Genomic DNA, 71,537 nt, shown 5'->3' on the forward strand with positions numbered 1-71,537 from the left:
AACTTTTAATCTGAATCAAACCTGTATTTTTTCCCCTGTGCTTTCCAGAGCTAAAAACCACTTCCCCAAATAACCCCATGCAAACACACCAGATCCCCAGTCATATATCATTAGATGTTACAGAAATTTTTTGCTTCCACACTAAAAACTATCAGCTTCATTAAAGCTAACTAAAAGTACAATGTTAGTTATTGGATGTCTGCTTTTGACAACGAAAAGAAGAAACCTTCAGTAAATAGCTCACCAAATGGCTGATTTAGGTTCATAAACTGTGAAGGAGCTGTCATGAAAAGAATAGTGAAGTTCAGGTGTCTGTTGCAAAGTGTTCCCAAACAAGCAAAAAGAATATTACCATATTTGCATCCTAAATACAGCTTTTAATTTCTTTTATCCTCCTGTGTCCTCTCTTGAAGCTAAGCCTTTCAGCTACTCAAAACCAAGGGAAGAGACTTGGAGACTGGCTTTTCTTTGAGTCTTCAGGTTCAGCCCACAGATAAATCACAGCAGCTGCTTCTATGACATTTCCTGCCCCAAAGAGCCAGCCAAAAATCCTACCCACATTCTCATCATGTCAAGTATTGCAACACCCTTTCAAGAGGAGCTATCAAGCACGGTCTTGTCTTGCTTCAGTTCACCTAGAAAGCAGCTGAAAAGATCAACTCTCATCTTTTCTCCATCACATCCTTTCCTTGTTGGCCCCCACAAAAAACTGAAATTCTTAATCCCACCTTTCAAGGCCTTCCTGATTTCTGCCTATCTGCCCATCTACACAGGAGGATTAGCCCCCAGCACCGTTCAGTCTCTTTATCACCACTGCTGTTCTCAGAAAGGCACCTCTTGCATAAACTCGTGCTTGCAAGGAGTACCCATTAAACAGGAGCAAAAAGCATTTTGTTGTCCTTTTCCAAGGACACACAACCCCTTTTCCATGGCACACAGTTAAGAAACTGCTTCCCTACCTTCTTCTACCAGCTTGGCCCTTCCTGTTGCCCTGTGTTTTCCAGCCAATGCATAGATTGTGAAGGTGAAGGTGTGAGAAGAATGATGTTTGTAGGCACCACAAGTTTACACAGCACCAGCCACAACAGAGATCTTCATCCATCAGCACAGTCCCTGGACACTGACAATAAACAAACACTAACAGCATGTCCAGCAGACAGGCTGTTTGATCCAGGCTGTGAATGCTGAATCCCTCCCCAGCACAGCACAAATTTCACAGCTGCTCTCCTTCCAGCTTGGTGCCAGTGAAGAGGATGCTGCTGGTGTTCCCAGCACTCAGCTCCACTCCCACCCATCTCACAGGAGCAGCCAAAGCTGTGACAAAGCTCCCTGGGCAGCTGGGGACTCAGCACAGACCCCTGCACTGAGGCACCCCAGCTGTAAGAGGGCTCCTTCCTGGCTGAGTGGATGTCTGGATCCCCAGTGCTTGTGATGAAGAGGGGAAATGAAGGCCCAGGAAGTGATTCACAGCTTCTCAGGAAGCATTGTCCTGTCCAGACGCCTGTGTTCACCGTCCTGCCCCACTCTGCTGACAGACTGAGGCAAGTCCAAAGGGTCAGAGCCCTCAGAGCCAGTGCTGAGGGAGGGCAGCCAGAAGAGCCCACTTCAAGTGTGTCACCAAAGAGAAGGAAACACAACGCCACCACATCACACTGCAATGGGAACGGGGAGAATGGGGCAGGGCTCCTCTTGGGGAGCACCCCTGCCAGTTTTGTGACTCCATGAAGAACTAAGTCAAGGATAAAGAAAAGGTCATCGCCCTGCAAGCAGAAAGTAACAAAAAAGCTCAGCACTTGGGAGAGGGCCCTGCTGGGGTTCATTGCTCCTCTTCCAATTATGAAGGCCGAGCACAGATAAAGGTGAAAAATACTGGGAGAACTCCACAGAACTGGAGAAAATCCAGAAGCCATCTCTCTCCCTGGGAAGCAGAAGTGCCTGGCACAAGCATTATTACCCTGGCTGCCTCAGACCCCTATGGAAACAGAGGAAACCATGTAATTCTGGAGGCTGGCAGGAAATTGTAAAGATCACCTAGGCCAGCCCTCTGCTCACAGCAGGGCTAGTTTCAAATAGCATTTAGAGACCTCAGGGAACTCTTGTCTCTGTGCCAGCCTCAGAGAGCTGATGGGTTTCAGGGCCTGAGCTGAAGTCAAATGTTTGTAGTAACTGAAACAGGAGGTGTCATTAACCAGGCTGAACACACCACATGAACGCTCACAGTGCCACAATCAAAGGCACCTCCACCATACACACACATTTGTTCCTCCACCCTTCTGCTTCCTCTGCCTCTTTGGCAAGACGCAGTTCACTCTCTGCTGGAAAGCCAAGCAGCCTCTTCATCTGTGTGCAAGAATAAAAAGACAAAGTGCCAAGAGTCATTTGTACAATGAGGACATTGTGTCACAGACTTCTTCATTATCTGTACTGCTCGTGAAGGAACGAGATCAAAACCCTCAGTATGGGAAGCATTTGAGTTGACATTCAAGTACAAATAGCTTTGCTCCATTAGACTTTCTGCCACCAGAAGTGATTACATCAGTCAGAATTTGAATACACTCTGACCTAGATTTTCAGAAGCCCATAAAGAAGAGAGTGATCTCAACCCACTTTCACACATACTGAGATGCTGTTCTGATTGTTAAAAAATAAAGTAAGTATTAAAAGTCAACATGTAAAGACAGTGGGTTGAGAGCTGGACTTTGGGTGAAGATGGAAAGAATCTGAGCAGGGAGTGGGAGCAGTAGAATTTTTTCTTTTTCAACAGAAACATCTTGGTATTTATATTTCATATCACTGTTTAAATATCAGCAGGAAGGCTGTAAGCCAGTTGACCCAACAAAGCCAGTTAATTTCCTGGTCCTGCTGCTAGGTTTGTTATTAGCCAGTGTCTACCATTGTTTGGGAAATGAGTAATCTCATATTCATTATCAGTAATATGTTGTTTTTTTCCTTGTAGTTACTTCTAATTTCATTTCAAAACAGAGTACAATGGAAACCTTACAGGAGACTCCTATTGCTTCTTCTGGGAAGATTATGGCACACCTGGGCCTCGTGTCAGGTTCAATCAGAGATCTACTGTTGTCCTACAATGATTTATGGAACAACACATTAGCGTGGAGCCATAAAAAGCCATATTTCTTACAAAACAAAGATTAAAAGTTATCAAAATCTTCTCCAGGAAGCAATAATTCAGAGTTTTATGGTAGCAAGGAACTTAGAGTTTTTAGCGGAGAGGACAAATAAGATGATGGTGCTGATCTATTTTATCTAATAACTTCAGTATCCTCCTTTAAGTTTTTAATACACAACAGGAATGTTTCTAACTAAGGTGAGTTGTTAGGGAAGGCATCTCTAACCCCAAAGTGAGAAAATGCTTCTATAAGCACTCAAAAATTACTTCTTGTTGCAGTATACTTTAATTTTCCTCTTTGTGGGCATCCATGTCATAAAGACAAGTTTGTCTTAGGCAATTTAGCAGCAAGTGATTCTAATCAACTGCTACAAGCCTCCTCCCAGCCTCTCTGGGGATCCAGCAGCTCACCTTAAACCATCTTCCTCCCTCATAAATCACACCTGACAGCCCTGCTATTCTAGCCTCTTTTCCTCTGCACTGTGCTCAGTTCTAGCCCCTGTTCATTATTTCCTTCAGCTCCATATTCCCCAAGGCTCAACTGGCTTTCCAACCAAAAAAGACAACCAAGATTTTGTCTCCTTCCTCCTTAAGGAAAACAGTAATATCTAAAGCTACTCAATCTGCCTTCACAGAAATTTGCTTTTCTTTTTCTTTTTTTACCCCCCTTTCTTTTGTTTTTGGGCAAGAGTATTTTTGTTTGCAAAGAAATAAAAGACAATGATGCCAGAACACACTGTCTTCCTTCAGTCTCACATTCACAACACCTCTTAAACTTGCAGAGCACCAGTAGGAATCTCAGCTGTTTCTGACTGTGCTTTTTGCCAAAAGCAGTGTCCCAGACTGCTGAACTCTGCAGGACTTTTAAGTCCTTTGAAACACAGGCCACCCATTTCCAGCAGGCTGAAGCCCTACATCTCCTCAATGGAGCCCTGCCCAGCATGTTACTGAGGGATTCTTTGCTCAGTCTCATTCTTGTTTGTGGGATGCACAATTAGGGATTACACTGGCCTTCAGCTAAGAACAGAGTCCAACAAAGGAGCTTTGTAGACCAAATTCATACAAGCTTTAGTGACCTCTTCAGTAAAGAACTAATAATAAGCCCAATTCTGAATTACACGTGATATTTTCTATAGGATCTAGCACTTATGGTTATGATTCCTGTCAAGTTAGAAGACATGTAATCAGAACAGGATTTAAGCCATTTAAGCAAGCAGGAATTAACTTGCTTTGTATGTGGCAAAATAATTCTGGGGTATGAAATAACCCACAGCAATTAGGGTGAAAAAACCACAGAATGGCTGTAAAATAAACACGCAGGGATGATTCAGCTGCAAGCTGCAGAACTACCAGCTGCTTTTAGGAGTAGTGAGATACAGCGTTTTGCTCACACTGCTAGAAAACAGAAGCTGCATTTAGAGGCTTTGCTTCCAGATGATCCACAAAACCAAAATGTGTCTCAAGTAGAATGAGCTCCCAGTAGCAGAAATGTCATTATTGTCAGCATCTGCTTAATGTAAAGTCAGTGTTGAGACTTTGCACAGCATCTTCAAAGTCCACTGCATTCTTCATTCCCTCCTAAAATCACATCATCCATTCAAATAAATTAAAGGATTAAAACATCCGATAAACCATAACAGACAGTGTCGGTAGTGCAGCTAGGAAGAGCTTACAAGGCTTAGATGAAGTATACATAACAATATACAAAAATAGATGTTTTGTGCACATTCCAAGTTGTTATACAATACCAAAAGGTAAGTCAGAGTAAAGAAATGTAAAGAAAGAAAGGAACACACTTTTTTTTTTAGTTGAAATACAAGAACATATCCTCCAGAGATGATGTCACACTTCAAATGATCACATAGAAGCTAGGCGATTTTCTTCAGAATAAAACTAAATTTTTGTTGAAAAGATGCATATCTGCATCTAAAAACTACTACTAACTATTTATATTTATAACTACTACTACTAAAAACTATTTGGATATATTTATAACTACTACTAAAATCTATTACTCCTGCTTGAGTGAAAGACCAAGTTTTTAAAGTAACATTTACATATGATTCGTTTCCATCAATTTTGTTTTCAAATTAAACTTAGAATTTTGAATTAATATAAGAATTTAAAATAGAAGAAATAGATTATGTAACACTGCTTCTTAAAAAATGGAAAATAAAAGATCCAGCTTGGCTTGATTCCATGACTGTTTTTCCAAGCAAGGCCACTGACGTCGCAGAGAGCTCTGACTTCAGTGTTACGCTGTGTGCAGCTGTTTCTAGCCAGCTCTGCACATCTGGGAGCCTTTCCCACCGGGTCCCTGTGGGAGGGGGCCAAGATCTGTCCCTGCAGGGGCAGCTGGGGACAGCAGGGCACCGTGCTGGGGACAGCAGGGCACCACGTCAGGCACAGCCCCTGCCTGCTCAGCAGCTCAAGGTACCAAGAGCACAGGCCAAGGGGAGAGCAAGAGTGTGAGGGCAGAGCAGTGAGAGTCTGTAGGACTCATCACTGGGAGCAATCACGGCAAGGAAAACTGCACAGGATGGAATCAGATTAAAAGTATAGAGGTGGGGAAAAAAGGAAAATGAAAACAAAACCCAAAAGGACATTTTAACAAGTACTCTTGAAACAGAAGTGCCAGAGCTTTGCATCCCAATGAAATCACAATAAGTCTGTTTTCACTTTCTCTTTTCACTTCAGAATGAGCTTTAGATAAATGTAATTTAATCTGAATTCTTGTGTTAGACAAGCTTAGTTTACCTAATTCCTTGTGGATTATTTGCACGTCACTAAGCTGATACATCCCAGTACTGAGCAGTTTTAATTGCTTGGTCCTCAGCTCACCTGACCAGGAAAGGAGCAAGGAGACTGGTTCTCTATTTCTGCAACCATTAGAGAAAGAGGTCACAGTGGGTGCTAGTTTTGATGTCTAGTCACAAAGGTCCATCGCTAGGTGAAACACTTGGGAGTTTCTTTCAATCTTTTGTCTGCACCTCCTAGTTTGCACAAGTCACACATTCTTCAATTCTGGACCATCACATCATTAGCATTGCTCAACCCTTTTCAAAGCTGAATCCTTTCTTTTCCACCTTGGCCAACTTGCATCCTATAAAGTCAAACGGATGAAGGCAATACCAGTTGAACATATTCTGCACAGATCTGTGGCTAAGATGAAGCATCTGTGTTGCTCATTGTTTCCAGGAGAACCAGTAATTAAATTTTCAATCAAATAAAGTCTAGCCACCTAGCAGGCACAGTAAAGTTTGGAACTGGTTACAGTTGTGTCTATCTCCAAGAAAATATTTCAATTATCCTTATTTCCAGAAAAATAAAGTTCCAAAATGTCATATCCAAAAATTTTTTAAAGTATAATTTCATGAGGGAGTGTAATAACCCATCAAAAAATTTTAAGAAGTATACATCATGAGTGAGCCTTTTTTAAAATAAAAGACTGACAGTGGCTAACAATATGATTCACAAAACCATGAGAGACTGGCAGACATGGTATTTTTTCCTCGGTGTGTGATTAGAAGAGTTGTGAACTAGCATCACTTCTGACTCCTCTCAATTTTCATTTCCTCTAAAGGAGTCCTGAGAGTAAAGCTGACCAAGAACCAGAAAGCTTTTGGAGGTAAAAACCTTAGCAGTGCAGAGTGGCATAGCATGAGGAAAAAAGAAGGCTGGGGAGCAAAAACATACGAGAGAAAGGGAACTATAACTGCAAAAATATCAGTATTCAACAGAGAGCAGCTCTCCTTGCTGCCAAGGCAGAGATGGTTAACCTCAGTTAGTTTCTGCAATAGTTATTTCCACAGATTTTGTTCTACTACCTTTTTAGTGCTGCTTGAGGTCTAACCCAGGATTTCACCTGAATGGGAAACTCCCACTTTGCCACAAGAAAAATTCTGCTCCCTCTGTTCTTAAAGATTGTTATTCCCCTTTTGCATTAAAAAGTTGAGAAAACCCCAGAAAACATTTCAGATCCTTCTAACTTTGAGTAAGCTTTTTTTCCCCGCACCCTTCCAGATTCAGTTGTTAATTTTGGCTCATGGGAAACACTGCTGAAGTCTTCATCAGCACTTCCTTTTTCTTAAAATGGAGGTATAAATTTCATCTTGACATGCTGCAAGCCAAAACCAAGCTTCTACCTGGAGGAAAGGATTAGGGCCCACTCAAAATGAGGGGGGAAAACCCCAAAATTTTCTACTCCAGATGCAAAACCATTTATATCAGCCAGGATGACATGAGTCAGACCAATGCAATACCTGCAGGCAGCGTGGAATGCTTTCAGAATATTGCTCAAACAAAGTCAGTGCATCTTGCTCCAGCCAATCTCCAAAAGAGATTTATGGAATCAGTAACACAATGCTTTAGCCAGCTGTCACTTGGTCAAGATGATAACAAAATGCTAAAGAGAAACTATATTAAAAAAAAAAAAAAAAAAAGAAGAAGAAGAAGAAACAAAAACAGATGGAGTTTTCGTTTCCAGATATGCTACAGAATTTGTTCCCCCTCTGAGAAAGTACTAAGAGATGTAGAAGCAGGAAAAGGGGGAAGTGAGTATGGAGAAAGCACTGGAACCACCCTATGCAAAGAAGCTTTCTGCAGGTGGGGATGCAGGTTGAGGGCTGATAATTTTCAAAGAAAAATGAAAGTAATTTGCAATTTCTAAGGAAATTCTTCACATTGATTTCATATGCAGTTAATATGAAGTACCTTCCTTCTTGCAAAAGATTACCTAATTAGATAATTATTGTCTCTACTCCCAAAATTTATATTGGCTTATGTTTTAATCATGCAATCGTGTGTCTTAAACCCATCTAAACTGGTAAAATAAAAAAAAAATTATTGTGCTAGGAGGTATATATAAAATAATGATATCAGAAAGAGCTTTTTTGGTAAGAGATCATTAAAAACACAGAAAGTTACACATCCATGCAATTAAATCACATGATTTCTGTGCCTTCATTCCAACTGCTGACATTCTGTGGGAAAGCTTCATTGTCTACCATTACCAGTAGTAAAGTAATGTGGGCTCTGAAGCCAGCCACCTCTAGGATTCCTCCCTTGCTTCCCACCGCGGTTCTCCCTGTGATCAGTGTGCCAGCACTGCCTCTCCTCAGCACTGACCAAGAGCTGCTCTCTCTTTTCACAGGCAGGAGTTACACACAGCCCTGGAGCTCACCTTCTTGTGGAGAAGGGTGACACCGATGAGCTCATCGTGAGGCATCTTCTGCAGAACTGCTCACTGGGGTCATGAGGTGGCTCTGGATTTGCTCACTATTTTCAGTGAAAAATAAGGGTCATGGTTCAAATCAAAGGAACTGCTTGTGAGCTATAAATCCGTGTTTCCTGTACATTATTGACTTAGTGAGTTAAACACTACAACCACAAAAACCACAGAACTTCTGCCAGGTCCTCCTTGATGCAGCAGTACCTCCAGCTGCATCCAGGCTTACGGTACTGTCCCACAAGATCCTCATTCCTCTCCATGTCCCCAGAGCTCACCCCACACACAGACTCCCAGAATGTCTCTCTTGTATCTTGCCTGGCCTCAGGCTGAAGAGCCGGCAGTGCAGGCTGCAGGGCTGGCACACTCCTGGCACACTGACTGAACCAGGGTACTTCCTCCCCTTAATGGGGGGTTAAAATGGTGCAAATACCTCTTGCCTCTGCCCGGCTACTGATTTACACAAAACCTGAGAGCACTTAATGTCTTGGGACCTCTCCTGCTCCGTCCAATTGTGCTGAGTTGTGGAACAAACACACAAACTACTCGAGGACTCTGACATAAGCTGCAGTTGCGTAACTCATTTCCTTCTGAAACTGAGTGGAAAAGGATACTATCACCACCACACGAGTTTCAGCTGTCTTGTTCTCTGGCAAGGAGAGACTCTTGAGCTGGGGGAGAGCCCTTAGGTTTCTCCTGAGAGTGAGATGCATGCCCACATCTCCCCATCACTGCTCCCTCGTGGTCCTTTCTGCAGATGTTTGTCTCTAGCTACCAACCGTGACTCTGGTTTGATGCTATCTCCAGCTTTCTTACACCACATCACACCACACTTTGTATGCCACAGTTTTAATATATGTGTAAATACCAAAAGAAAAAAGCAAAGGGGAATCCACATGTATATATAAAAATAATCTTTATATGTATATGTTTGCATAGATAAATAAAATGGAGATATATGTGCACTATCATGAGCTGGAAAATCAGCAAAGAGAAGTGCCACATACATTTCAAATAATCTCATCCTGGAATTCCTACTCAGCAGAATGAAAATGCAGTTGTACCCTGAGTGTCACTGTCAAAGGTGGTTGAACAGATACCAGCTACCTTTGTGTGACTTGAGTCCAAACTTGAATCCTGCTGTTTTTCTTATGCCTCTGTCTGGAATTTTTGCCTTAAAAGGCAGAAGTACCTTAAGCACACAGCTGTAACAGCATAATTATTAGAAATCTCTTACAACAGTGTATTTCACGTACATTGCAAGAAGCAAAACAAACTGCTAAGTCCCACTCCTTGCCACAGCCAGTTAGAAGCTTAGTAGGTGCTACAGGCACATTATATAATCAAGATTTGTAATAACAGCACTAGGAAATAAAAAAAATAGTAAAAGCCCCATTGTTTTGTCTAAGTGTTAGTGCATTGTAGATAACAGACACACATCAGCTTTTCAGGTATCTGAAAGGACCAGTTACTGCCAAGTCAAACTTAAATGTCTGTAACAAGAAAGTTTTAATTAAATTCTTCTAACAAAGAAGTAAATACAGTTTCCACAAAATACACATTGCAGATTTCTTCAGTCTTGGTTTAGAACTTCACTCTAACTACCAGGACTAAGTAACTCCTGAATGCAAAGGCCCACACTATGTCTTGTGCCTCTTGAGAGAGGTTTTTTTTCCTCTATTTATATAGCTCCTGGCACCTAGATTTTTGTCAGGGTTTCAAAATAATATTACAAATAAATAAAAGCAATTGAATTAGCACTAACTGCAAATTAGGATCTCTCAGGATGGCTAACTTCTAGAAACTGGACTGATGCTAGTACAGAAGCACTAATTTCTCCCACTACCCTATGATTAAGAAGTCTTAAACAAAAGCAGTGAAGCAGTAAGCTGAAGTTCAATAGACAAAGGAAATAAAACAGAGAATCAGCTTGTTGTACTGCTATGGCTGAGTGCATGTGCCTTCCCACATTTTACATGCTCTGCTCTTTTGTTATCTGTCCATAGCTTTCAGAGTTTAACAGTGCTCTCCTACAAGCTGTGCCAAGTGCAGAGGGAAATGAAATTCCTTCTTCTGAAAAATTTTTCAATTACTCAAGATACAAATCTGAGTCACAAAAAGAGGGAGGGAAAAAAAAAAGAAGAAAAGCATACAGCATATTGGCTAAACTATGCAATTAATCTCCAGAAAGAAAAGGATGCAGAGCAGCAGGCATGGAGCCCAGGTTTAACAGGGTGGGAAGGGGGGGTTAGTTAGGAGCATAGCATCAGGGTTTGCAAGAAAATAAATAAAATAGTAACCTCTCAGTCATGGTACTTCCAAAAGGGTGTTGATACATAGACTTGCTACCCACCAGCCAGTTCCAAGGTCCAAGGTAGTGATTTTGCTTCAGCTTGCTGGTCTAACAAAGAGGCCTGCCACATGACATGGAGATTTCATGAGCTAGAACAGCAATTCTCCACAGGTGAGTCACAAGAAATATCAGGCAAGCTGAACCAATGACAAGCCATGGCTATGGGAACAGAGAAAGGCCACTGGAAACAATCATACCCACAGAACAAGTAATTACATAATCTTTGCTTTCCTCACCACAGTGGTACCAAAGCCAATGAGCCATTATGGAGCCCCTTCCCTGGGGCTCCAAGTTTGGGTTATGCCTGATCGCACCGGAATTGCTACTGACAAGAAAACCTGACACCCTCAAAGGCTTCATCCTGCAGCTCCAGGTCAGCATAGCCCTGCTGCCCCAACCCTCCCAGCCCCTCCAGAACCCCCTTCCCTCCCTGTGTCTGCCCAGCTTCCTCACAAAGCACCTGGCCCTCCATCACACCCAGCCATGAGAGCACGGGAGGGTTGGAGCTTCCCCACCACCACAGCCCAGCATGAGCTCAGGTCACTGCAGTGAGCACAGGGAACCAACCAAGACCTCCCTGGACTAGAGGACAGGAAAAATCTTCTCTCCCATGAGCTGAGATGAGCTGGCCTCAAATAGGTTCTAGAGGTGAGGAGGTAACAGAGACTCTTCTGCCCCCAGGGGGAAAGGCTTTGACCTGAAATGGAAGCCAGCCTACCTGGAGCTGAATAAAAGACAAAAAGGGTCAGATCAAGACCTTGGCCTCTTAAACAGTTTTCAGGACAGGTGGTGAGGGATAAGCTTGCATTTGCAGCAGGACTTGTGCATGAAATGTATTAGGCATTCTCAAGGGATGCAAGCACCTGGGAGTGATGACCTGGCTGCCCAAGGGATAAAACATGGCAAACCTGGCAAAGCAGCTAGCAGCACTCAGCCAGTTTCCTCAGAGGACAAGGGGAGGTTGTCAGCAGCTGCTCAGGAGAAGTATTTTGGCATTACCAGGAAGAGAAAACACCTGTGGAGACTGCTAGGCTAAAAACAGAGGGGAAGGCAGCTGGTGGGCATTTGCTTTTTGTGTGAGCTCAGCTGAGAAGGACACTTCTGATCTAAAGTTTTGTAAGTTGCAACTGTCAGAGGAGCTGCTTGTGCAGTTTTAGATCATTCCATTTCCCAAGCTTGTTTGTCTGGAGAGCTTGACAAATTCCACTGTCTCAGCTATTTAGACTGGTTCTGGAAGTTTTGTAAATAAATCCCTTAAAGGGGCTGTGAAATTACCCATGCGTGTTGTTTGTTAGAGGTGTAATTTTTCACAGCTGCTGCGAATGGCTGGAAAAGTGTGTAAACAGACACCAACAAAATTGCTAGTAGAGCTTTTTCATATTGTTTTGATAAAGAGGGTGCATCTTGCTCACCTTAAAAACAGGTTTTTCTGTAGATTTTGGACTACTTAATCCCCTGAATTGTTTGCTGCATAGATCTGAAGGTAAATAAAAATACGTTCTATCCAAATTCTCCCTGGAAGTACAGGTAGCCCATCCTTTCCCGTCGCATTAAATCATATATTTGTAGTACTGAAGTCTCTCTCATTAGACTGATACCATGTTTCTCCTTGCCTGGCCTACTAACCATCCCCTTTGGACTGTTGGCTTTTTTATTTTCCACAAGTAAAACCTGCTATCTCAAATTGAGCATGGAAGAGGCACTCCAGTCCATGTGCCTGTAGATCTTTTTAACTTAGTCTTATGCTTGGTGACACAAAAAGATATTTGCATTTATGCTGACCAAAGGTGGAGCTCCCTCTTGCAGGTCACTGTGTTTTGCTGCTGTGGGAATTTCCACAAAGAAAGAGATAACAACAAGGAAAGGCTGTGTGTGGATGTGGAGTCTGAACCATTCCACAGTAAGAACCTGAGGGCTGAAACCATCTGTGCTCTGGTGGGAAGGATATATCAGTGCAACACTCCATCCATACCTGACAGCACTGCACGCTGCACCAAGGGACAGAAATAAAAACACTTTCCCAGCCTCCTTTCTCTTCTCCCTCTGTGCACACCTATAGCCTTGATCACAGCAACCATTCCAGTCTGGGAGACAAGGTGATTAGGAATCTCTTTGAGAAGGAAACATTTTGAAAAGAATTATTAAAAACTCAGCATAGTTTCCCACAGCTGAAGGGCCTTCTGCATTGGTTCTGTTCCCTTTAAAGCCTGGAATGCTTATGCTGGTTAGTTTAGGGAGAGAGTATGGGACTTTTTTCAGTAAACAACTTCAAATTTCCCTAAATTGGAAACACATTTAAGTTTTGGAAAACAATTGTTTGGCAGTTGCTTTTACAAGAAAGCCATGCTGCAAACACAGCTCCAGACTGCTGCAAAGACCTTTCAGGTCGGGCTGCACTGAGCAATGCAGGACCAGCATCAATATTTGAGCATGCAAATCCAGGACTTTGACGTGGTTTACATGTAAATGTGATGCTTGGTTCACACTCCAGTCAGTCTCTCCCCCAGGGAAATCTGTGAATAATTCCAGCGGGGTTTTGTACTTTTAGAGAGTCCAAGACAGATGATTTTTTCAGATACAGATCCATTGCTAGTTCAAAAAGGGTTGCATGGATTTGGGCAGGTAAGAGAGGAAGCTTAATACTTGTGCATGGAAGCAAGTGTAAGTGAAACTGAAGGGACTGCTGAGGCCACTAAGATAAAGCCACATCAGAGTTATTAATTCCTTCTAATGATATTGAGAGGCAACAGATGACAATTAAGTGTTCTGTCATCACAAATTGCTTCAAAATTGATTTAGATAGCATTACCCAAAGAGATGCTAGTTTTTCATTTAATCCAGATAACACATTAGATCAACCAAGTCACTAAATCCGTTATTGATACAGATTATTTTTCATAATAATAAATCACAAAAAACCATAAGAAATCAGTTTTAGACCAGAGCTGTGTAGATTTTCCCCTGTGAAATGTTTGCATTTGATCAACATGAGGGCGGAGGGAGCCTTTTCCAGCACTGAACACTGACTCAGCATGGCTCTAATCATCATAATCTCACTGCAAAGCACATGAGGACCCCACCAGGTACAAACCTCTCCCTTTGCAGTGTCATACTCTTACCTCAAAATTGCCAAACTGGCTATCATTTGAAAAACTCAGACTAAATTTCAAAGAAGAATAGCACTAAATTGCCAGTGAGAATTTGGGAATTCCTGCAATTCACAAGAACAGACAAAGAGTTCAATGTTTAATGTGTGCCTAAGAGTTAAGATAGAGAAATGCATAAAATCTTCTTTCTTTGAGCTTTATTAAATTTTGAAGATATAAAGTGGACAATAGCTGCACCAAAAACATTAAATGTATAGCTTCAAAGGTCTCTGCAAATGACCACAGCTGAGCTTTCAGCAGATTAGATAGGAAGTTTGTGTGGAACACCATGTCACATTATAAAGAGGAAGGAAGCTAGGAGAATTATGGAACAGAAGAGAGAAAGTTTGGTTTGGTTTTCTTACATAAACCCTTACGAGTGTCATGCCCTTCCTTTTGTCTGGTAAAGATTTGTGGTAAAGACCAAGGGGAAATGCAAATATAGGAAGTAGCATCTATAAAATCCTGTGTTCAAATCTCACCACTATCAATACACAGAATTTACTGTTCTTTCATGCTCAGTGGCACAGTATATGCTGAGCTTTCAATGAAAACAGGAAAAAAACCCAACACTTATTTGCTTTATCTCCAGTATATGTTTTCATTGAATTGCAAAGGCCTGAAGTTATGTGTTTGTTTGGGTCTCCTGCTCATGAATTTTTCTTACATGCCCAACTACAGTTAGACTAAAGTAAACTGCTACAGAAAGCACTTACAAGTACACACAACACGCAAATGGATGCAATCCCTCAGAGTTTATAGGGATTGCAAAAAGCAATCAAAAGCATTGCAGAAATAGGGAACATGTATGCTAGGATTATGTCATGAGGATGAAATACAGAAATTTCTAGTATGGGATTCAAAAAAGCCATTCCAGACATGTGTTTGTCAAATACTCATTTAATGATCTTTTTTTTTTTTATTTTGGAGTATTCCAAGTTCTTGCAATAAGGAGCCTTTAAACTGAGGTTCCAGGTCTGATTGGCTATAGATTAGGTACTAATATAACCTGGGGGAAATTCCATCATTGAGGAAACACATTCTTGGTGTGTCTGAAGTGATGCAAATGTTGAGGATGTAAAGAATAGGCAGGATCACTGTGCAGCACATTGCCTCCTTCCTTTGCCAGTTTGATCATCCTCAGTAGCTGTCAGGCTACACTGCCAGTGCCAAATCAGACAATCATCTCACTTGACTTAACAGCAAGCACAGTTTTGCCTGCAGCTGACTAGAATTCTCTAGTTCTTGTACTATATAAAGTACTACATCAACTCTTAAGCTTCATATGAAAAGCAGAATAATCCCCATGAGTTTAGTTACAACCTTTCTTGTGGGTTTTGCTCACAGGTCTCCTACAGCAACATAAGCAAGTGCCAGTTAGCCTTACCCTTGCTTACTGAGAGAGCCAATAGTACATGACTGTTGTAGTGTACAGTTACAAAATATAGTGTAAGATAAAACTCATTGAAACCACAGATTATCCTTGCCAGATGCTCAGAATTTGCCAAGCTGAATTAAGTGGGATTTCTAGAACAGAAAGGATAACTTTGGGACATCACAAAATGGCTAAACAGCTCAAAGAAATCAGAAAATATTTTTTTTCTCCTGCATTCAGCAGAAAAGAAAGAATACTACCCTCTCTTTCTAGAAAACACCTAAGATTACAAGCATCAGAAGGACTGGGGATTCTTCCTCACAGCTCAATAGATGAATGACAGATTCCAGTACTTTTTTATGCCTCAAGTTTTGCTCTCAGTATGCATCATGCTCTGAATAAGGAAGAGAAGGGTTGCTCTTCTGTGATATCCAGAGAGCAGAGAGAGCATTTGAGTACTAAGATTGCAGCATTCCATATTGTTTATGAAGAGGTTTATGAACGTTATTTCCTGTTATCAAAAAGACCCAGTGTCTTTATAAATTCACATTGCTGGAAGTACTAAGGGTTCTCTTTTCTACTGGACAAACAGCCTCTGTAAGGTCACACAACTCTCTAGACATAACATAAGGACCAAGACATTTTTGGATGATGATAATTTAAGTGTTCTTTCCACACTTTCTACATTATTTGTGCTTTCCCTGTTTCCATCATCATCCTGGGAAGTTTATTAGTAACACAGGATGGGATGATAACAAGCATTAAAATGTTTTGTAGGAGACATTAGACACCCATGTGGATCTCTGCTGAATGAGGCATCAAAGACTTGCTTATCTCTTCATGCCTAATTTTTTCAGTGTTACTTCTGAGAGATACATTTTGATCTTGTGTATGTAACTGTTTTAGGAATGCATAGCCATTTTTGTTCTTAGGATCCTCAAAGGTTTGTTTCTGTTCCCCTGAAATTTGCTTGAAAGAACTATCTACTTTGTAGAAACCCTGTTTATATTCCGTGACAGGATTTTGCATGCAAGTAACAATTGATATGATTTTGAAGGACTAATGCTCCCATTTAAAGGGCTGCTTAGTAAAAATTATTCAAGCATCACAGAAATATAATAATAACATTTCACTGACCTTTTTAAACTGCATTCTTTAATATTATGCTTCTGCAAAATTGAAAACTATTTTAAAATAACATATGACTCTGGAGTAAAAGTAAACTACTCACTTTTGAAATAATATTACAAAACTCTGCAACTCTGAAATTAAAATGGATCTCAATCTCTTTTCCCATTTAACAAGGGAAAAACAAGAGGAAATGGCCTCAAGTTATGGCAGGGCAGGTTTAGATTGGATATTAAGAGAAGGTTCTTCACTGGGGGTTGTCAAGCACAGGATCAGGCTGCCCAGGGAAGTGGCTGACTCACCATCCCAGGAGGTATTTAAAAGATGTGTAAATGTGGCACTCAGGGACAGGGTCTGGTGGTGGACTTGGCAGTGTTAGGGTAATGGTTGGACTCTATCTTAGAGGTCTTTTCCAACCTAAACAATTCTATGATTTTATAATTCAAATAAATGACACCTATGAAAAAGGAATTATACCTGTTCCTAATATGAACAGAGGAATTAATAAAATGAAACATAACATGATTTTAAAAGAGTGAGCATATTTATTCTCTATTAAAAAGAGACAGTACATCAAGGTAAAAAATATAAATATCAAAACCATTTAACATCCAACCACCCTGACTTGGCAGCAATATTTTGCAAAATCACTGCATAACAATTTTTTCTGGCAGATTAAACTCCACAAAATCCATGATGTGTACTTTTTCTGTTTACATCATAAATCATCCTACAACAGTAAGATAATGTTCTGGCGTATGTATAAAACTTCATACAGTAACATGATACATGCTTTATGAAAGCTGGAAAGAAGGAAAGGAGAGAGAATGTCTCTTAATGCTTCCTTTAAACTTTAGACTCAAATTTAAGCAACAGATAGTCACTTTTCCATTTGCAGTCATTGAACACAGGCAGTTCCAAGTACACACACAAATACACAAATATATTAAAAGAATTTGTTATAAATAGCTATTGCTTTTGTAGGCAGCTTCAAATATACAATCTTCTGTATCTCTAAAAAAATAAATGTCCCATTTCAGTCTATAAAAAATAAGAGTTCATCCACAGGTAAATATTCTTAATTAGAATGTGACTCTGTGAATGTCCCAAAGAGTTTGTCCCAGTGTGTGAAGTAAGGAGCATAGTTTGATTTGAATTTCAGATGGTGGAGATCATGATGTGGGGCTCCTCCATACAATCCAAAAGGCACAAGTCGGTGAGTTGACCATGGGAGGTCATATCCAGAATGGTCCTCCACTGACAAACCAATGTTTACAAGGAAGAACAGCATCTCTGTCAAAGGATGGCATCCCAGGAGCAGTGGGTTTACAGCAGCAAAAAATCCCAGTGAGAGCAGCTCCCACACGCTGGAATACTGAGTGGTAAGGGCGAATGTCGACACGTGCTTGTGATGCACCTTGTGGAAGGTCTTGTAGAGCCAAGGCACCTTGTGGTGAAGCAAATGCCACAGGAAGTACTCGAAATCAAATAGCAGCAGACAAACTGCTACTTGCAGCAGGACTTCAGGCAGCTCTGGAGCTATCACTGGTAGATCCATGGGTCTCCAGTACCAGTGCAGAAATGTCACTGGGAAGATCAAAACAACATGGTGATACACACTTTGAATAATGCAAGGCACCATCATTCCAAGACTTGGATAGGTCTGCGGCTGGATTTTGTATTTTCTCAAGTCTGGCAGTCTGATGCTGAAAAAGTCCAGTGCAACATAGGGAAGACAGAAAGCCATGTATGCTGTAAAAGAAAACAGCACTGGGAAAAACGGTGACTTGATCAACGGCTCCCTTGCGGTGACGAAGTCCCAGAGCGGCTGCAGGCACAACCTGCCCTGCTGTCCCTCCATCGGAGAGCTGAGCAGCACTCGGTGTGGCAGGCTGCAGTTCATGCTGCTTGCAGGCTGAGGCAGCGGGAAACCCTGCAGCTTTTATGCAGCCTGCTCCATCGGCGACTCCACCCCCATTCTTACATGGCAATGAGAATTGTTAAAGGGAAAGCTCCTTTTCCTGTCATACAGAGTGCAATATAATGCATTACAATCTCAGAACAGAATTACCTGGCCAAGGCTGTCAGCAGAGCTCTATCAGAGACCTGCACAGTAGAAAAACAAGCAGAAGTGCAGAACTCTAATGCTGGAATTCAGAGAAAGAGTTGGAACATCTTCTATTCCACTTGCTGCAGACTCTTCAAAAGTTGCTGTTTCTTATTAATTTTGAATTGTGCCATCCTTTGTTATCCTTTTGTCTTTATAGATAAGGCAATAAAAATTACCACTGATTTATTTATTTTATGTGACTGCTACCTAAACTCCCGGTCTGACCTGTTGGTATCTGGTGGGTAATGGCTGTGTGCAAACACACATTTCCTTAATGATCTCTTGGTTATAAAATAGCCTTAGTTAAACCCTTAAGGAGACCTACAATATACTTCTAGTCTGGATGTGGTGGCTGTGTCTCATCTCCATCTAACTTGACATTTGAAGTTATGTCCTCTTTTACACACCTGTATCTACTTGACATGGAAAAATTCACCTGACATGACTAGATGCAAAATTGAGCCAACCAATTTTGAAGAACATAAGATCCCCCAGTTGCAGAGAAGAATACAGGGTAAAATCTCATTATGCTTCCCCACAGATGCTTAGCTACCAGTATTATCACATTATTACAATATTCACTCCATATCTCAACAGCTCTATTAGCAAGTTGATATAAAAAAACCCTTTACCCATGTATCAAACTAACATATGTACTTAAAAGATCCACCATTAGTCCTATGCCCTTTAAAGGATCTTCCTCTGATCACAGGCAAGCACACCACAGGCAGAAGCCAGCAGGCTTGACGCCAACATTACTAGTTTGCTAAAAGCTTTTAGAGGTAAATGATGGAAGTTTTGATTTAACCACTAAGACATCATTTCTTTTGTGCTTTTAGAAAAAGAAAAACAAAGCTTTGAACATTTAGGGAAACAAAGCTTGCCCTAAGCTTCCTATGAACTCACCTCTTTTGTCAGTAAAGCATTTATTCTAATATTGGAAATGAGGTCAACTTCCTGGATGACTTTATTACCTTGTTCAGATGATTTTATTTCTTTGCTGATCAGAAAATAAATCTGATGGGGCAAATGTGAGACTGTATTTCCTTGCTCCTCAATAATTAAGAATGATTCATTAGCAGTGGCCTTTTCTGAATATGCATGAATTTGTAATACTTAAGTTTGCTTTCAGCTTCAACTGTTTTCTTTTCAATAGATTCTGTTCCCTCTTTAGGCTTCAAGAATTTTGCTTAAGCAGTAACATTATCTGTGCTATTATTCAGGCAGTCAGTAGGTCCTTGTTGGAGACAGGCTTCTACCTGTTCCACATATATATTTTGGAATTCAGATTCCTTGCTGTTATGAGACTGTTTTGGAGAATTAATTTATTTAAACCATTAACTGTTGTGAATTGAAACCTGGTGCAAGACACTGCTCTAACAGGTGAGGATCTGTATCCAAGAGCTTTGTTTCAATCTTCTGACTGCATTTTATCCTAACCTCTATTTCACAATAAGGCATTTATAACACCAGCTGGGTCCAAGAATATTATTGTGATTTCTGTTGATTTATACAGTCAGAATCAGAAATTAAGTCTCCCAGATGGGATAAGTGATCCTCTCTATTATTAGAATTATGCAGGGAATCAATTTATTTTATAACGTATTCCAAATATCATATTCTAAATTTTATAGTATTCCAAATCTCACTAAAGGGAGATTGACATAAATTGCTCAGCTGCCTTAAAGACACTCTTCTGACTAATCCCTACAGATACATGAAGTCTCAATAAGTATCAGAGCCATTGCTGCCCACAAGCTATATTTTAAAGAATAGGCATTCTGCCTGCAGATTAGGTCATAGAAAAATAATTCATAAATCCCTTAAGGAAAAATAGCGGAATTCTGCAGCGCTATTTCTAGGACATCCTGCAGCACAAAGCCCAGGCGAGGCGCAGGCGGGCAGCGCTTACCTGGGAGGCTGGCGCCGCCCGGAGCCCCGCGGGACAGCCGGTCCTGGCACATCCGACAGCACAGACCCTCCAGAACCCGAGCCCGAGCCGCCTGCCTCAGCCGCCAAACTGCATTTATCACCCATCTATCTCCGCTCTGCCGGCTTCAGTTTCCTTGTCAGCACAAGGTATGACACCAAAAAAAAAAAAAAAAGACAAAGTACGCACAAACCCCTTCTGCACCTTACTCAGCGACACAACCCCAGTTTTCTCCGCTCAGCTTACAATGCTGCCAAAATTTCCCAAGTGTTGCAAGAATCTCTCGAAAACTCACTCCTGCTACAGAGTTTAGGTTGAAGGGCACATAGTTTGGAATGAGGCCCCACAAAGGGTCTTAAATAGATTCCACATGAGCACAAGATGCAAGCACCTACCCAGGCTGCACTGTTAGGTACGAGCTATAACGCAAACAGCACAGTACTACAGTGGGTAGCAGGAAAATGAGGGAAAGTTAGCGGGAGAGAAAACTAGAATCAACATCCTGAAATAAATGCAGCATTAGAAGGAAAAATTCTTTTTCCATCCTCCTCTTCTCCCCCTCTGTATGGCAGTATTATTGTTGTACCAGAGATAAGGCAACATCCCAGAGCACGCTGAGCCCTCTACCGGGAAAAGCGTGCTGGGGAGGAGGGCTGGAGACTCGCTCCGAACCAGCACCGGGCAAGCAGGGCAGGCACCACGAACAGCGGCAGTGCCTGCCCTCGTTTCCAAGGAAGCTGTTCCGTTCTGGCTTCCTCCACAACGCGGTGTTCACCCCGGGACTCACCTGCCCGCCGAGCCCGTGCGGGGCGGCCCCGCCCGCGGCCCCGCCCGCGGCCCCGCCCCGTCCCGCCGGTCCCGCCGAGCGGCCGCGGCCCCGCGCGGTCTCCCCGAGCGAGCGGCAGCGCCGCCCCGCGCCCGAACAGGCTGTTTGTCCAGTAGAAAAGAGAACCCTTAGTACTTCCAGCAATCCGCGGCCTCACCGCCCATCCGCGGCTGGAGGATAACGGCGCCGGGAAACGCTCCTCGGCTCAAAGCCCCTGGGACAAACAACTACGCACTGCTTGGCAGCTGCACGGAAAGTTGGTAGGCACGGGTCTGTCACAGGCTTTATAGGTGTAATGGGTTTGGAGGGAAGGACGGCGCTTGGACTCCATCTTAGAGGTCTTTTCCAACCCTAAATGATTCTATAAATCGAACCTACAGTCCCATTCTGTTTAGTTAATCTGCATATTGAAATGCAGGATCTGGATAATAATAATATCTGGATAATAATAAAAATAAGCGAGATAAAACTCTCCTCCTCACATCCCTGGTAAGCAGCTTGAACCCTGCGCCCACAGGGATGCTGAGAATTTCAGGATGAAGAGCACACATTCCTCTTCAGTTTTGATTAAAAACTTTAGCCTAAACACAAAATACTTTTCATAACAGAGCCAACACATTTGCTTTACCAAATTTTTAATCTCCACCTGCCCAGTCAAGCTTCACTGAAAACCTCTCCAGCCAGTATCACGCATAATCAAAAGTCACTTTAATTCGTTTCCAAAAATGGCTGATGATGGAAAACTGCCTGTGAAGTAAATTTCTAATTCTCAAGCTTTGCCTTAACAGGATTAGTTTTCAAAATAATAACCATCAGGAAAATATCCTAAAGTCCTTTCATTCAGAATTCATAACTCAGGAATGAGGAATTGATTTGTATTCTCAGCAGCTTACAGACATAATTTCCGAAAGAGTGGGAACGCAATGCAGACACTTCCACTCAGAAAATAAGAATTAGGCAATCCTGTTGCAGATGTGGCCAGTGTCCATCCAACCTTTGCAGTTTTTTATTTCATTGATGATTTCAATTATTTTGGTCATATCAAGTTCATGAAAATAGGCTGACAGGAAGAAAGGAAAGCTCCTGATGGGCAGTGCTGCAGCACGAGTTTGTATTTTATAACACAATACAGGGAGAAGACATTATAAATGCTTTCATTACAAGAAAATCTTCCACCAGGAGCCATTTTATTAGATATCCAAAAACCTATCCAGCTATCAAGGTTTCTCTCTCACATCTTACAGAGATGCCATTTGTAACTTTCAATGATATAAAGGCACTTCTGTTTCATTTGGAGGGGTTCTGTTTTGAGGGGCTTTGGGGGTTTTGGGGTGTTGGTTTGTCCAGCTATCAAGGTTTCTCTCTCACATCTTACAGAGATGCCATTTGTAACTTTCAATGATATAAAGGCACTTCTGTTTCATTTGGAGGGGTTCTGTTTTGAGGGGCTTTGGGGGTTTTGGGGTGTTTGTTTGTTGGTATAGCACATTAACTATAAATAATTTCTAGAAAAATTTGTTTCCAAGCTGACAAAACTGTTTCTCTTGCAGGGCCCAGGTAGAGTAGGAGGTCTGTTTTACCACCTCTTCCTATGCTGAGGCACTTCTATACTGCTTGAGTTGATGTATAAACTTTCATCAGCACTATCACTAGCCATGGAATCACTAACCAGTGTAAAAATGCTCTGTGTGGAGCTAGTGCATCATTCAGTACACTCCACTAACACACACTCCACCATCCTCAGGCCTTCTGATGAAATTAACACTGTAAATATACTTGCAGATGACTGCAACAAAATCCTTGTCAACTTCCAAGCACAACATGAGGACAAAACCTCATTTTTCTGTCTGTGTTATCCCTGCTATGCCTGATTGTTGTACAGCTCTCAGTCAGAGCCCTGGACCATGCATTCTCTTCAGCTGCACACAGGTCTGAGAGTCTGAGATCCATCAGCTGAACAGGGATTACTTTATTCTGCCTTTCCAGCAGTCACTAAATGCTGAGACCAAGCCAGCAGAAAGCGTCCCATGCCCTGTTAAGCCAGTGCACTTTTATACTGCCCAAAGCTGATGTTCAGCCCACCTTCAACAACACATACATGCATACATACATACATACATGCCTGTAACACAGAGGTCCATAGAGCAGGCACTCAGTATTTAAGATCTGCTTAGAAAAATGTACAGTTCATCACTGAACTCTTAATTCCTCACAGGTGATTCTAAATAGACCAAGCTTCTCACTCATCTCCTCTATGTTCAGGGTGTCTTATTTTGCACAATTCTTCCCACTGACACCTCATCAAGTTTCTGTCACACTGCAACTTCAGTGAGTCAGGGAGAACTAAAGCAGCTCACAATTTCCATAACTAGCCTTACTCCAGTGAAGCAGAGAAGCTCCACTATGGCTTTTGTGTAAAACTTCCAGTATTCTGGCTTTATTTCCAGGCACTGTCTCAACTGCACAACTACGGTATTCAGAGCGTACAGAAAGGTATAGCCTGGGCACATTTATTATTGAAGGTGACAAAGGTCAAAAGCTGGTTCATGTGTACTGTGGCAAAGATTAGCTCCCTGCCTTGCTATGTGATTAAATGCCATTTATGAGATTACCAGACAGTCTGTTAAGCAATCCAATTACCCAAGGTTTAAGAATATGATACAAGAAGCTTTCCACCACGTCAGTGGTTTAAAAGAAGCCTCACCTGAAGGCTTAGAAAATGACTCTGTCCTGTGAGTAATTATTTACAATTATTACTTTACTTAAAGGTGTCAGAGAAGTCCACCTAAATAAGAATGGCCTTTTAAGCTTGGGAAAAAGCTTCTTTCAGGGAAAAAGAAAAAAGGAATTTACTTAGCTACTTTACTTTTTTTCTGTACTCGTTCTATGGATTAATAGTTGTGAAAAATAGATTTGGCTTTCTGAATTCTGTCCCAAAGATTCCCATGCATTCCTGAAACAGGAAGTGAAACACCACACCACTCCAAACTCCAAGCAGGTCATATTTATTGAAATAGCTCAAGCTTAATAAACATGATGCACATGGTTCTTGCCATACCACATACCCTCACAACGGGTAAATTAGCCACCCTGGATTCCAACAGAAGTTTCCCTTCAGCACAGCAAAGGAAAGCACATCTGGCTGTGCTTTACAAAAGACCAAAATCTCATGAAGCAATGAACCACTGCATCCCTAAACAACACCTGAGAATTCCCTGAGTCTGAATTAGGAATTAAAAAAAGAAATGAAAGAAACAAGTCCTAATTTACAACCTGTGTCTATTTCTGCAATTTTTTTTTTCAATTTTTTTTACAAAATAAGTTTGCCTCAATTTAAAATGCATTATTTCCTATGACATGTAGAAAGGCTCTTTATCCTGTTGAGATTACTGAAGAAATCTGAGTTGAATCCAGCTATGGCACAGAAATTATCATCTGGACTGAGGCAACTGACTCTGGAGATTGTTCATTTGGCACAGAACTTTGATGTATCTCAGAGAAACCAAAGTCCTCTGCACAGCCAATGGAAAGAGCTCCAAAGTCAGCCCCGAGGCAGATGTGAATCCTCTTCCCCATTAAATGGGTCTTAGCCCCAGTTTGAAGTAGACAAATCAAGCTGCTGTAATACTGTCAGGCTTCTCCAGGCTGTTATTTAGGTGCTGAACACAATGGTGGGGAGCACCCTGTAAGGGGTTAAGAAGTAAACAGATCTTCAATGCAGCAGATGATTAAGGGGAAAAGGCCACAGAAATTAAGTCACTCAAGCTGTAGAATTAATGCTTTGGCTCTTCTCTCACCAGCAGCAGACTGGGGGAGCTTGTTTTCTAGTTAGTGGTCAGTGCAAAACACAAGCATGTTACATCACTCTCCTTGAAAGCCACAACTTATTGACAAAGTTAACTGAAAGTGGTTTTGTTTGAACATTACTCTTGTTCCAGGAATCTGCCAGGGCGAATTGTGACCTCTATCCACAGCTGGTATGTGAAACACTGAAGGCTTCAGGGAGCCAAAGCAAGAATCAAAGCAATGAATCAGTCCCAAAATTGGAGATTTTAACTGACAGTGGTTTCTCTGGCTTCACTGCAGTTCTTCTGGGCAATATTGAAAAGGGAAGTAATCTGATTTTATGTGATTGGCTAAAATAATACCACAGCAAAAAGTCACTAAGTGCTTTATAAAGTGCCAGCACCAAATAGGTCACTGCTGTACAAGTAGTACAAAAAGTACTTCTCAAAGGTACTTAGAAATGGCCACATACTGTGAAATGGCTGTGTTTTATGCTCAGTGAAACACTTGTTCTAAGTGTCAAGCACCTGAGGTGCTGAATGGACTAACTTGTCTAATTTGTCTTTCAGACAGGTGACTACATTTATGTGCACATAACATACTCTTTTTGTGCTAAATCCTGCTGCTGTGTTTTGAGTACCATGCCACTGTGTGCAAAATAAGCAAAATACTGTGAAGAGAGAGAAATAATACTGAGAAAAAACAACCAAATATTAATCCAATATTAGTAGTCATTGCTGGCATTTTAAAAATGCATCATCCTAAGCAATGTAGTATTATTGTGAGAAAAGTGTATTTTCCAAAAACTGACAAATTCCTGGTGAACCAATACCCATGTCAGTCTAGAGATAACTTCCTAATCATGTTAATTATTTCATTATACATGCGGTAAGGTGCATCAAGGCCCCAGATGAAATCCAAATGTTCCCACTCTGGAATGTTTTTGTGGTAAACCAAATTGGAGATCTGAGTGAGCAGCATAGCAACATCCTTTGGGTCTGCCAGCCAGTCCTGTCCACCAGTCCACACTGCAGTTGGTACAGTCATCTCTTGTATTTTGTAGAAAGGGGGAGTAGACTGAGGAGAGGGAAAGTGAAAACAAAGCGTTAGAAAAAAAATCTTCAGTGTGATCCTACACTGCCAGTGTAACATACCAGCAACTGCAAGAATGTGTCAGATACTCATTTTCCCTCTTGGACAGCTAGAGATGGAGTCCTGGCTCAACCAAAAATGTAACTGCAAGAGTCCTGCAATATTATAGCATGTGCAGCAGTAAAGATGTGTTTTGAGGAGTTTACAGCAGGGTATCAGGACCTCAGAGAAAGTAAATATGTATCCCAGTCAAGGTATTTCAACTCTAAGGTCAGAAGTGACTGCTACTCTGAAAGTATGACACTGCAGTATTTTGCAGTCACTAAGAGAAAAGGGTCAAAATATTTTTGGCATTGTACGCAGCAATTTAGAAACAAAAATGCATGGAGACTAAACAGACTAAAGAGAAACAATACAAATGAACTGACAGCCTGTGCCTGATGATAAGTGCAGGGGGATCTCATGATCTAGACTGGCAGGACTTCCCCTCAAGGAAGTGATTGCCACCACAGCTTCATATCCAAATGTGATCCCACACTGACTTAGGACTACCTCTGAGCTCCACACTCCCAGCTGGTGTCTATTTTTGTTCTTTTGGAAAAAGCAGATCTCCAGTCTGGGTACTAGATAACACCAACAGCTCTTTAGCATGCAGCATAAATAGCACCCAGAGAAGTGCCCAAGGACTATTTTCTGTGACACTCTAGAATTATAGATGTAAAAGATGTCTACCTGGTTATAGTGAGCCATATTTGCAGCTTTGCTTCCCCAGTCATAAGCTTTGAGTTCCCCAGTCCTCACAGCCTAGAAATAAAAAATACACATGCAAAGAACTGCAACACTACTGCCAGAAGAGCTAAAAAGTGTAAAAGTGTAGTCATCTGGAGAGCAGGCAACCTACACAAGAAACAGTGGAATGCCAAATATTAACAAGGACAAGTGTCACTGCTTTGCCCAGTGTCACAGGAATGGAAAATATTAACATTCAGCATTAACATTCATACCATTAGACTTTGTCCCTTAAAATTTTACACTCTCTAATAGCAATGGTAGAAAAGATTAAGAAAAACAGCTTAATGTATCCAAAGCCAGGATGTGGCAGCTCCATTTTTACTTCTGAAATATTTACCTTGATATCTAAATGTGTATGAATAAAGCAGGGAGCTTTCTTAGCAAGCCTATTCTGCATAATTTACTATCTACTATTTTTCAGAAACAAGTTTATATAACAGGAATCTGGGAAAAAAAAATCTTCACACATTTCTTTCTGAGCCAACCCTTGAACAGCTCTGTACAGTAGAACACATTGCCTCTGATGAGGTGACCAAATCCAGCTATGAGAGCACAAGTAGCACTGACCACTGATTCCATGGGAAATGTCTCACTTGTCAGCCTGCTGACCAAGCTTCAGGCACAACAGCATCACAGGCATGAAACTGTGCATTGAGACAAACATCAAAATATACTAATAAAATATCAAATGAAGCCAAACAGAATAGAACAGAAAACCTGCTGCTTTTCACTGGCTAAAAATACAACCTGTAATCACAACAGGGTTTGTTAAAAGGGAAACAAATACTCGTTACAGCATCTCTCTGAGGTAAGTTATTCTGCAGTGCTTTTTGTTGGTTGAGGTACTTCCAGTTACAATATTTTCAAAGAAATAGGGAAGAGGGGTGAACCACCATAAATCCTTATCATGAAAGCAGCTGCAGTGAATAGCTGCCTTTCTTAATTTTGGCAGTTCCAAATTTCACTTGGGCTAGGCTGCACATATATTTTGGCATTTTATTTCACAGATATCAATATTCTACAAACAAACCAGAGTCATGGGCACTTTAGATTCTGGAAAGCCTACCTGGCTCCAGTGGATCATGTTTTGTACAGATGTTCCTGCAGGGCAGTGTGTTGAATACACATCCACTCGGCTCTGCAACAAGATCATTAACAAGGTTTACTCCTCCTCACAGGCCATCAGTTCTACCCATTGTTGCTTCCTGAACAACTAACAAACTATTCCATTCGACTTAAAATGTTATAAACAAAAGTTAACTCGAGCCATACATACAGATGAGGTAAGAAGTTAAAATATTTGGGGGATTAATTGCTTTGAACAACAGAACTCTCAAGCTGAATTTTAAAACTAATAATGGTATCCCTTAAGAATTTTTTATATATTCAGTCAATACTGTGTTAGAGTTCACAATAACTTAGCTATTAAAGAAAGTCACTAGAACACACCATGTTCAAGTTTCTCTCATTAAAACCACAGAGAAGAAAGAACAGGTTGCCACAAAGGTCATCGAGTATTCTGTGGGTGCAAACGTGGGTAGCAAGCCACTTCAGCAAGAAATTCTGAGGGAGGAATTGCTTCTTTCCAAACATGTCCTACAAAAAACCAAACACATAAGACAAACATGTAATTGCACAGAATGACCTTTTTTCAGTTTTTATACTACAACACTCTGGAGGTACTTATTTGCATTTCCACTGGTGACAGGTGTGTCACATGAAAATCATTGATCTCCTTATCAGCGTTGTCATGGTTAGTGCTTCTGCTACAAATGGTGCAGTACATTAACCCCACCAAGAGTACATGGGAACTGGGAAAATCTTGCAAGAATTTCAAACCTAACCTCAAATTCAAATAAATTTTAAATTCAATAATTTACAGTTGTACAGTACAGCTTTTTGTCATCAGATTGTTTAAGGCTAAAGTATGTTAAGCTCTGCCTGCTAATTTTAAATGGCTTTGTACTTGCAACTTCCTCTCTTCAAACCATGAGAGAAAAACAAGCTGCATGAGATGTGATGACCTCTTCCTCTTGATGTGTATTTTTAAATTGTTCAAGGATTTTAAAATGTCCCACTGCAAACTTCCTTAAAAGTGACACAGTTCTTTAAAGATATGACTGACTCACAAGTTTGTCACTGTCAGGTTCTCCCTGCACTCCAGCTTTTTGCAAGTCACTGTGAGAATCAAGTTCCTCAGCACAACATGAACATCTGCACAGGGCAGTGATCAGCTGCTAGTCTCATTAGACAAAGTCCATTATGCAAGGAACAGGAGATCACAATGATTAGTGTTGCTTTTATGTTAACTGCCTTTAGAGCAAGGAACCAGTACTACAGACAGCCTTTAAATCAGTGCAAGCTGGATCAGAAGGGGGGTTATGTCACAGAACAAACAGCCCTGTGTGGGAATCTCCATGGGTGGAGGAAAGAAAAGTGATGGTTAAAAATGACACACAGCAGGGTGTTCACAATGTCTGACTTCAGGCACTTACTGCAGCCTGCCTCATTCTCCTTGATGTTAATGGGGAAGAGGTAAACTCCTCCAGAGGATGATTCACAGCATCTAAATAAAGCTGTTGCTCTTAATCACCCTCTGAAGGATCCTCTTCCAATACTAAATGGTTGACTGTGAAACAAATCTGTTAAAGTTCATGGACAATTCATGACCTGTGTTCTGTATAAAGATATTACACAACTCTTCTAAAACACAGTGACTAGATAATCATATGATTTTCCTAGGCTAAATTCTAGAAACATGTAAATGGAGAAACAATTTTGTTCCACCTATTAAGCTGTAATTGTAAAATACTACTTTAAACTGATGCAAATTGTCTCACTAGACAGTAATAAAGCTACAGAAGACACTGCTGACCTCAAGAGCATCATTATGGTAAAACTGACCCAGAATCCTTATCATTTGTTACTCTCTAATCCACAGCTATTAACATTCTTTCCTATGCTATATTCAGATAGAAAGGGGCATACCTCATTTGGCTTGAAACATTTACACTCAAATACAAACCTTGAGCAGCACATCAGGAAACAATCCAAATTTAACCAGAGGGCTGGTGGCAAACTTGACAGTAGCTACTGGTGCCAAGGCAAAGAACATTTTGATTTTCTTAGCCAGCTGTGGCAAAGTTGAAAAAGCAACAAAAGCTGTAAATAATATAAGAACAATTAACAAACCTCAGTGACACAAGTTAGATAAGAATTTTACCTGGTAGAAATCCTACAAAAATCTATGTGAAAGTGTGCAAAAGTATTTTTAGATTAATAGCTTAACTATATTGCAGTACCTAGGATTAGGTTAAAGAATGTAAATTAACCTAGTTACTACAAAGCCTAAATTAAATGCAGTAATTCAGAAGACTTGCTTTCTTCCAGAGAGCGATTTAATGCTTACTAACCCTTCTTCTACAAGAAGGTCTAAAGCACATGAGCCAGGCCTTACATGCAGCCAAATATTCTGGAAATGGGAATCTTTATTCTCTGAGCCTGATAAGTCTAATTTTGTTACATATAATTCATTGATTTTTTTAATAGAAACTGTACTGCCAGCTACCTGTGACTTCAATTTATCAGTCCAACAGCTTTCCACTTTTAAATAAGCACTGAAAGATCATGTATTTTCATTTGTATGCTAATATTCAAAAAAACCACTAAAAACCAAAAGCAGTAGTTTTCAAGTGCCCTAGTTTTTAATCACTAAAAGACATATGTGAAACTTGGTACCATTTCAAACACAATATATTCTAATAAATGCATCTCTCCACATACCCATTGTGGTGCCCTGTGAATGGCCAATGTAAAATATTTGTTCCTGGCCAGTTTTCTTCAAAATAAAGTCCACTGAGGCTGGAATGTCATATTTAGCCATTTCATCAAAGCTACAAAGCAAAGACAGAATGTTAGTTGTGTAAGAAATCAGTGAGGAACAGCTGCACAGAGCTTTCCTGCACAGATCCTTTGTGTGGACACAAAGAAAAGTTTCTTTTGGATGAAACAGAACTCTGATGATTGAGTTTTCTACTGACCAGCCAGGAGTTTCAGCACACCAAACTGATCTCAAAACTCCCCTTTACTGCCCCTCATCTGGGTACATGTGTGACACCACATGTAACCCGAAAACAATATCCTGCCAGTTCACAATGGGACTGGATAGCAACACGAGGATACCTGAAAACCCAGAATTCTTCCTGCTTCACTGTGAAGCGTGTGTGCTTCCTGGACCAGGTGTTCCCTCTGCTGTTTCCCAGCCACACATCATAGCCAGCATCTGCCAGCATAAAGCCAAGGCTGTTGTAATCCAAGTTTGTGATCCAGTTGCTGGCATCTGCAAGCAAGCCATGCTGCAGAAACACAGCAGGCCTTGGACCTGAAAAAGAAAGTGGTTTTGGTAGATTCCTGTTCATTAGGCATTGCATATGCAAGAATAATTCAAGTGAGCTGTTGAAAGTCTGTTTTAGGCTTGCACTTGAGTATTTAATCTACTTGACTTAATCTACTAAGAACAGCAATTTGTATAATGGTCAGAGTGCCATGAAATCACATGCTTTTTCACCAAAAGCTACTTTTTATCATTAAGAGTTTTAAACTAGCAACTTCTTTGTTTTGTAACTTGAAGTTCAAAACAGACAAGTGTGCAATAAATAAACATGAGAAAAGCAGGAGCTAAAAGAAAAATATAGGTACAGCCCTTACAACTGTTTCAAGCTCACAGACTCAGAGAAGTGGCCCAAACACAGTGGCAGCTTTAATACTTATAAACTTTTCCCTGCCCCCACAGATGGGGAAGGCATTCCCACGTATGTGCTACTGAGGTCTTTGTTTTCCAGTGCCAAACCACCATGCTGAGCTGTGGAAATCTCTGCAGCTGGTGCTGATATTATCTCTGTGCAACACCCTTCCATCACCAAAGCTCTGGCAGAACATGAAGAGCAGTTCAATAGCCAACACAGGAATCTGTGTTTCAGAGGACTTTCTCCCCTTCATTTAACTAGTCATAAGAACCACAGTTAAGACTCTCTTAACTTCCTCATCCTGAAAAGGGAAATGGCATCTCTATGTGGAATACAGATTTAAAAATTGAAAGTTCTTGCTTCTACACAAAGAAAATCAATTAACATCTAATCCCTTTGGAGAAAAAAAGGCCTTCAAAAACTACAATGACCGGTCTCTGGTTCTCACAGTAGCACAGGTGTTTTGGCTTTTACTTCTGCTCTGAAACTGAAAACAGGTAACATGACAACCAGCTCAATGCCAGAGATTACTCAAGAATTTACCTCCTCCAGTGACACATCACTCTGCCAAGATACAGACTCACACAGTACTTCCTCCATTGATAATTTTAGACTTGGATCTTTCAGCAGAAACAGATAAATCATAACTCACAGTCACCTATATTGTCTATCAGAGGTCATGTCCATAAATGTTTGCTGCAAGTTTCATATTCCAAATTAACAATACTCCCCTTTTCTGGAAATCTTTCTACTTGTGGCAAGGAACTTTTGAGTGCCTGCTTTTTCCACTTTGTTAAAAAGCCCACATGCATACTGTCCAGGCAAGCAGAACAAGTGCCCAGCAGTGCCCAACTGGCACTGGAGACAGTACAGTTCTGCACAACTGTTTACTCTGCTGCACCAACACTTTATTGTCCTATAAACAGGACTGTCAAGCCTCACACTGAATTTGTTTTCAGTAATGTTCCACTTTCCATTGACACCTTCTTCCCTTTTATTAAACTCAGATCAACCAACTTGAGAATTTTTGAAGAACAGGCTCTCCTCCAGATGCTATTGCTTGTTTTGTAACATTGAAAGGGGAAAACCGTTTAACTGCCTCAATGCTTTAATTCTGCTCTCATATTAACCTCCAATATCTGCCAGTTCCTTTTTTCACTTTACCAAGCAGCCACCAGATCTCCACGTGATCTGCACAATCATATGACAAACTGACTTGGATAATAATAATGACTTTCTATCACCTATGATCCTAAAAACCCCAGAGGGGAAATAAAAAGGTGGGTCCTTAAACAATGCTCTCTGCATAGAACATTTCGTCCTCTTCATTACAGACCCAACAAGCTGAAGACAGATTTACTTCCACACCCTTCTTCCCCATGTTATGCAGTTGTTTTAGGTTTTCTCACAAGTAAAACAAAAAATCCTTGATGTTTTGCTTTTAGGTGCTCTGTACATTTCCTTCCTTTCTCCCTGAAGAATGGTGGGCTTTGTTCCAAAACATCATGTGATACATAATTACAAGGAATTCTATTCACATTTTGCAGGTATTGCAAAAGAAAAATACGGCATACATATGCTTAGTCAGCAGTAGCACATCATTGGTATCTTCCCGAGGAAAGATACCAAGTCTATAAAAACTTCTTAAGATCAACATGAACTTTGAAATCCTCATTCTCCCAGAAGCTCACACTTCCATAAATGTGGTCAGTAATCCTTGTTTTCTCAAATTAAAGCACTCTGCAAAACATGAACTTGGGGTCGAGGGCATGGCAAGGGGCATGCAGAGAATTCACAGAAGTCAAGAAACTTCTGTTTACTTATGTCATCAATGAAGGATTCAACAAAACCAGCAGGTACAGAGGCAGCCTTTTTCCTGTGGCCATCTCTGAAATTAAATACAAAGACACCTGCCAGTTTTGACAGGGCTGGTCCATGCACTGATCTTTACACATTCCTTGTGAAAGACAACAGACAGAGCAAACACCCTAACTCCTACACAACCAACAGATAAGCTCAGGAAGGCTGTTGCTTGGCCTCTGACAGGGGAGAGGGTTTTTCCACAGGTCTCGTTCACACCCAAGGCTATAGGACAATCATAAATTTCTTTTGGGAGCTTCATGTTTTTACCTGTAATCCTGGGATTTTTTTCAGTCTGAAGTATTCTGAGGCAATCCTTAGAACATATAACTTCTATGCAAATAGGCTGCTGTTACATGAATGGCTGTAGGAGGCATAGTGGCAAGACTGATAACAAATTCAGCCACTGCACAGACATTGTTAATTCCATACACAGTGTAGGAGGATAGCAAGTCAAAAGGTATGTGTCTCTCTTCTTCACATCTGTCTCATTTTTAAAGCCTTCTATCATTCAGTCCTCACAAAAGCCTTTGCCCATATTGCTTCCTTGTAATTTTGAGTTTACACTACCACCATTCTCTCTGTCCCCCACCTCCTCACCTGTACAACCCCTGCATCTCCTCCATGGTCTTAAACCACAGTAGTCCTTAATCTTCTTCTGGATTGTTACAGGAACAAAAGTTTTATAAGGCAAAGACAGCATTTTCATTTTTTCTTTTTCCAAAGAAACATAAATCTTACCTTTGCTTCCTTCACGGCCTTTTCTCCCATAAGGTATTCTATTAATGGAAAGAATATATCCATCTTCTGTTGTCACTTCATATTCCTCACTAGGGTATCCTCTGTAGGTAATAATTTCACTCTGAGGAGAGAAAAGAAAGCATCTTGGAACCAGACAGCCAGGCTCCTCAGTCCACTAACACATGAAAAGTACCTTCTTCTAAAGACTGGAATGTGTCATTAAAGAGTCTGGTAGTAATATGCCATCTGCCTACCAGGCAGATTTTCTTAATAAGACATCCAGAACAGACTCAGGAACTAGCCAGACTGAATCCTAGAAATCTGTAAGGATTCCCTAGACTGTCCCAGCCCCATGGTGCTTACAGTGAGAAAGAAGATGTAGTCTTGAAAAGGAGATTATGGTAACAGGGCAAAACACCAAGAGCCAGATTTGTCAGACAAGAATTGAAACTGTCTGCTCTCAAGAAAACAAGTAACATACAAGTGAAGACAGAAGAGAGTCACTGGCACCACTGCAGCACACAAGAGAGAAGGATGTGCCATTTCTTACTTTCTCCTCAAAATTTATGCCCAGTGCAGAGTTTTTAAGTGACTGTGGTGTCAGAGAAAACAGGAAAATAATAATAAAAATCCTCACACCTGTTACCTGCTTTGGTTTCATTATTAGGTTTAATTTCTCATCGTTTATGTCTTGGGCTTTATGTTATTTTGCTTCGATGCAGCTCCACTAGGGCAATGAACTTGCTGTCATTGGTTTTATGACACTAACCATGCCTTGGGAAAATCTAAAAAATGCAAGACATGATCCGAGTTCTGCTCTAAGACTATTGGGCAAGGAAGAGGAGAAGAATTTAATTAAGCATGCTATTTCTTTTAAATATGTCTTTAATTATTCACAGTGACATTAACATTCCAAAGAGATTTTAAGGCTGTTATTCCAATGCTATTAGTCTTAGACTAAATTATTATCTTCAGACCTTTAAACTGTATATACATGATCTAAGGTGATTCTAATACACCTTAAGCATTTCTGTCTTGAAGCATCTTCTCACACACGTGAAAAATTGGCACCGTTTAGACAGGGCAAAGAGAAACGAATATCGGCTACCAGCTGGAAATATTTAAGGAGTTAGCTACTACAGCAGAAAGAGAACAAAGTTAAGAGAGTAAATCCCAAATGGGGAGAAAAGCAGTCGTGGGTAAGAACCCAGGCGCATGGTGCTCGGAACTTCACCGTGCTCCACGAACAGCGGCTTTTATAGCGGTTCCCAAAGACAGGTGCAAAGACGCGAAAAAAATGTGAGAGAAAGAACAAATACAGGCAACAGCGAACCAAGAGGACCGGGAAGGAGGAGTAGACAAAGAGGACGTGCAACCCTCGTGCGTGAGCGGCTGCAGCAGCAGCAGGCTGGCCGCTGGCAGGTGGCCGAAGCCGCCGGGGCTCTCCCCGCGCTGCCCCGCCGCAGTCAGGGCTGGGCACTCCCGGCCGCGGCCGCGCCACTCACGATGTTCATGTTCGTTTCGGGGTCCACATTCCTCCTCCCCGCGGCGAACGCGCCCGAGCCGCCGATGCTCTGCAGCAGGAAAGCAGCGAGCACCAGGCCCCGCATCCTCGTCCTACGAGAAGGAGCCGGGACGCGGCGGCCGAGCAGAACGCGGCGCTACACCGGCGGCGAGCGGGCCCGGCGAGGCTTTTGTGCCACCCCTCGGTGACAGGGGCGGGAGCAGCGGCGCGGCCGGGCCGGGCCGGGCGTGCCCCGCGGGTCGCAGCGCGGAGGGAGCGGCGGGGGCGGCGCTGCCGGGCCGGGCCGGGCTCAGCCCACACGGCGCGGCCCTATCGGCGGTGCCGCCGCGGCGCGGCCTTGGCCGCCCGGCCCGCCGTGATTCAGCGTTTCCGCGGCAATGCTGTGTGAATCCTCCCGCCCCCCGGGCTCCATTTTCAGGAGCCGTGCAGCCTCCAGAACGGTGCCCGTGAATTTGCTTCTCTGCCCGCTTCGTCATCTTCATTTGCTCCGCCTTCGGAGCCCGCACGGTGCCGCCCTGCCAGGGTCTGCGTTGTGCTCTGTGCAGAGCGGCAGCAGCAGCAGCAGCAGCAGCAGCAGCAGCAGCGATGAGGGCGGTGGGGCCGCCCTGAAGTGTCTGCTGCGTTGTGCTCCGTGTACAAAGCGGCAGCAGCAGTGAGGAGGGCGGAGGGGCCGCATTGTCGGGGTCTGCGTTGTGCTCCATGCACAAAGCGGCAGCAGCAGCGAGGAGGGCGGAGGGGCCGCCCCGGCCGCCCGGCGCTCCCCGTGCCGCAGCAGCATCCCCCGGTATCCCCGGGGCAGGACACCCGCGCCTCGGCACCGCCCGTGCTTCCAGGGGCCCGACAGCAACCACTGCTGCTCCTGCACACACCCATCACCATCCGTCATCTTCGAGCACTGTCTAAACAAATCCAGCCTTATACAAATGGGCTTCCATGCGTGCAGGGTTGCCATCACGGGTTCCCGCAAACCTGTGTCATGTTCGTGCTCTGCGGCAGCTGATTTGCAGGCACTGCATTGCACAGCTGTAACTTCCCGGAGAAGCGTGTCTGTGGTCAGGGGATGTGTGACCGGGCTTGCGACAACTTGACCAAATTCAGTCTTTTAAAATAAATATTCTGTTACTCTGCCCACTACTGTCGAATAAAATCCATAGAATAATACAGAAAGCTGATACTAAATACGGAGTGATAGAGCAAGAGGGTGTCCAGAACAGAAACCTTTCTGTTTATTTAGAAAGCATTAAGATTTTAATTGAAAAATCATGGAAGTTTTCATAGCATCCCCATGTTTTGATATGTGAATATGTCACTAAATACAGAGATACTATACGATCCTTTGCATGCCTGGCTGTCGTTTCTTAAAACGGTTTGATTTTAAAAAACTTGGGTGGGAGAATTATTGCTCAGTTATTCACTTGATTTTTTTGTCAAATTAATTACAGATTACTCTTCCCTGCTAAGGGAAAAACCGAATTATAAAATGCCACAATTGCTGCTGTCAAACATAGTAATTATATGCAAACCTAGGATAAATGGGAATCAGTATAAAATAGGATATGCAAAGGGACCCTGTAATTTACTATGGTATACTTAATTTACATTATTTTAAAAAAGGAAAACTGCATTTCAGGCAATTGTTTGGCTGACCTAATGCTTCCAGGGGGAATTCTTTGTCAGGATGTATCCATTTCAGCTCCAAGGAAATATCCAGATTTGAATTTTGTCTCATAAAATGTGTAGATATGTTTGAAGACATTTCTTATTCTTCTGTATGTACAGATCACTCCAGTAACCAAAGACTTTTTATTAAATACGAATGCATTTGTTGTTCCCAGCCCATTTCCGGACATGTTTTCCAAGGAGCTTCTGCATTTGTTGCTATGCAGTGCAGCTCTTCCTGAGAGCAGTCAGCCCAGCTACAGCTTGCTCTGAAGTGAAAGCAGAAGAGCTGTAGAAAGATTTCTGAATTTGCAGTGCCCAGCAAGTTACAGAGATGGCTGCAGAAAGGCTTTGCATAACTGTTCTCTTACTTACTCTGATTTAAGCACTTTCCTGCATGTATTTTATTTAATAGGCATTTGTGTCAAACCATAGCATATGGATGCAAATAAATTAGTAAAACATAAGGAAACTAGGGCAAACTTCTGTGTTTCAGAAGGAAGATGCCTGCATTTTCCCACAAGCAGAGTATAAAGGAAAACAAATGCCTGGGACAGAAGCAGAGCCAAAAATCCACAGATACTTAGTAGCATAGTAAAACATTAGTCTCCACATTTGGGTTTGGCATTGCAGTAACCTTTCAAACACTTTTTTCCCCCTGTAACTACCTACAACCTTTATTTTACATAAAATACATGGATTTGTGTAGATACCCTTATCTGTTTCCTTCTCAATCCACTGCATCTTTTCATCACCTATCAAATTGCTAGAATCTTGAATGCTGCTCAGAGCATTCTGCTTTGGCACACCCAGGGAAAAGCTAAGCTTCACTTTCTTTTTCCCAGTAATTTCATCACAGATCAAATGAGTGCTGGACCAAATAAATGGAAGGCACAACAGCAGTGGGCAGCACTCCTTTAGGAGCTGCACTAACCTTTATCTTGAGCTCTGAAACATCATCTCCAACAGCCCCTCCACAGACACCACAAACACACAGACAGACACTTAAGACACAAGGCGGGGGGGGTGGAGGTGGGGGGGGTGTGTTTGTGTGTTACACAGGCTCTCCAAATTTTTGTGAAAAACAGAAGTTCTAATATGTAGGACTGGTTTGTTGGGTTTTTTTAAGGAGGGAAAGAGTGGAAGGGGGAAAGGAGAGAAAAGAAGGGAAGAAGAAAATTAGGGAAAATAACAGTTGTCAGGTACTAACATCTCTGCCGCTGAGGGTTGTGGTTTCTTCTTCCTCTCACCAGATCTAGTTTGAGTCATTTTTATAAGTTGGGTAACACACTTCTAGACCTTTCTTTTTCTTCCCTAGTCTGCAGCTTCAGGTTACATCTGAATTTACCATATATAGTGCAATTTATTTATGTTATGACCTATTTCTTGGTTCTCTTTGTTACTACCAAAGTCAAGTTACGGAGCCGGGTCTGCATTTTTAATTTTTTTAAACTAAGCATCAATGAGTTGTTTGTTCATAGATGCTCCAGAGCCCGAGCCATTCCCATCTCTGTTGCCAGGTGTGTAGCCTGTAGCAGGCATTGCTCTTGCCAGCATCAGGCTGTAAGCTTTGCAATGGCTTTGCATGGCCTGGGGACCAAGGCTTGCTCAGTCTGACCTTGTCCTGACCTGTCTTCAGCTTTGTTTTGCTTGGCACACCTGTGACAGCAGTTTCTCAAACTGACTGCCTCTGTCTAATGTGATTTGTGAAAGGATAGTCCTGGGTTTATGTAGAGAGCAGCAGCAAACATTTCCTGTGGATGGGATACTTAGTACTCCTAGACAATGGCGTAGTACAGAAGAACAGAGACCTGGAACAGCAGCAGAGACCTCATGGTGTGGAGGCACAGGATGAAGGAGTGCAGAGAGGGGAGATAAGGGTTTGTTTGTGTGTGTGTTACGTGGGTGACACAACACCAATAAAACAGAAGCCTACAGCATGGCACTGAATTGTGCAAAGATGCATCAGCAGAGGCACCAGGGGCAAATGACCCTTGCCTAGCCTATGCAGGATAACCAGGTGAGCCCCCACTAGCTCTCTTTATCGTGGATGTCTCTGCCTTTGAACACAGCAAACGCTGGGAGCATTAGGAGCTGTTGCCACATTCTCCACAACACAAAGTAATGCATGGCACAGAGCCAGGCTGCAACGGTTCGGCTTAGAGACTCAGTTTCGTTTCCTCAGCTGCAGACTGACTATTCTGCTTCGGCACGCCAGGGGAAAAGCTAAGTTTCACTTTCTTTTTCCGAGACATTTCATCACAGACCATGAGTGCTGGACCAAATAAAAGGAAGGCACAACAGCAGTGGGCAGCACTCCTTTAGCTTTGGGGCTATCTGAAGACAAGTGAGCAGAGAAGGAAAACCATGAGGTAAGAAAGCAATCCAGTCTCTGAAAGATGCTTTTTTTTCCTCTATGCCACGGGAAAATAATGCTTATTATTTACATAAATGTAAGCAGTGAGGGACTTTGAGCATCTAGAACCAGAAAATATTTTACAGAATATTTAGAGAAGAACCAAAATAAAATGAGGATGCTCTTGAATGATGCCGTGTTACTGCTTCTCTAATGAGGTTAAGTCTCTGTGAGTAGAACAAAAGTCTGAAATGTTTTTTGCATGCAGTGTGAGGATGAAATCCAGGCTGTAGCAGGGGCAGCTGGTGCCCAGCCAAAGAGGTATAATCTGTCTCTCAAACCTGTGTTTGTGATTCCTCCTTGATTTGCCTCCTCATAATTTTGCAGTCTTTCCACTCAGTCCTTTTTTACTCAAAAGATTTGATTGTGCAGTTGAGCAGCAGCACATGCTGTGCCCCACAGGCTCTCAGACCTGCTAGGAGTTGCAGGACAGACAGCAAGGAAGTGTTTCTAAGAAAGGAAGATTTGACTGAGGAGCCCCAGTAATAGAATTGTGTGTCAATCCTTCTTTAATTAAGGGAAAGCAACAGCGTAGACTAAAATGTCATCTCTGTGTTGCAAAAATGTCCCCTTGATTGTGTGACAAAGGCCAGTCTGTGCATCCACAGAGGGACACAGGACACAGCTAGGCAATGGCAGCAGGGGAAACCCAAATAACACTCTGCCCGGGTGGCTCCACATTTGGGAAGAAAAAGCTGTTGAATGATGGAGAGGGATTGTCCTGATTTCATCTGGTATAGAGTTAATTTCTTCTCAGCAGCTGGTACAGTGTTTTGGTTTCATTATGCCAATTATGTGTATAGCACACTCACAATTTGTTGGTAGTTGTGTTTATCCTAGTCAAGGACTTTTTTGTGTCTCAAGCTTTGCCAGTGAGGAGGTGCACAAAAAAGCTGGAGAGAGCACACCTGGGGCAGGGGATCTGAACTGGCCAAAGGGATATTCCACACCAGAGAACATCATGCCCAGTATATAGACTCAGGGAGTCACCTGGAAGGGGGCTGGTTGGGGTGCAGGGACAGAGTCTGGCATCAGACAGCAGGTAGTGAGCAATTGTACTGTGCACCACTTGTTTTTATTTGAGTTTTATTTTTTCCTTTTGTCATAAATATTAATATTTACTATTACTATATTTTATTTTGTTTAAGTTATTAGAAATTATTAAATTCTGATCTTAACCTAAATTTTTACTTTCGATTCTCCTCCCTGTTCCACTAGTGGGGGACAGGGGGAGATGAGTGAGCAGCAGCATCTTGCTTAGCTGCCAGCTCAAACCACACCAGGGTTACAGGAGTGTTAATGACCAATAGTATGTCTGGTTAATAAGGGTGTGTGAGTGTGTGTGTCTAGGGATGAGGCACCTGGGAGAGAGAGAAGCTCCCTGACCAGCCAGAGGCAGCATCTGAGGAGTCACAGGGTTAGTGAGCGAGCGTGTGCTTTGCACCAGCAAGTGGAATGGGGTTACATACTCATGGGCTGTACATCCAAGTGCCAGCAACTGGAGAGGCTGGTGAGATCTGGGACCCAATTCCTGGATACATTAACCATATAAGCAGTATAACCATTACATAAGAATGGTGCTATGATCTAACATACAAGGATTTAAAAATGCAGGAAATCCAAAATGAAATTGATAATAGAAACCATAACATGTACGAAGGTTTAGGAAATTGAGTAAATCACATTGTTTATAGTTAAAGGGAATTTTAAGTGATAACATCTTTTGGGTTGGCTTCAGCAATTGTTCCCAGCACAGGAAGTATGTTTCTGAGGCCCAAGGGTGTGCCAGCTTTACTGCAGAGACCAGCCCTCCATTTTAACATCCACAGCAATATCTGTTTCTGTGTAAGAGGTGCCATCATACACTGGCAAGAAGAATTACTAAAATCGCTATTCAGCACTTTGAACCTAGGTCTCCCTACAGCTTTGGCTTGTTTGAAGTATTGTGGACCAAGTGAGGTATTGCCTGCCTTTAAAGTACATCATGCCAGGCTTAAAGATAAGAATAGCAAAAAGTAAATGGGGTGTAAACAACTTTTTTCTTTGATTTCTTCTAGTACCATTTCCAAGGATTCCTTGAAGGACTCCCTGTTGCAGTTAGAATGTCATTTTACATGGGCTTTGCTGAAGGAGCATGTAAGTCTTGAGGCCCTAGAGGAAACAATACTTGATCATATCAAGTTTTTGGCAAAATATGAGATTAGAGATTATAATTTACTCTCCTATGTAAAATACCTAAAGAATTCAAATGAGGAAGCCCTGAGAAGTCTCAAAAAAGCTGAAGAAGCTATTCAAAAACATCATCCAGATGAAATTGACAGGAGAAGTCTTGTTACCTGGGGGAACTATGCCTGGATCTATTACCACATGCAGAGATATGAAGAAGCTCAAACTTATGTAAGCAAAGTGGAAAACAGCTGCAAAAAGCTTTCAAGTTCTGCTCATGGGAGGATTGAGCTTCCAGAGATCTACGCTGAGCAAGGATGGGCATTATTACGGTTTGGGAGGGCTTACTTTGAGAGGGCAGTGAATTGCTTTGAAAATGCTCTGAGGAGTGACCCCAATAACTCAGATCTTAGTGCTGGCTATGCAACAGCAATGTATCGCTTGGAAGGCGATGTTAAGTGGTATGGTGGGGAGAGGAGGCCATGCCTCGAGGCCCTGAAGCGGGCAGTGGCACTGAACCCAATGGACACTTCTGTTATGGCATTGCTTGCATTAGAGCTTCAGCGATTAAATCGAGCTCATGAAGGGCAGAGGTACATTGAAGAAGGACTGCAGAAAACCCCTGACTTTCCTGTTTTCCTGCGACATGCTGCTAATTTTTACAGAAAGGAAAAACAACTGGACAAGGCAGTGGAGATTTTCAAGAAGGCCCTAGCACTGACGCCAAAGTCTGTTGTTCTGCATCACCAACTAGGACTCTGCTACAGATCCAAGGTACTTCAGCTGAAAAAGACAAGATACCCACGTAGAGAGGAAATAGAGAATCTCATGGAGCTTGCCATTTTTCATTTTAAAACGGCGATTGACAAAAAGCCAGTATTTTTTTCTGCCTATAGTGACCTAGCAAAGACATATGCAATAGACAAGAGGTATGAAGAAGCTGAAGAGACGTTTCAGAAAGTGCTTCAGAGAAATGATCTAGCCTGTGATGAAAAACAAGACATCTACTTCAATTATGGCAATTTTCAGCAATTTGACATGAAATCAGAATCAAAAGCCATTAAATATTACATAGAATGTCTGAAACTGGAAATGGATTCCTATCCAAAAAAAAGGTCCAGTGAAGCTGTGAAGACATTATTGAAACAGAAAATTGAGAGTGGTTTAGGAGATGCCACCGATTTTGGTACACTTGGACTCGTTCATAAACTAAATGGTAATAAACAAGAAGCAGTTGAATGGTATGAGGAAGCCATTGCTTTGGATCCTAACAATGAAGAATATCTGAATGCATTAACTGAGCTACGACTTTCCATTACAAGCTAAAGCTCACAAAAATCCTGTGTACCAAAAAATCCCCCAAACCAAGGAGGTTTCAACAGACTTTCAAAACCTTTTTTTGTTGTTTGTTTTTCTTTTGAAGGTAGACATTATGACCAAATGGAACACAGGTGGCATCACTTTCCGCTCATAATGTAGAAACTGCAGACAACAATTGTTGATTTGTTCATTCACTAGCAGAGAGCATGCTTGGCTAACTATATAATATATAAAATATATATTTATAGCTAATCTAACTTAGTCTTCAATGCTAACATGGGTATAAATGTTGGATTTAAGTGATAGTCTGCAGAACACAGAACTTCTATGCTGAAACCAGATATTATCTTCTACTGAGAAAAAGATAAGGGAATCATACAGTAATATTTTGTCTGTATACTTGAAGGCATGCTTATACACAAATAGAATTTCTGAAGCTTTTTTAAGTATTTCAAAAATATCTTTTGTAGAAGAAACTTTTGTTGAAGGCTTGTTCAGTTTATTACCTTGTATGCTGTTTAATTATGAAAAACAAATACTGTTTAGCTAGTCCACTGGAAGCTTACAAAATGTGTACTATTGTTGTGAACTACTAAAGTCTGTTTAATCTGTTGACTATTGCATCTGAGTATCTTTCTGATAACCGGCCTTCATCTTAGTAGATAAGTAAAGTGAAACAGCCATTCCAAAAAGTAAGAAGGATAAAGTTTTGGTAGGATATGAAAGGCTGAGGAGCCTTTCATATTTATTTTCCCTGACCTCTCAGCAAAACTGGCTCCAGGGGCATTGCACAAAAGAATTAAACTGTGGACAAAACAACATCTGTCTAGTTTACCCAAAACACCCTATCAGGAACCACAACTTCTGGAGAGGAAGGAAGGACACTCTTTGAGATGCCAAATAGATGGCTATGGCCATGCTTGTCAAAAAAGCCAGGGATAGCAAACACACACAAGAAATGACCTGAACTGGAAATGGAGGGGAGAGCACAGCCAGAGCAGAGCTGGGTGAGTGCCCCAGAGCAGGGCAGGGGAGCACAAGGGGCATGTGGAAAAAGGGGTGGGTGCCTAAAGCAGCCCACTTCAACAAGTCCCAGAGAGCAACCCGCGCTTTCAGGGCCTGGAGTAGACTTGCAGAAAAGCTAACGAAGAAAGGCAAAGGACAGGTCTTTGTTTGGAGATCCAAAGGCTGTTTACTGCTTCCAAGAAGGTCCACAGACAGAGACAGAAGAGGGTGGAGGGTACAGGATTAAATATGGGGGGAAAAAGGGGTGGCTCTGAGGACCAGTGGGAACAGGGAAAAGTGGTGCAGGGGGGAGTCAGCAAACTAGGGGAATGAATAGGATAACAGGGGTGGAACAACTGGGAGAGCCAATGAAACTGGAAATATTAACATGTGCCTGCAGAAGCCCCCCGGAGGGCTTCTCACCCTCACTTAACAAGGATGTTTCCCCTCACTTGTTTCTGCTCCTCACAGATTAAGGTGCTGTCACTTCAGTGGCAGGACTTTGAGCCTCCACAGGTGCCCATAGGGTCTACATAGCTGGAGAAAGCACTGAAATGACAAAAGTCTTCAGCTGTCCAACTAAATTTTGCTCTTGTTTGTGATATCCTGTTCTAATTTCTCAGTAGTGTCCCTGTGTTTGATAGAGCATAGTACTCAGGGAAAAATAATGCTCTACTTCCAAAATGTTTCTGAGCCCTAGCCACTAGTGTAGAATGAAGCAAACTGGTGACAGAGTCCATCAAGAAGGATGTGCACTTTAGTTTCTAGCCATCCTGGAGCATTCCTGCACCCACAACAGCACCCCCATACAGACAGGATGACAAGCCATGAAGGAGTGCAAAACACTGATACCAGATCACAAAATAACAATAAACCTCTTCCTTCTCAGCTCTCTTTCAGAGAATCTTTCATACCACGAGCAAAAGCAATCAAGTGTACATATTGCAAACACTCTCTTCCTAAGAACCAGCTGGACCAAAATCCACCCTTGTTTCGCAGCCACCTGCCAGATCCTCTGTTACATACAAAGGCAACCCTGCCTAGGGAAGGAGTGGTGAGGAGGGAGAAGAGGGGGACTGGGAACAGTTCTGGCAGATCACTCCTGAAAGCTGGCTGCAGCAGCAGTGGGGGCAAACTCAGGAACTGGTGACATGACATTGGTGTGCCCAGCTATGGGGACAAAAGGGTCTGTCAGACAACCTCACTGCCTCTGTGAACCTTGAGAGCTTCTAAACTCAGCACCAGCGCTATCTAAACTCCACTGAGGGCATGGAGGGTGGAGGGCAGCAGGGAAGAATTTGGGGAAGAGGTGGTGCAAGCCATGGTGACACATCCATTCTCCCCTCTACACTGCCACCAGGATATCTCCTGAAAAAAGAACCTTGAAGAAATAAAGATAAGGTATAAATTGTTTTGGAAAAAAAATGTGAGCCTGAATTTTTATGAAGAGTCATAGCAGCTCGATCTGCACAGTGAAGAAACTGTGAGGCATAGTAATGCAAAAGGTGTATTTGTTGTGCCTCACCTCCTTTGTACTCTGCAGGACAGCTCTGGACCACAGATGCCTGGGGATGCTCCCAGGTATCCAGCCTTCTGAATTTGCCTGTCTGGTAAATGAGGAAAAGCGTCATTTCCCACAGGGTGGTGCTGCTGCCTTGCCTGGAATGGCGACACGGGAGCAGGTTGAATGGCGACACGGGAGCTTCAGGAGTTAGAGAAAATGAAACACAACACACATTTTTGAGAAATATGTGGGGGGTTGTGGGGGCAAAACTAGAACTGCACAGAGGCTGAACACACCTGTCAATTAATTCACACCCAAATATGAATACAACCCTGAAGCTGATGCTAGCTGTGTAGGGGGAAAATGACTGAAAATAACACTTCAGGAAGTATCAATTTATGACTTAAAAGCACCTTCTAAAGTATATAGAAAATTTTACTGAAATACACCAGAATAAACACTAAGAAGAAGATATTATTTATTGAGGCAAACCCTACTAAGGACTTTGCCATGCTGACCATGAAGTAGTGTTACAGTTTAAGTTAAACGAGCTCTTCCTTCTCACATAAATTTGTAACACTTTACAAAGAAACAATGTTTGGCAATATAAAATACATTCACCATATAGTAACACAGCCTTTGTCTTTCCAGAGATAAATTATTATCCAAGCTGATAGGCATGTTTCAGGAATATTTTTTCTGAAAAAAGAGTAATTTTTCAACAGAAGGTACTTGACTTTTTCAATGTTGCTTTCACACAACTTTCCAAGGTACAATTTATTAAATGTTCCAGATTATCACTAGAATATAAATAATTTCAAAATAATTATTATTTCCCCATTTCAAACCTCGTGGAATGGAGACACATGAGATAACTCCAGCAGCTGTGAGCAGTTTCACTTACTTACACTGAACTTCCATCCACTGCACAGAGCAGAGCATAATCCCAGGTAGGATCCATCTGAGGTAGGATCTGTTGGACAGATGTTACCCCAAGCCAAGTCCCACCACGCTCTCCTGGGGAGCCAGACAGGCTCAGCAGTGCAGTGCTCCAGCCGAGCTCATGCCCATCAACGCTTGTGTCCATCAGGACTGGTGGGAACACAGAATTGCAGGATAGTTAAGGGTGGAAAAGACCCCTAAATCCTCAAACATGCAGTGTTCATCTGGCAAATTGTTCACAGCTAGCTTGGGTATCTTGATTTATTCCCATACTAAGCCATGCTAGGAAATGTCTTCCATGGAGGACTGCCTGAATATTATCATCTCTGAAAAAAAAAAAAATTGCCGACACCATAAATCATTCTTTAAAACTATTGTGAGCCAGGGATTTCTGTAATGCATTGCCTGAAATATTTCACATGGCAGGATGAAGGTGATCTGTTCAGCCTGGGTTCTGTGGAGCAGGAGCGGGAAGTTTGGCCTGAGCCTTTACCAGCCTGGATTGCATTCCCATTTCTTCCACTTGCAGGTCATTTCTGCTCCACTTCTTTCCTTTTGTTTCTTAGTGGGAGCATTCAGGACAGGGCTGATATTTCACAGTGTCCTTTATGCACAGAAGTCTTTATTGCAGTATATAAGCTTTTCTCCATTGACTTAAGTCAGAGCAGAGACAGTATTGGAAAGCCCTGAAAGAATTTTACCATTTTCTACAAAAGGTCTGTGGATAAAACCAGTTGAATGTTTGCTGCTAAATGAGATATTTAAAACAGTAAGTAGTGCTTAAAAAAAATAAAGGGAAAAGCATATGAAAAAAATCTTGAAATAATAAGAAAATGCTAATAACATATTACACAGTATAATTTACTATGATAAAAATACATATAACAGTATTCCAACAGGCTTTTACAATATGCAGTTCCATGATGTGTTGTGATGTGATAAACAAAGTAATTAATTTTTTGTAAATTTATTTATAGTGGTAATTTATAACTTGTTCCAAAAAAAATGTATTTTTGATTGACCACACTATTCCCTACTTTTTAAAATATTAAGATCTAAAACATTATCTTCATCAGTACTAATTAATAAAACCAATTAATTTTTTTCCACATGTGCATATTTTTCCTAACTCATTAAGAAACACCCATGGATAATTTTTGGTTTTTTTAATGAATATATGTTAAAGACTAAATTGGGGTCCAAGAGTCAATTTTCATGCTGAGCTGAAGAAAACTTATGTCATTGGCTTTAAGAAGACTTTGCACTGCTCTTGCTTATTCTGTGGTCTGTGCACATAGATCATGCTACTGGCTCTGACTACATTCCTAAAGCAGGACAGAAAGAAAGGCTTAATTTAAACACAAATCTATTTTAATATGTTGTATTTAAAATACACTTGGATAACAAAACTACTTGATACACATGCTATTCATATATATGTGTGTGTGTGTGTGTGTGTATAAAATACATTGTACTCTTATGGCTGTAGTCTTGGTTTAAATCAAATTGATAAATATCAGTCTATGTTGCTTTCACTTCCAAGGCACAGAGTGGAAAAGGACACCACGAGTAGCCATTGAACACACTGCAGAATAACAAAACTACTAGTTCAGTGTAAGTGAAAATTATTTAGACTCTGATCAATTTGTTAATGAACAGAATACAGCTTGATACAGCATTAAAACACTGAAACTATTTGTATTGTGGAATGTGAAGTTTTCCATTGCTGACAATGTGTTCACTCTGGAAATGTAGAAAATCACAGTATTTATTAGACCATCACATCAGTAAGTTACTCCATGAGCTACATGCACTCCCTAGCTCCTGTGAAGCAGCCAGCTGGAGTATATTCCTCACACAAGCAGCAGGAGTCACAGCTCTTGTGTTCTGGCCATCAAGGAGAAGTGACCTGACAGCTCCTCAGATGGTACAAATGAGCAATTGGCACCACCTGAGGATGCAGTTTCTGGGTCTGAAAAGACACAGACTTGTCCCTGCAATACACAGAAACAATTCTGCCAACATCTTCTCCATTACCAGCCCAGGGTGGGCAATCTCTCAGCCACCTGGTTGCATGGACTCTAAAGTTCTCCAATAGGTGCTGATTTTACAAGAGGAAGAGGCTCTGGGTTTGAAAACACCGGAGCCTCTCTGGTCTCTTGGGCTGCCTTTGGGCTTCTTCCACTAATGCACTTAAAGCACATTTGTCTATCAGCATGCCCATGGTACAAATTTACTCCTCTTCAGATAAGCAGAGCCACCACTACACATTTTCCACCCTCCAAGACAAGGATTAGCTGAAAGATCATACCCTGCATGTCAATGTTTAGAAGTTCAAATTTTAAAGGTATCCAGAAGAAAAAAGGAAAAAAGTAAAATTTACAATAGAACATGTGGGAAAGCAGGTCTAAAACCATATTTGAAATTAAATTGAAATGTATGTACAAAGTTCAGGCACATTGTAAAAATTAAAGCTGCTCCAGAGGTACTTTCAGCATAAATCAGTTTCCTGCCAGATTTTCTTAAAAAAAACTCCAACCAAAAACAAAACAAAAGCAAAACAAACAGATGACTTTGGCATTTGAAACACTCATTTGCAAAGAGTTTCATGCAGACTGATAAATGCAGAGATTTTTTCATGGTGTGTATAATTAGTCCATTGAAACATACTAGACCACAAAATGAAAAAGCTTGGGTCATTAATAGTATTTTTAAATGTAAATGTTATTGTTCAGTTTTGGTGACTGATCCCTGTGGAGTCAACATTGCATTTCAAATAAATCTGTGAACACTTGTATCTACAAACTCTATTTTCAGTCTAGCTTTCTTCTATCACTGCATTAACTTGGTATTACTGTTGCTGTATGTAGATTTAAGCCAACTAAAACATGACAGAACAATCTAATTGAGAGGTCTTGTTTCACAGGAGAAGTGTATTCAACAGTGTAACACCACTGAGCCACATCTGTCTCAGGTTGTGCCCTACTGAATCACAACAGCACTTGTCACCTCTTGCTGAAGCTGTTTGTATCCACAGCCAAAAATTCAACATCCCTTTGGTCTAATTCTGCTGTGACAGAATAAGCTATTGCTCCATTTGTCCAGATGTGCTGTTTCAAGGCTGTGTTACCAGTGAGGGATGGCAAATGTGTTCTTTTGATTTTCTTTGCTAGTCTTGCAAAGCACAATAGTGCTGAACTAAATATCATAGAAAATCCACACAGGAGAAATGATGCAGTATAGCTGCCAGTTGTGTCCACAAGCCAGCCTGCAGGGGAAAAAAAATAATTTAGAAGTCCACTGGTATTCTCATGGATAATTTACAAATCCTGTTACCCAGGAGTTATCACATATAAAAACGATCAAATAATACATATTTACATCACCATCACTATACTTTTACATCCTGGTATAGAGAGGGATTTATTCTCAGCAGGCAAATTATGTCTTTATAGCCTTTTATTTGGAGGTCACAAGAAAAGGCAGAGCAGTCATCACCACATTACTAAATAAACATCTTCCGACTGCCTGGATTTAACTGGCAGTCTTTAGAAGGCTTAGAGAACTCTAAGATCTTCATGCAGAAATATTTATTAAGCTGTGGCCAGGCTCATGCTTCACTCAAAACAATTCTATTTTGCAATAATTTTTGCTATGCAAAATTAAATTAAAAGCTTAATGAGCAGTGATTAATTGGGAATTGATGTAAACATCAATTTACAAAATATGCAACATATATAGAGTTGGTTGTTTGAAAAAGATCTCAGAGCTTCCACAGTATTAAAAACTGTGTCAAGTGCTTTCTAAAGAATAATAAGGGTACAGCTCTCATCCTTACTTCACTGTAATGGTACAAATGGCAAAAATGATGGTTAGATATTACAGGGATGAGTATATGACCAAACAGGAGTGAAGCTGACTCACCCACCTGTTCAAAGCAATGTAGAGACTAAATACAAAAAGAAAACATTAAAGAAAGACAAGCTTGGAATAAAACTCTCTTTAGAGAGATTTAGATTTTACAAAATTATGTAATTTCGCAGTGGAATCTTTTACTCCTTCTACTTGCACAGTTTCTAAACTACGAGAAGTGCTGATGTAGCTGTGCTTAGAAGCCTATTTCATAGTGGTTTGTTTTTTCATCTCACCCTGTATTTGGAAATCATCCCACCAAGGCCAGGATGGGAAATCTAAAGAGTTAAGAATGTCCAGGTGTGTTATTCCTTTACCCAGAGGCTGCCTTCACATTTGCTGTACATTTGCTAACTTTCCTTCCCCTTTACATCAATAGGTAAATCTGAAGTACTGATAAGGTTGTGGGGAAGTCATTTGGCAAAACTGACCTGCCACAGGTGGGCTCACTAGATATGGTATGGCATGGAGAAAATACACAACGCCCAGTGCTGATGATAACAAAGAAGTTCCCACTGCATCTGCTGTCACAACAGGGATCAGCGTTACATAGGCTCCATCAAAGTAGCCAAAGGTAAATGAGAAAGGCACAAGCAAGGGGAAGCTTTGGAGAACTGGCAGGAAAAGACAAGACAGGCCATCCATTCCCACTGCAAAGAGGTAGCAAAAGTACCGATGTTTCTTCAGGCACCTGCAAATTTCAAAACAGAAAAGAAAAATATTATCACTGAAACCATCATTTCAGCTTCTATGCCCTGGCATGCAGTGCTTCAGTCTCTCACTCTTTTCTATGGCTCAGATCAAGTCAATTGCCTTTCACAAGCCTTCACTCAGCAGACGAGCCCAGGCTGGGAAGGTTGCCCACCTACAGCTGCAGAAACACCTGGCCAGCAGCAGCCTGGTGCCTGCAGTGTTCTTCAGGATGTTCCTAGTGACAGAACCCTGCTTTGCAGGGTTTTGCAGGCCCATAAAGTTTCAATGGTCAAAGCAGTATTTCATTGGGCTTTACATCCCAGCTCAGCAAAGTGCTCCCAGTATTGTGCATAAAATATTGCAGTATACCTCTCTTAGCTGCCACCATTCCAGTTAGCCCTTACATGCGAGTTAGTGTGAATTAAGTGAGATGGCAATTCCCTCCCTTCCTGCTTCAGAAAAACAATGATTTCTCCCACAAACTAAAGAAGTGTAAAGAATGCATCCTTTAGAATTGAAATCCTTGCTAATTTGGCCAGTATCTACTGATGTTACAGATACTGTACGCTGATGTTCGGAGTGAGCTGAGTTCACAAAGCATGGTGAGTTCTTAGACTGGAAAATGTATAACAATTTTCAGTCAGTCCTTCCTAGCATGTGCCTAACAATATTGGGCCAGACCCTGGACCCTCTTCTATAATTTCTCTGCCTCCCAAGCAACACAAAAGAGATGGAAAAGCAGAGGAAACAGGGGGAAACCCCCTTGGAAATAGATATGGAGGATCACACTCAACATACCTCAGGGAAGGGGTTACATTTCCACTATCAAATATACAAACACATCATTTTTTTCAGGAAAAAAGGATATTAAACCAACTGAACCATTTCAGAAGACACAAAAAGATTAAACAGCAAGCATTCCTAAAAGTTAGACTCTGTTGGGGGTTTTTAAGTTACACACGCTAGAGAAAGGGTACATAATGTTAGCTTTTATATGTATTATACCTTGCTTGCATCCAGCCTCCCACCAGCTAAAGCTTCCCCTTGATCAGCCAGAAGCCCTTACCTTCTGTCTGTGAGCCATCCAAAGGTGATATTACCAATGATGTCTACGACACCAAGTATGGACATGAGGAAGGCAGCCTGGTGATGACTCACTCCAACACTCAAAGCATAAGGCACTAGGTAGACAAAAAGAGGGCTGCAGCCATATGCCATAAATAAAATTGACACTGCCAGCACCATGAAGCCTGGCATCAGCAAAAAGTCATACTCCTTCCATGAACAGTAGCATAAACATTCATGAGGCCATAATTTGATTAAAGGTGAAGAGATGGACATTCGCTTTAAGTCTTGTTTCTCTGTTTCAGAGACATAATTCTGTTCAAGCAACTCAGGAGCAGCTTTACAATCCTCCTTAAGAGAAATAGGCCGCATCAAGGCACCACAGACACAGAGGTTTAGTACAAAACCTCCCAGGATGAGCAAAGCTCCTTGCCAGGAAAACTGCTCAATTAAGAGCTGGACCACAGGGGCCAGGATGAAGGTACCAATTCCACTTCCTGACATGGCTATTCCATACGCCAGCGCTTTCCTTTTGTTGAAGTATTTGCCCACCATCGCAATGGCTGGAGAATAACAAAGTGCAAACCCAAGTCCTAGAAAAGAAAGCAAAGTGCAGATGGCTTAATACTAAGCATGACATATGGAACATATTAAAGCAAACCACATAATGCATTTTCATTAGTACCAAAGAATAGAAAGCTTTTTCTGATTCTGCCTCACGCAGGCCAGTCTGAGTGTGATGAGAAACTAGGATGATGTCTTTCTTCCACTGGCAGGGTCCCTGACTTGACAAACCTAACTGATGACCATTAATCCACAATAATAAGACTCAGACAGAAGTAAATGGTCATAACAAGAACAAGGAGGATCACTAAACATGAGAGAACGGGTGTGCCAGCCTTTCATGCATACAAGATGAGGTCTTGCCCCAGGGTCTGCACCAATGCTGACACTGGACACGCTGTCCTGATGAGGCACCACTTTGTGTTTTGGTCTGTTGCAACCCTGAACATTAATTTTCAGGTCTCTGAAACACAGTACAAAGAGCCTGTCTCTGTTACTAATATTCTACAAAAAACCTCTCTTGGTCTGCTAAACAAACCCCTTGCAACAGATGCTTGGAGTCCTGACCATTTTAAATCCCTGCCTACAAGTAAAGAGGGGAGGAAAGCCTCAGAAAGCCAGATCCAGTTGAGTAAACAAAGAAGATTCATCTCTTGGATGGAGAAAAAGATTGTGGTCTCTGCTGCAGAATCAGAGAGCAGGTTTTCATCATCAAGTGGTTGCCCTAACACTAAAATATGTATTTCTGAATCAGTAATAGAAATTAGTTCCTGACTAGGGTTTTGGAGCATGTCCTACATTGAAGGTGAAACAGTCCCCAGTGCCTTTGGCAGAACTTGCTGATAGAGGATAAAACAGTCCCCAGTGCTGTAACTGGCTTGCCACATCCTCCTCAAAGGCCACACTGTATGAGGCAGGCACTAAACCTGCCAGGATGGAATAAGAGGATTAGAGGGACTCTGGGCGGCGGGTGCCCAGTCTGGCACCCCTCAGGAGGCGAGGGGACAAGCAGGGCACAGAGCTTGGAGCTGTACAGGCAGCAGAGCCAGCAGAGCAGCCCCGAGCTAGACATCAACACTCAAGAGCTATGAAAATCATACTTTATTAGGCATATACACCATTTATTTTTCAGTGAGCTGGCAGGGGGAAAATGTCTCAAAAAAGCCAACAAATGTTCTGTGAAAAGCGGAAAGTTTAGGGCTGAAAACACTTTCATACCTCTTAGAAGGAACTCCACTACTTATTGACACTCACCAATCTCACCTCTGCTTCACTCCTTTGTTTCAAGTCCTGTTGCTTTTATGGATTTAGACATTCACTTGTTGTGTTCCCATCTGCTCTCTGGGTTGGGGGCACCACATCTAGCCTTTACCAACAGTTCACCTCTGTTGATCAGCCCCCACAGGCTAAAAGTTCACTGCTTGTAATGAACTTGGCTCTTTACTACTCCATGTAAGTTGGAACTGCCTTTCCACCTCGGTATTCACAGCAGCCCCCACTAAAGAAGCCTCAGAGGTATTAGCATGGTTTGTAGCACATTCCCTCGAATTACAAGAAGCCTTTTTATTTGTTATGAACACATTTTGTCAAAGATTAACATTGTAATACAGTATCATTGTAATACAGGCGCTAAAATAAGGATTTTTTTTTTTTTTTTTTTTTTTTTTGAAACAAATAAGCTGTTGGCAGCATGTGAACTGCAGTAATTCCACCAACTCGTTACTAAACTCCAGGGGACCAAGTACAAGGTCTTATATCACCGTGGCTACCAGGTCAGTATTAATGAGGAAGGAATGTCAGTGTGACCACAGGCCCCTCTCAAGTTCCTCTGTGCACAACAAACACGGGCAGATAGGACAGAGCAAAGATTTGCTTTCACCATACCTGAGCAAAAATGGAGGAGCTGCTACAGCAAGACTACCAACCAGCAATTTTTTTTTTGCTGTTCAACTGCAATGCAATGCAGACAAAAGTAAGGCATACAGCTGAGGTGTCTGGTGTTCACCAAGAGCTCCTCTATTCTTACTTACATTTATGTTTTAGTTTAAACTTTTTTCCCAAATATGCAAATATATTAGGGCAATCTAGAACTTCTGCTATAACAAACTCCTCCCAAATCCCAGTCAAAATAGGGAAACCTTTTCATGTACACCAACTGCAACAGCAGTTCCTCCTCACCTCCCATAACTTCAGAACTTTATTGACAGTCCTCTCTCCAACAGAAGGTAAAGTTGCTTTTGCAGGGTGCTGCATTTGTGTGATATGAGATCAGTCAGTGCTGAAGCTCTTGCTGGCACAGCCTCTGGTCTACAATCATGGGAACAGGTCTGAGTATCTCTATTTGACCAGTGCAGTGTCAGTATGACATGGAGAAGAGATCACCCATTGTTTTTAGCATTCCTGTCTTGTGTTCTGGCAGCAACAAAGGGGCTGAATGCATCCTACCTGTGAGGACTCCTAATGATAAGTAGAGATGTTCCAGACTGGTGGCGAATGAGCTCAGAATTAGTCCAGTAGATGCAAGCAGCCCTCCTAGCATGATACCAACTTGGCAGGATACATGATTACTGATTAAACTCCCAAGCGGGGCTTCAAAGAAACAAATAAAGCTGGTAGTTAATGGCAGGTCCTCACACACAGTTCACTGCAACAGTTTTAGAAGAAAAGGAAGCAGGAGGAAGCAGGAGAAAATGGTGTTTGCAGCTACAGAGTGGTCTTCCAACATAATCCTGTCACAATAGTATGAGCACCAAATATAAAGAAAAAACCCTGTAAAAGTCAGGTTAAACCTGAAACTTGCAGTACCTTTCTCAGCAGTCATTTCTGTAGATCAAAGTCATTATGGAACACAGCTAATCTGCAGTGTCAGGGGGTCAAGACAGGTCACAGGAACAGCCCACACTGTTATGCTTACAACACTCAGACTTTTCCCCACCTGGAATTTGCACTTCAGCCCTCAGTAACTTTAGGCGTCCTTCCTCACAACTCCCTGGCCTTATGGGCTCGGGGTTAGACACAAACAGGAGAGGTCTCACATCTTTTGGACAATCTCCAGGGCTGCTACCCTTCTCCTGCACTTCTCCAAATCCAATGTCTCCCATATCACCCTGGCTCTACCATGGGATGCCATCACCAACCCTCTCCCCTTCTACTACCTGCAATGCCAGGGCAAGGATACCCCTATTTCTCTCTTTTCCCCAAGATATAACCTGGCTGTCACAGGTGAGTTGTTGCATCTCATTCTTGCTGTGCCCCTCTGCCTTTCTAGCAATTCTTATGGATTAATCTCTTCTACAGGACCAGGGCATGGATTTTCACCAAGCTGTACAGCTTTAAAGCAAACCCATGAGAAATTCAGTACAGCTGCTGTGTTGATGCACATGATTTTTAATAATAGCAAATTTTCTTTTAAGAGAGAAGACTATTTGTAAATATACACTTTTGATAAAAGGAGGGTGGTTGTGACTTGATCTGGAGGCAAGATGTACATCCTGTGCTACATCTCAAATATGACTCCAATCAAAAGGCAAAAGAAACAATTGTTCAGTTAATAGCTCTCAAACATGAGGTGTCCCAATAGACCTGAACAAAAGGACATTTCTGAAAAATTAGATCATTTCACAAAACAAAGTTCTGCTTCTTTTTCCTCTTTCATGAAGGCACTCCCTTGCAGAACTGCGTTGGGGGAAGCAGCTTGGATATACCATACCCCAGAGATCCCACAGTATCACTCTTTCCCAGCTGACTCCACCAACTTGTGAGCATGCTAAAAACAGATGGAGCCAATGCAAAAGTAGCTACATTACTCTTGAAAGGGTAATACACACCACAAAGCATCGTAGCACAGTCCACAATGGAGTGGATCCAAGCAGTTCTGGCATAATCCTGCCCAAAGTATGCCTGAAACTCCACGAAAAAAATGGAGATGCACCTAGGACAAAAAACATGAACATTAGTCAGTTAAACATGGAATATCTGCCTCATGGAAAACACTGTTCTCACTCTTCAGGTATAAAAAGTACCCACTTGAAGGTCCTCTCCAGCTCTTGGGAAAATCAAAATTGTGGTTGGGAACCACAATTATTATAATATTATAATTATGTGATTATAATATCACATGTTTCTTGCTGGGGTATCTGCTGCTAGAGTTTTTATGACTCGGTATTTTGAACTAAAAGGAAATTGAAATGCTAATTCTCCCCAGCAACTCATAGCCCATATGATGATGTTGCTTCCCTGGCACATAAAGCCCTGGCTTCACAGTTCTTCCCTGGCCTTGTTGCTCACTGTCCCACACCCGCACAAACTGTGAGGGTAGGGTCAATGTAACACCTGCAGAGCAAACCCCACCTGCAGCTGTGTGCTCATGGATGGACAAGTGCAAAGTAACTCCTCTCAAACAAAGAATCAAAACACAGCAGGAGCCTGTGGACCTTCCAGCAGTTTAATAAAATGTTTGCAGGAGAGGTCCTTTCTCAACTTGACAAGTGTTACTGTTCAATATGTCCCTGCAGAGGAACAGATTAAAAGGTTGCATAATTTCATTCTCTTTTCTGGATCAACAAGAGATGCCTTTTCCCAAATCACTGCATGACCACTTTCTTCAGCTTTTTTTCTTGCACATATTTCACTCTTCTATGTAGTCTAATGTGTGCCAGCCATTAGATTATTTCCTGTATGTAACACATTGCACACACAAACATGGAATTAAATCCTCTAGGAATTCTCTGCTATTATTATGGAATTGGTACATTTGTATGCATTAACTAACACTGGGTAAGTGTTTCTATCCCCTTCTGTGCTGCTGACTCCAAAACCCTAGATCCCTAAAGATTTAAGATTCTTAAATCTGGGAGCTTTATTTTAAAAGAAATAAGAACTTTAGGTAGGAAACACTGTATTTCCACTATACTGACTGCCCAACAAGTTTTCCTCACTTACCAGGGTGCTTAACTCTCTGCTTAATATAGCTAAATTGTCCATGTTCACACACACCAAGCTCCTCTATCTGCAGTCGACATCAAAGTCACTGTGAAAGCAATCTCATCCCAGATTGCGTTATTTTTATGCGAGGCAGCAGTCTAGTTCTTGTTCTCTCCTGTTCTTTCTATTTTGAGAAAATATTTTCTGCATATTTTGGATACCAGAAGGGTGCAGAGAGGAGTCTCTTCTCTAGGGCTCGGACCTTCTCAGGTAGGACAGTGTCTGAAATGCTCGCAGTGGGAGAAGGGGGTATTGACATGATTTTCACATTGACTCAGGAATCACTTAATTCACTGGGACTGGCAAAAATGAGCACGGCTGTGGGGTCAGAGAGACACAGCGAACCCAAAGAGACCCTACATGATTCCTCCCTCCCCAGCAAACCACCACAGCCTGAAATAGCTCTACCTGCCCCTGGCCTTGATTCTGTAAGAAATCAGGGAGTGGGTGCTGAAAGCTAGAGCAGCTGTCAGAGGAGGCAAGACTAAAACCAGAGGGCTCATAATCCCTTGGTCATCCCAGCAGCCTTAGGGGTTTCAGGAGATAACAAACCCTCTTCCTATGGCGGAAAAGAAAAGAAAGCTAATGCCAAAAAGAGGCCAGCAAGACAAGCAGCAGTGCCTTTACCTTGTCACGGCCCTGGTGCAGATGGTGACAAGGAAGCAGCCAGCGACAATCATCCATCCCCAGCCTCCATCGGGAGGGCCGGCGTGCCGGGCCCGGCGGGATGAGGCCATGGCGGTGCCTGCGCTCCTCGCCTCAGGGACAGCGCCTGGCTGCGGCCCTCACGGCCAGCGCGGGCCCGGGCTGCTCGGCACATGGGGCTGCGGCCATCTGCGGAGAGAAACAGCCAGGGTCAGCCACACTGCACATGGTGTAACCCGAAAGGCTGGGCAGAAACCCTGCCTCAGCCATCCCTACTGCAGGAAAGGGCTGCTCGGCACATGGGGCTGCGGCCATCTCGGAGAGAGAAACAGCCAGGGTCAGGACAGACTGCACGTGGTGTAACATGAATGGCTGGGCAGACACTGCCTCAGCCATCCCTACTGCAGAAAAGGGAGTGCTTCTTTCACATGCAGTTTATGAAAATTTGTTGGAACCAAGAGGGCCATCAAGATTTGAGCCAGTGTCTGGTATCATGCTTTTCATGATAATTTGGGTGATTTGTCCAGCACTTGCATCCTAGCACACAATACCCTCTTCCCCCCTGCGTGTCACTGCATACATGTGCAAGTCACTCCACTGCTGCCAGTCCTCATCCACATCCAGCAGGCTCCCCACTCATCCATCCCTGGCCTGAACTGTATTTCCAATTGCAATCTCTACTCTAACTAGCTACTCTTCCTTGTACACAGTTTAGTGTGAAAGTTTTGCTTGAGAGAATACAGCTTTCACCTTTGTATGGGAAGGGAATATTTACTCCACAATCAGAGAAGATCTGATGATAAAATGTCCTCTGTATTCTCACAAGCTAAACCCCAGATGTAAGCTCTAATCAGCAGAACACAGCAACTTAATTTTGTGAGCATCAACAGTTCACAGAAGGTTAGAGCTAGCCTGTTCCCCTCTCCTAACCACTTAAATCAAAACTGTGTCTGCACCCAGGCCATCAAATTGTCTCTAAATACACACTGGGTGCTGCAGGACACTGCAGGAGACCCACTGACACCCACTGGATGCACCGCTGGTGAGTAACTGAGTCATGTGCTTTGCTGAGGGGACCAACAAAAAGCCCTTAGTCCTTTTGCATTAGTGACTGAATGGCAGGGCTCAGCCAAGGGACCTGAAGTGCCCCAATTTTCTCAGTGCAGGAACACACAGTGCTGGCTGTCAGTGCCACATTTCAGCCCGTGTTTCTACCATCACCAGCAAGCCCTTAGCCTCTGGACGGATCAAAGACTTTTAAGACATAAGCAGAATATCTAGGATGCCTTTCAGTTTTGCTTGAAGAGAAAGCTCAAATACCTTCCATCTCACCTCGATACAACAGATGCTGAGAATGCAAGATTCCCACTGACAAGAACCACAGGCTTCCCAGGAAGTGTTAAGGCAGGTCAGAGGGCTACGGAGCCATTTAAAATGGCAATTCAAGAAAGCAGCTACATGGTTAACAGTGTGCATCCTCAGTCCTTGAAGCTGCTCAGACAGGTGATGCTCAAGGCTTCTCTGCAAAGCCCAGAGCTTCCTGACCCAAAACAGCAAGACACTAGAACTAGCCCTAAACACCACCACATCTGAACCTTTGAGAAGTGTCCCTCAGTGACCTCCTTGAGATATCCAGCTCAAAACCAAAACCAGAATTATTTTAAGAAAACATATACACACTGCCAAACTCAAAGGTGAGCAAAATAGGAGAAAGCGGGTATGACAAACAAAAACCACAACATGTTGAAAGCTTAGTAATATAATTAGGTGGAGTTTGCATAAGCACATGATCCATCACAGGGGGATCCTGGGCACTTCTGCAGAGACTTTGCAGGGAGAAGCTCCTTATTTTGGGTCTGAGCAGTATCTTTCATTGCTCCTTCTACGAGAATGAAGGGGTTTTTTTGGTTTTTTTCTCTTTGGTGGTTTTTTTTTTTTTTTTTTTGGTTGGTTGGTTGGTTTGGTTTTCATTTTCAAGTTTTGATTATTTAGGGTGAAGGAGGAACTTCCAGGAATGCCAGAATGGATAACAATAACCCTTCAATAAGAAGAAATATATACAAAAATGTTCAGATCTCCACATACAGAGCCCTAACTAATTTTAATGCACAAACAGCAGTAGCTGGGTGGCATGGCCTCAGCCCAGATCTCTGGCCCCACTTCCCAGGCAAGCCTCAGCTCAGGGTTGAGTTCACATTTTTAGCTGTACATTAACGTACTTGGGAAGAATTTGATGGCATATCAGGCTAAGTAAACATAGATTAGGTGTTTGGTTACATGGTTACTTGCTGTTATTTTCCCAGAACCCTGCCAGCAAACATTTAATGAGATTACAAGCAACAGAAAACAACCATATTATAAAAAATGCCTGGCCAACATGAAAAGGCCACCCAGCCTCCCTATAGCAGATTAGTGCAGACCTCATCTCCTTGACTCCCCACTTGCTTCAAGGAGTGCTGTGCCTTTCACAGCCACTGAACTAATAGGCAAGTTAAATTATTACCTTTCTTGTTGCTGCATATGTCTAAAAGCACATATTATGTCAACCTGACAATTTCATTTGGAGGGTAGGAAACTTCATTTGCTTACACCCCAGTGCTGTTTTCTAATTATCTGTATGGTGGATAGTACAGGCTGTGGACTCTGTAAATGAAGTTGAACAGCAAGAAAGCACACTTTATCTGAGCAATCAAATCCTCCCCCTTCCCAAAAGCCAGTTTGCTCTCATGTTGTACCTTTTTCTCAACTTTTCTGGTACAGGATAAGACTATTTTTGAATATTTGCTCCACTGTAAGGCCTGGCAGCATTGGCTGCTATTATATCTCAGAGGTACATGAAAGTTGCTGCTGCTTGAGACAGCTGAAGGAAAGCAGGGTTAAAATATAATCTCATGAAACAGGTCTGTACTTTGCTAAGTAATTTTCACCCAAGCACTAACTAAATGTGCTTTGCTGTGAGTTCAAAGAAGATGCAAGTGGGGTGAAGATGGTATAAATTCTGCTGATCCCTTAGAAAGCCTTAGTTACCCAATGTGCCCTGGCAGCTCACTAAACAGTGACTCTGTTCCCCCAAGAAAAAACATTAGGTTTGATTAGGCAGGATATATCAGTTACTTCAGCAACCAGAAAGAAGCCTAGAAAGAAAGCAAATGCTCCTGAGCGCACCTCCCTTATCCAGTCACTCAGCAAGCAGAAAGGAGGGGGTGAGTTTACTAAAAAGGCACTGCCATAACCTTGCACCTCATCACAAGGTCCCTTTTGCCAGGAAAAGGAGCACAAAAATCCACGGCAGCTTAGCAACCAGCCAGCACAGCGACAGGAGCTCCTGACCTTTCAAACAGCTCACAGGCAGCAAAGCGCTTGCTGGTCCCTGTGCCCACCTCTCCTGCCACCCTAAAGGTTTCATTCTTTGTAATTCGTTCAATAATGATATCACAACAATCTGAAGATGCAAAGTATTTGTATGACAAAGGACAGAGGAACAGCAGGTACAGTCACTGTGGCCTGCCTGGGGACCAGGGCTGGGTTTTTCCTACCTTGTTCACCTGCTCCATTTACAGTGCTGGCAACTCCCTCGTCTCAAGAAATGCCACCTCCAGTGCTTTTTGAAAATGCTCCATTTGCAGAGGGATTCAGCTTCAGCCAGAGGAACAGACATAGGGTGAGATTTGTATCACAGCTGCCCCACAGCAGGAACACAGATCCCACACCACAGTGGGGGTCCCACTCCACTACTTTCTTATTCTGCACCCTCTCCTGATTATACAAAATCAAAATGGTTCTGTGTGTTTAGATGCCTTGCAATTTCCTTCAGAACTGCATGGAAGGATTCTGTGCAGTTTATCCCAAGGGAGCTGCCCCAAATATGTATTACCAGCCTAAGTAAGCACAGAATCCAACACTTACTTTTACCTGTTCCATAATGCAGAGATCTACATGTCAGAAAAATGAGAGACTTATCTAGAATTTTCTTTCTGGACCAGTGTGAGATACACCCAAATAGTTAAACTGTATGTGCCATTTGCTGCCTTTACCATGAAGATGGGGTGGGAGAGGCCTGAGAAGCCTGTGACAGTCTCTGTGCCCAGAATGCCAGGACACGCTTCCAGAACAGGTTCATGCACACCAATGAATTTAAACTGCACTTCTCTGGTGAGCAACAACACACACAGCTTTCAAAGTCACTCTAAGAACATCCGTGCAGATGAATTTTATGAACAAGTATAAAGCAGTTTAAGCATAGCTGGAGAAGATTCATTAATGTGTGAAAGGTAACAGAATTGCATATATTTACTACATGTAACCTACACACTTAACTCTAGGGCAGTTTACTATCTTCTTGTATTTACTATTCACATAGCTCTGGGCCAGATCTTCTGTCTTTCTTGTTCTTCAGATTGCACCAAATATTATTTCTAGCCACTTGCTACATTCATGCTGACCTCTTGTTTTAACACTCCCCTGCTTTCTTTTCCCTTTGACTGCTGCATCTTCAATGAAATGAAAAATAAAAAAACTAAAGAACTATGAATAAAAGAAAAAACAAAAAGGGTGTGGTATGAGTATCAAAGACAGAAGAGAGAAGAAGGAAAAAGCTAGCTAACAATAATATGTATGTTTTGTGGGACAGTGGAGCAGAAGATGAAATATTTTACAGCTTTTGAATGAGTTCATTTCATTTGCATGTCTTGAAGGATCAAGGATGACCACATCTGACCACCGACCAGAGTCCTTCCCAGAAGTTTGCTACCTTAACTTACACAGTAGAGTACATTTAAATGGGACATGGTATTGGATATGAGCACAGAAGATGCAGACAGCTGCAAATCCTCTATTGACAGGTCTAGTTAGGAGAAAAGGAGGTACTCTTTTTTGGGTTTTTTTCCTGTTTGGAAAAAACAAGACACTTTTCCAGCCTTTTATGCTTCCCCATATTTCCACACTAGCAATTGCATATCATGGTAGGCACTACAGCCAGAATTCTGGCAGGCTGCTAAATCCTAAATTGTTCTTAACTACATGGAAAATAAAGACTTCAATGCTATACAGCTCTTGGGATGGAAACACTATTTCTAATCTAATCTATTTTCTCAAGTCAACAGCTGTCCCATTCTGTACCCTAAGTTAGCTATTTAACTCAAAAAGAACCGCTTGTTTTGATTTCAGCAGAGTCTATTTATCAAGAATTATATGATTATGACTTTGACTTGTTTAAAAACAACCCAAGAGGTTCTCTGCAACCTTATGTTCCTAAATAAAAATAACTCCATTGAGCATCTTAAGGCTGTCATTTTAAATTGTCAGCTTTTCTCTATTTGAATATGTGTCTGTCCAGACTCTAGACAAAAACCAAGTTTATTTTTTTCTGAAAAGAATGGCTGATGAATCCATGGAAATATTCCTTGTGTGAGCACGTAGTCTTGCAGATTGTGCATGTCTTTACAAGCAGGGTATACGTTCTGCTTCTCAGACCTCCATAAAATCAATATCTCTCCAGCACTGTTACAAATGGTTAATAAAAGAACTGCTTACCTGAAAGTCCATTGAGGGAATTGTACCAGAATCAAAGTAAACAAACAAATATCTAAAAAATCCCCAAACCAAACCAAAATCCAACCTGATTTTTAAGTGTTGTCATAACACTAAGACAAGAAGCACATTAAGACAGATTGTAATAAGTGCTTCATACTTTTTCCAGTTTTTTATCCATATTATTCCTGAATAAATCTGGATGTTTTATTTTGAAAATGTGTAACCACTTTTATTCATTTAAGGAGGGATTTCACTATGATACCAAATAAAAGCAACATTAATAATCTATTTTTTTGCAGTAGTTCTTTGGGGCTTCTAATCATAGAGCAGTGTCACAGGGCTGGGCATCATGCAAACATCTGATAAAATTTGCCCTCCATCAAAAATGTATCCAGATAGAGAAGATGAAATGTGTTAGAGCCCAGCTTATTAACTCCCATCACTATGCTGAACAGCAAATGTTCTTTGTTTGCTTCAGTGAATGCATTTGAGGGAGGTGGTTGCTGGAGACAGATGGAACAGGAAAAGCAGTCTGGAAAGCAAAGGGATGCTAAGCACCTGGTAGAGAATGGAGGTGCCAGAGAGGGGCACAGGTGAGTGGGGTGACACAAAGGAAGGGCAAGAGTTTAGAAGACTCTCACTTACCCAAAAAGTAAAAATATTACGAGCTGAAACATGAAGAAGATGGCAAAAGGAAAGGTTGTAGAGCAGCACAATGTTCTTTAGCTGCTCCTGTACCAAGCAGTCACTGGGAAAGGAAGGGCCATGCTTGCCTCCCACAGCAATCACTTTGCCACACTGGCTGCTTAATTTGTCCAAGTTGCCAGAAATTGCTAAATCAAATGGTGCAGCTGGAGCCACAGCAGGAGGAGTTACTGTCAGTAATGAGACATGCAAGGTGAACATCCCTTGTCTCTTAAACCCTTTGTGTGGGGCTTACAGAAAACCAACAGCCTGAGAGAAGGGGTCTACAGAAAAAGGTTAAGCAAATGATAATGGAACCCTCTTGACTCTCTTACACAGTTTCTGGCTAGGTCAGTCCTTAAATAATGCAGTTTAACTACAGAGGGTAAAAAATGTGAAGGAATATTTTTGTAGGAAAACACCTTTGCAGAGAAAGCTTGACTTGTACTTAACTCCACCTGAAAATGTGCATTTTTGATTGACATTCTTAAGGGTTTTAAACAGGCATTTCATTTCTCACTGTGATGAAAAGAATAGAGAGCCAAACACTTTTCCTTGGGTACATGTCTGTTACTGAAATCTGAGCTGAGACTGTCAGTGAGCACACCCTTAGCAAGGCTGTGATCACACATGTTCCATCTTATGATGTCAACATATGTATGTGTCAGAAATATCTCTGATGTTTGCTACTTTTCTAATATCTCTCAATTTTTCAATATTCCTACATTTTCCTATTGTAGAAACAGATGGTTTTTGGAACGATTTTTTATTTACTTATAATTACACTACATTTATCTGTTAATTTTGAGTTTTATAATATATCAATATTGATGATTAAACATTTCTTCAAACACTTCTCATTTACTGTTAAGTTTAAACATGAGATAGTACAATAATTTTTCTCAGTCATTCCTCTTTGTTCAAGGATCTGTGCACTTCTCTGGATCAGGAACTTATTAGTGTTCTCTTACATCTTGAAGAGTTCAGAGCCCAAGTGGCATGGTTGGGTTTTTAACAATTCACACCAAAAAAATACTTTTCACAGTCAATTTTCAAGATGTGAATCCTACTCAAGTGCTTTCTAAAAGGAAAGGAGATGACTATTTTAGAAAACAAATTCTGTAGCTACAGAACAAGTTGGTTGTCAGAAGGTACAAGTTGTAGCTACAGAAGGTTGTCTCCATTTATCTGATGGTTTAGGGCTGCTGATAGCATCAATTCATCATCATCTTCTTTGTGCAATATTTGCCAAAGCTAATCAGGCATGGAAAGGCAAGGCAGGTTATTTCCTTTTGTTCACACAAGCTTATGTTCTGAAACAAAGCTATTAGGATCCTTGATGCCATGCCTGCTCTTCTAATGGGTAATATGCACCACATGATAGCAAACTGTTACTGTGACTATCATTTGTCTTAAGGGGTTTTTAGCTGTAATCTTAAACTCTGTAAAAAAGTCAGATAGCCTTATCAAGTTGGAGTCACAAATTATTTTTCCTTTAATAATGTTAATATATAATCATTGTATATTGTAAATGTGCATTAAGATAATCCCCAGCGGGAATGGTAGAAATATCTCTAAGAACTGGACAGACAACTGTTCAAGACAAAAAAACAGGATGTCTGTCATTTCCTGAAACAGACTTTCAAAAGCAACTACTGATGAATGTGGCTTTAGAGGGTTAGGGATTTCTGAGAAGTCATTGCAGAAATCACATTTACCTTATTTAAAAAGCATCATATATTATAATACATCCATATGTACATTCCAATGAACACATGTCTGCACAAATAGGCTCACATGTGTGGGCCTTCAGAAAGCACAAACCCTTCAGAAAGTAACAAAAAGGGAAGCTACTAAGTTGGGAAGGAAACATTAAATACTGAAATGAAAGACAAGGAAACAGACAGAAGTCAAGAGGAAGAACTTTTATCATGCTATACAAAATATATCTCTGACCAGGAAGAATGCATTTGACAGCATGCACACAGTGAAATATGCATCTACTCACAAGCAGCTGTTGTGGTGAAATCACATGCAGGAAGTTAACAAACAACCAAAGTGTCTTGGGCAGATCAGCACATTCTTCATGCCCAGTCTTCCATTCAGCCTCACTGAGCCATCCATGTTTCAACTAGATCCTTGCTTAATACTGTATTTTAGTTTTTAGGAAAACTTTAAAGCCTTGAGAGGAGTGCCCAGGTTCCCTTTGCCAAGTGAGTACTGGTGCAGCTGCTCGATTACATCATTTTCAGAAATGATCAGCAGGAACTTTCCATGATACTTAAGGGTGTGCTCCTGCTGGTCAGCATTGCAGCCCAGAAATACAATTTCTCAATTTTATGTTAAAGAACATTTCTCTTCACAGAATGTTTTCACTTTGGTAAGTGAAACACAGGGAAAAAAAAATCACCCTGTTATAACTTAAGTATGTTTTACCATTAGTCTCTATTTCTATTTTAATTTCTATTTTAATTTCTATTTTAATTTCTTTAAAAGTTAATCTCCATTTCCATTTTTTCAGATGTTCCCATACATATCTTTAGCTTGTATCCTCTCACTCCACAGACACACAGAACTGTCAGCAAGCAGAATGTTACAGTAAGTGTTCAAAAAAGACTGTGATGGAGATGTGATTGAAAAGAATGTTTGGAAAAATATCTGACCAAAAGAAGCACGGGATTATCTTAACTCATAAAAAGCATGAGAGCAAGGGCTTTGCACCAAGGGACCCAAGGGTGTCTGTGGCAGGAAAACAGACCTGTAAGTAGTGAGGGCAGACATTGTATAGAAGAGAAGTTTCAGTTACTCTAGCAGTTAATGAGACAGTATGTAGAAAAACAGGAAACCACTTTCCCCAGATTGTATCACATTTGTCTTTTCTCTTCACAATCTACACTGTAAAGCCAGATAGCTATAAAAGAAGGAGGAAAAGAGCCCACCTGGAGGAGCAAGACATCAGGGAGTCATCTTGTTAAATGTTAGAAAGTAATGATAAGAGAGCCTATAAAAGGTGAAATTTTAAAGTACTTGAAAAGGGAAAGTAAGAGGCTGATGCTATCTAAGACAAATAACCTAGAAATTTATGTAAGAACTGGTTATAAAAACATTGGTAAAAATTCTCTGTTTCTTCTTCCTATTAAACCTAGTCCTAATTACAGCAATATTTACAACCCCAGAACCAGCACAGCCTGCCAAATCTCCCATAAAACACCCAAAGGCTCTTATAAGCAATCTCTCAAATGGAAACACTTCAGAATCAAACCCTGCAGCCTCTGCTTTTTCATCTGATCCTACAGACCAACTTGCTGGCCATTTATCATAGCTCTTGAACCACTGAATTGGACAGTTTATAAAAACAAAAACCTGGCTAAAAAATTCAATAATAGACTGTAGAACTAAGTATAGGTTTTGAACCTGGTACCATGTTGCAGGATGTACTCCATACAAGTTATAAGAATGTTTAAAAAAACCCCAACAAAGTAGTCCTGGCTTTTCACTCTCAGCTTTGTTATTCACATTAGTGGTCAAGGAGCCATGGTGAAGGAATGCATTTCCTGCCTGTTTAGACTGGACAGCCACAAGAGTTTCATTTGGTCAAAGTCTCACCATATGTCAGCTTGGGAACAAAAGAACAAGATTTAACAGGACAACCCAACAGTTATCTTCTTATCCTGTTATTCCAGCCAAGCTTGTAATTGTCTCTTACCTAGATCTCGTTATCAATAATCCTTTTAGTGGGATCAGTTTCACTTTAAACAGCTTATTACATGGATGAAAAAGGAGCAAAAATAACTCAAGAATTATCAGAAAGCAAAAATCATTTCTAAAACCAATTTTCATATATTGATACACAGAGGATGATATTCCTTAAAATCTTCTCACTGTGAAGTTAATTTTTTTCTCTAAAAATGAACAGGTTTTAGTGATTTTTTCAAGAACTTCTTCTATTTACAATGGAAATTCACCCCCTATAGGGAATAAACTGTAACTATCAAGATAGTGTTATTTAAATTGCATCTTCTGAATTACCTGAAAGAGTAACTTGAAGCATCCCAAAGAAGAGTTGTTACAAGGAATTGTTTTACCCATAAATTCATTGGCACCATAATAACAAAAAGATAATCTTGATCTCACACTAAAACTGACAAACAAAAACTAAGGTCCAATTAAATTATTATCTTTTGTTTTAGTGATGAGATCTCTCATTGAGTTAAGTTTCCATTTCCAGTTAAGTACCACTGGTGTATCTTGGTGCCCTGAAAAATATTGGGAAGATGTTGGCAGCAACACCTGCCTATGAACCTACCTAAAAAAAGCTCTGTTGCATGCTCCAAATCATTCATCATTAGATAGTTTTTCTTCTTGAGTGGGCATTTTATGTTAGGGCGGATTGCATTTAATAAATTTTACATTGCTACAAAGTTCTAAATTCACCTGAAGCAAACATAGAATCCCAACAAACTTTTAATGAGTCCACAAGCAACAGCAGATTTCCTTTCCCACCTCCACTGCCATCCTAAAACACACTCCACTGGTTTCACACACTGTCCTGTCTGTCACCACCTTCACATCCTCTGGTTTTTTCCCCAGACAGATTTTAGTTGGTGCACTGGTGCCTTTCCTGTCAGGAGGCATTGATACACTGACAACAGCATTTACATGCTTGCTATATTCTCTACAAACAATAAAACTATGGGATTCTTTTATTTTCTAGGAGTTACTTTGTGTACCAAGTTTTCACAACTGTCACCCAAGATTTACTTTCTCATTTAAGGTGAAAGTAGAAATTGCCTTCTAAAGGAGTACTCTGCAAAGTGCCTCTGGTGATACACCCAAGGTACCCATGCAAGACCTCTCATATGTAATACTTTTTCAACCCATGCTGTTTCTGGCAAAGAGACAAAGCTTGCAAACTGACAAGTGTCATTTTACCATCAGTCACATGTGGGCTGATTTTATGTAGCTTGCACCACAAACCAAACGCAGAATTACATCACATGGGCTGCAGCCCCTCAGAGATTACTCTCCACTCCATTAACTTTATAAAATAGACCAGATGTATGGGATAATTCTATTTATTCTTTCCAACTTGCTACTCCATCAGGCTAAATTAAATGGGCACTGATAGAAAGAACTCTGACCACAAAGAAGAGATGAAACACCAGCTTCATGAAGAGCAGAGGATGGTGGAACAGGCAGGGAATGAGTCACAGCTCATCCTAGATTTCCTAGATTGCCCTGCCTACTCTACATCTGGATCACTAAGCTAACCAGAAGGGGAACTGTTCAAAGCTTTGGATCCGTGCTGTGCCCCACAGAGCTTAACAGGGTACAGAAATAGCAGTGTTTGCTTCTGCAGGAAGCTGGCTCTGGCTGGGATTCACAGGGATGTTTCTGCTAACAAAGCGTTTTTGCCTTGCCAATTTTCATCACAGCCACGTGCCAACCTGCAAAAAGGAAAATTAAATTTGACCAATTTAATTGTTCTCCAACGGCATCCTGTTTTGACTGCTTAGATTTTCACATACTTAGGATGGAAGCCAGGTCCTTCAATAAATAATGACAGAAACTGCATATTTTTGCTGAGACTTCCAGGGTCCTTGGTGATCAGCTGTGATGCTGCAATCAACACAGTGTTCATCCAATACTAATTTTTCTGCTGTCATCAATTTGTATTTTATGGCAGTTGCATTTCCCAAATTAAATATTTGGGCCACTTACAATGCAAAATACCAGATGCACAAAGAAATAGTCTGAACTGATTTAGATGAGAAAACAAAAAAATTGTTAATTCTATACTTAACAATGAAAACAGCTTTCATACAAAAAACTCTAGCTGCTGTTGGAGCACAGTATTGATACTGATCAAGTGGAGAAACTACCTGGTCTTTGCAGCTACTCAGTCCTTCCAAGAGGGAAAGTGCTGCTCCTGTCAGTTGCCTTTTCTTGCTCAGCTGATTTCCATTCCGATATTCTCTCTTCCCATAGGAGAGAATTTTTCCCCGTCCCTTTAAAAATGCACTTTGGCTTTCTGCTGGTGTTATCACACTATAGCTGCCCAAAGAAAGTGCAATTTAAGGAGATGTTTGCATGAAAGCAGGATTGCTCAGAGACAGTCAACAGGGAGAGAACTCTCCAGGAACTGTGTGGCAGCAAGGATGTGATGATGGTCAACATTGATAGGTGGTGGTTTGTTATCCAAACTGACAGGATTGCATCTGGAAGGCTGCAATGCTTAAAAACAAACAAACAAAAAACTAACTACCAGAAATGTTTGTTTCTTTAAAAAAAATGAAAAATAGCTGCCTATGAGAAATGTAACAACACAAACATATTCAAATGGCAATAGCACATCAATTCTTCAAGGGCCAATGCAGACCAGTGAGCCCATATGATGAAAAGGGAAACCTTTATTCCCATCAAGTTCAGTGCAGTAACTAATTTCAAAACCAGCTGGGGATATTTATTGAACACTGACACTGAGGCACACTGGTATAGGCAAGGCTGAGTGTGATGCCTGGGCCCAGGAAATTTCAAACTCAATAGCTGAGAGAGTGGATTCAGCATTTCAGTAACAGAAAGATGAAGCTGACACTTGTATGTGAAACCATTTGGGGTTTGACTCTCCTTATTTCAGGCCTTCCTTTTCCTGTTCTGTTAATGACTTCTATGGGAAATAAA

The 71,537-nt window shown here is 41.6% G+C and overlaps 4 protein-coding genes across 4 annotated transcripts; 1 reads left to right on the forward strand and 3 right to left on the reverse strand.

The window, feature by feature from the left end:
- Nucleotides 1-16,944: 16,944 nt before the first annotated feature.
- On the reverse strand, nucleotides 16,945-21,092 carry CH25H (cholesterol 25-hydroxylase). Its single transcript, XM_058029367.1, has 2 exons — nucleotides 20,382-21,092; nucleotides 16,945-18,380 (listed from the first exon to the last, which is right to left on the reverse strand). Exon 2 carries the CDS (start codon nucleotides 18,260-18,262, stop codon nucleotides 17,438-17,440), a length of 825 nt encoding a protein of 274 aa, XP_057885350.1. The 5' UTR covers nucleotides 18,263-18,380; nucleotides 20,382-21,092; the 3' UTR covers nucleotides 16,945-17,437.
- Nucleotides 21,093-24,214: 3,122 nt separating this feature from the next.
- LIPA (lipase A, lysosomal acid type) lies at nucleotides 24,215-35,987 on the reverse strand. The gene is made up of 9 exons (XM_058029328.1): nucleotides 35,747-35,987; nucleotides 34,242-34,362; nucleotides 31,078-31,276; nucleotides 30,679-30,788; nucleotides 29,921-30,057; nucleotides 28,345-28,491; nucleotides 27,962-28,033; nucleotides 26,836-26,907; nucleotides 24,215-26,088 (listed from the first exon to the last, which is right to left on the reverse strand). Exons 1-9 carry the CDS (start codon nucleotides 35,849-35,851, stop codon nucleotides 25,849-25,851), a joined length of 1,203 nt encoding a protein of 400 aa, XP_057885311.1. The 5' UTR covers nucleotides 35,852-35,987; the 3' UTR covers nucleotides 24,215-25,848.
- Nucleotides 35,988-39,650: 3,663 nt separating this feature from the next.
- Nucleotides 39,651-43,942, forward strand: LOC131086274 (interferon-induced protein with tetratricopeptide repeats 5-like). The gene is made up of 2 exons (XM_058029211.1): nucleotides 39,651-39,797; nucleotides 41,899-43,942. Exons 1-2 carry the CDS (start codon nucleotides 39,793-39,795, stop codon nucleotides 43,331-43,333), a joined length of 1,440 nt encoding a protein of 479 aa, XP_057885194.1. The 5' UTR covers nucleotides 39,651-39,792; the 3' UTR covers nucleotides 43,334-43,942.
- A 4,225-nt stretch (nucleotides 43,943-48,167) lies between these two features.
- SLC16A12 (solute carrier family 16 member 12) lies at nucleotides 48,168-58,732 on the reverse strand. The gene is made up of 6 exons (XM_058029293.1): nucleotides 58,623-58,732; nucleotides 56,840-56,943; nucleotides 55,458-55,601; nucleotides 52,450-53,041; nucleotides 51,122-51,381; nucleotides 48,168-50,046 (listed from the first exon to the last, which is right to left on the reverse strand). Exons 1-6 carry the CDS (start codon nucleotides 58,730-58,732, stop codon nucleotides 49,784-49,786), a joined length of 1,473 nt encoding a protein of 490 aa, XP_057885276.1. The 3' UTR covers nucleotides 48,168-49,783.
- Nucleotides 58,733-71,537: the final 12,805 nt, after the last annotated feature.

The sequence above is a fragment of the Melospiza georgiana genome, chromosome 8 (genome assembly GCF_028018845.1).
Source record: "Melospiza georgiana isolate bMelGeo1 chromosome 8, bMelGeo1.pri, whole genome shotgun sequence".
In the NCBI taxonomy this organism is placed as follows: Eukaryota; Metazoa; Chordata; class Aves; order Passeriformes; family Passerellidae; genus Melospiza; species Melospiza georgiana.

Excerpts from the sequence above, each read along its gene's own strand:
- CH25H (XM_058029367.1), bottom strand. The coding sequence starts at position 18,262 with ATGAACTGCAGCCTGCCACACCGAGTGCTGCTCAGCTCTCCGATGGAG.
- LIPA (XM_058029328.1), bottom strand. The coding sequence starts at position 35,851 with ATGCGGGGCCTGGTGCTCGCTGCTTTCCTGCTGCAGAGCATCGGCGGC. Across the intron at positions 34,363-35,746 it reads CCGAAACGAACATGAACATC|AGTGAAATTATTACCTACAG; the intron begins GTGAGTGGCGCG and ends TTCTCTCCTCAG. Across the intron at positions 30,058-30,678 it reads TTCACAGGGCACCACAATGG|CTTTTGTTGCTTTTTCAACT; the intron begins GTATGTGGAGAG and ends TATTATTTACAG.
- SLC16A12 (XM_058029293.1), bottom strand. The coding sequence starts at position 58,732 with ATGGCCTCATCCCGCCGGGCCCGGCACGCCGGCCCTCCCGATGGAGGC. Across the intron at positions 55,602-56,839 it reads CTGTGCTACGATGCTTTGTG|CCCCGCTTGGGAGTTTAATC; the intron begins GTGTGTATTACC and ends GTTTCTTTGAAG. Across the intron at positions 50,047-51,121 it reads AGTGAGCCCACCTGTGGCAG|GCTGGCTTGTGGACACAACT; the intron begins GTCAGTTTTGCC and ends TTTCCCCTGCAG.